The following is a 72,089-nucleotide window of genomic DNA, read 5'->3' as shown; positions in this document are numbered from 1 at the left end:
ACAGCGTTGAATCACAGTATCACTAGTGTGATTGATGTTCTCGACTCTGTAGCTGCACATGGGGGTGATAGAAATCTGCTTAAACCAAAACAAAGAACCGAGTTCATTCAGAGGTGGAACCTTTTCAAGTACAAGCTGGACAAAGTGGTGTCTGCAATGTCACATTTCGACTTCGAGATGGCTTTGTATTACGTAAGATCTTCAGATCATGACCTGTACGCGCTCCACTCCATCATCTACAAGGCGTCTCAAGAACTCGAGGCATCTTTGGTTTGCTTTAAAGACCCACCATTTCCATGGGGTTCTATTTCGATATCTATAGTAGTTTTCTTTGCTTTGGTCTATGTTTACACCAAGAGAGATAGACTTTTCAAGAACAAAAGAAAGCAATTTTGATCCTAATTTGTGGTCGCAGAGTATGTATTATCCAACACATTAAATATGTGATCACCGCAAAGTTAGATCAAAGCTGTTAGGATGTTGAATTCGGATTCGCGAATAACTGTTTACTTTGTTCGTTTCGACAATTTGCTTGAGTTTTCTGGGTTTTTACTTTTTTGTGGTTCTGCAATCTCTAAGATTCATGGTGTGAAGTTATTCTCTTAGTTTATCTATTTTTTAGAACAGATCTCAAATGGAGAAAGGGAGAAATGTTAAGCAGTTGATTCACTCATGTCCACAAAAATACGAAGAAAACAGTTGAGCGAGTCGAGATCGAGTTGAGTTCTTACTTCCATATTTACGTATTCGATATGATGATATTAACAAAGTACACACAAAATCAAGCATACTTTCAGGCTGCTTTGAAGCGATGAAATGCACCATTGAAGAACGAATGAAGCTCACTTTCTTGCAGATCTTTGTTGGAACTGCAAGCGAACGGGACGTCTGCAATTCTATCGCAGAAGACGTCTCCGAACTCATCAAAGACGCTGTCAAGCTGCACTCGAGTCTTTGCCTCTTCTCCATTCTCAACCTCATCTGCAGAGAGATTCGAGTTGGTCTCAACCAGTTTCTTGAAAAATGAAGATCGAAGAAGGAGGTCGAGAGCTGACGGAGAAGAAGATTTGGCATAACCACTGAGAGGGGCGCTGCAGCTCTCAAGAAGCTCTTGCTTCTGAAGGGAATGGAAGGAATCTGTGTCAAAGTGATGAGTTTTGAAGAGGGAGGTTTCGTCTGCCGGGAAGGAGCCAGAGGTGCAGAGTTCTTTGCGGGGGTCCGATGTCGTGTGGGCGCCGTTGGCGGTGGCTTGTGGTGGCGGGGGCTTCAGCCAGGCCATGTAATTGCTCCAGTCGAAGTTGGTGACTGCATTTATGCCTCGATATTCAATGGCTGCCATATCGTAAGCTCGAGCAGCGTCCTCTTGGGTGCCTGTGGTGAAATATTAAGCAAATTATGATCATCAATCGCATTTGGAGAAAAAATTATACTTCTACTGTCCTCCATTTAACATAAACTTATCGAGTTTTCTTTTAACAGTTAAATTACAATATTGGTTCCTAAACTTTTTTATAGCTTAATCTAATAGGTTATTGAATTTAAATCTAAAATGTGTTCGATTGTGTTTGTCAATTTGTTTGAAACTTAACCTTTTTTAGTTGCAATTTAGAACTAGATTTGTTAATCTCTCTTTTCATTTTTCGATTAAAACAATTATTTGATTTAAATTCATGTTTTTCAAGCATCGGTCGTGTCATTGAAACAAGAAAATAAATAAATAATCATTTTATACCAAAAAAAAAAAAAAAAAAACCATTTGATACATCCAAATAAGTCGATGGTATATTTTTGAATGAGTAGTTCGGTTTATAACTATTAAATTTTCTTTTTAACGAGGATGACTTATTTTCTAGAATAATTTTCAAAGTCTTTTGCTTGTGAATCACTCTTTCAAATCCACTATAAACTCAACTTTTACAAGCTCACAAACTTGACACTTACTTTTAAGACAGATTTTCAAAATCTGCTAAAACAAGTCACTACTAAAGGCTCGTTTGGTAACCCTTTTTTTTTTTTATTGTTTCCGTTTCCTTCTTTTTCTATAAAGAAAAATAGGATTACATGACTCCAACACAACACTCATGGATGCAAGAATGATAAAAACAAGTTTTTTATTTATGTTTGAACAAAATGGAAGCGAGAACAAGAAACAAGAAACTCGTTTTTATTTATTTTAAAATTTCTATATAATTTTGAGAATATTTCTAAAAAAAATGAGAAACAAAAAACATAAATAATTGTCAAATACTTAGATTTTTTAAATAAAATTGGAAACGAGAAACAATAAACCAGAAACATGAACATTATCAAGCAGACCCTAAAAGTTCTATATTCGTGTTTCTTCTTTATTGTTTCCTCTTTTTCAATCTACAAAAATATAACTACTTTGGTAACTGTCTTATTTCTTCTTCTTTTTTTCTTTTATTTATTTATTGAAAAAATAATTGAAAACATATTTGGTAACCCGTTCATTGTTTCTTGTTCTCTAATTTTTTTTGATTAAAAATATGTAGAAGTTTGATATGAAATTTAATTTTTCAAATTAAACATTAAAAAAGATTATGTTATATATATATATATAATTTTGTTTTTATTCTTTTTTAGTAAAACGACTAGGAGTGAGGATTCGAACTAATGACTTCTTGGTCAGAGACAAGTACGAATTATCATTGAGCTAACCTCAAGTTGGCCAACTTGAATTTTGTTGTTTCTAAAATTTACACTTAAAAATGAGAAATAAGAAATTCAGAACAACTAACAAATATACTTTTTAAAAGATTAAAAATGAAAAACAAAAAAAACAAGAAATGAGAATCTTAACAAAATAAATCTTTTAGAATTACTCACTATAAGTTCCAAGATAGAGGTACTTGTTCCCAAAAACTCTCCCTATTCTTGCTTCCCATCTACCATTATGATGGTGCCTGCAAAACAATTTGTTTTACCAAGTTTCTTTTGCAGTTTCCCTTTTTTATGGATAGAACATTCACGAAGATGAACACAAGAAAAATCTAAGAAAATAAAACTTCACCTTGCAACTCCCCTATATTTAGATACACCTCTTGAGAAGCCACTGCTCTTTCTGAAACAATAATTAAACAAATCTCACACTCAAACTTGATCATAAAAACAAATTAAATTAGAAGTTTTGAATCCAAACCTTCTTAAAGAGGCCAAATACTCCTCTTTTGTCATTGTTTGCATTATCTCAATCTCCTTCTCATATTCTGATGTCTGCATCACAAAGAAAATATTGAAAAGTCAATCTTTTTAGCACGTATCTCGATCTCAAGAGTAATTTGATATAGCATCAAGAGCGAAAACTCTAAGTTGAAACTCTTAATCCATCCATTTAAGTTTTGGGTCTTCATGAAAAAGGGTTTTAACAGTGGCACAGAAGATGAAATATAGAATCGTCCCTATATCCTTGTAGTTGATGGATAACAGTTGATCTGACCGGATTTGTCATAAGATTGTTTCGTTTCCTTCCTTATCGGAGAGGGACGAAGGAGCGAAATTCTCTAAAAAGCCAAGACGAAAGCAAGAGAAATGCTTACAGGAAAATTAGTGATGGTAGTTACACCCCAATACTTGAGTGCTGCTAAATCATATGCTCTTGCAGCTGATTCTTCTTCATCATAAGCTCCTATTGTCATATATAAAACCAAACAAAAACACATGAACATCTTATTCAAAGAGAGTAAAAGGCTTGGAATTAGTGAAGCTAACTCACCAAGATAAACTATTGGGAGTCCAAAAGATCCAGTTGATCAAAAGGTCATGAAGATGAGAGAGAGAAAAAAAATTCAAAGAGAATAATCAGAGGAGTCCCATGAGAAACTTTCAGAATGAGAGAGAGAGGAAAGAAAAAGGGAAAAAAAAAAAAACTTTACCTTGTTTGCCCTTCTTCTTCTGTGTCATGTTCCAAGAAAGCTTATCCCATAAATGAGCTTCAAACCTTCCAGTCCATCTATGTCTGCTCGTTTTAGATTTCACATCAATAATAAGACGGAGAGAATCTAAGAAGGAAAGAAGGGAACAGCCGCGGGAGAAAGAATTCAGAAAGTTCTAGGGCAACACGAGAAAAGAACTCGCCCTTTATTTGAATGGATTAAGAGTGGAGGGCTAGCGATAGCGATGACTTAGTGAAGGTAGTCTACGAGAGAAGGTTCTCGAACTGGGCTCCGACCGTTGGCCCGAATACAACATAGAGTCAACAAATTTAGTAGGACAGTGCAACGAATCTAAGAGCGGAATCAAGCTTGAAAACTTACCTGCTGACGCCGCGAAACCGTGAACTTCGCTTTGTAGTGGTGGTCGGAGCTTGATCGGATGACTGCTGCTTGTTAGTTTGATCGGTGGCGGTGGCGGAGGCGGAGGCGGAGGCAGAGGTGGGGTCTCTCCGCCGTCTCTTGACGCGCCTCATGGACTGAGATTGGCCTTCAGTCCAACATATTCTGAGGTTGTGTTCGTTCTTCAGTACCAAAGCTGGCGCCTCCGCCTCCATTTTTGGTTTTGGGATTGATTTTCTTCTCTGGTTTCTTCACCCTCAGACTCTGCAAGTCTCATTCAATTTGAATAATATATATATGTACTCTGTTTTGTCCTGCATTTTTGTTTAGTGGTATTGTGTTGAAACTTGAAACTCACAAGTTATCTTTCGCCTGGTTCTGAAATGTTACTGTTTTCGAATTGGAAAATTAGATATTCGGTAATTATTTATGTTTCTCCTCTTTCTTATTCTTGTTTTCGGTTTTTCTTTCCAAAATTTATATAAAAAAAATATTATTAGAATAATAAATATAAAAATCTAAATATAACATAAAAACTTTGAATATTTAATTTTCATAGAAAACTTTTACTCCTTAAATTTAAAATTGGAGAGAACCAGAGACAAAAATGGTTATTAATTTAACTTAAAGAAATAATAATAATAAATAGCTACTTAATGTAATTCTTTTTTTTGATTGAAAAAGAAGAAATCAGGAATGAGGAAAAAAAACAAGAATGTTACTCAACAACTTTAGTTGTCATATTTGAACAAATTTACTTTTAGTAATTTTTATTAAACATGATAGAGGTGAGCTTTTTTAACCTACGATTTAATCAAACATAAATGTCTTTAACTAATTAAATTAGGTTTCAGGTTGGTCATATTAAATATCGTTTATACTTTGAACTTAAATTTCTACTAAATTTCTATTTAGTTTCTACAAAGGTTTCGCTATTTGTGTATCTGTCTTTTGATTGAAACTTATCAAATATTTATGTGGTTAATAACAAAGTGATAAAAATCTAAGATATCAAGTTATCTGTGGTTAAACTAAAAAATAATTCATAGCAATTTAATCGATATTACCCGTGGCACTCGAATACAGGGTTATAGAAATCTTATCAACATTATGTGATTGCACTTTATAATAGCCTAACATTAGAGCTAACCACATAGACAAAATAATGATTCAATACCTAACCTGAAATGTATGTTTTTCAACCATTATTACCTTCCCATGTCACACCTTAACTATTAGCATAAAATGTTACCTCTAAAAGAACACAGACCAAATTAAAGCTACGTAAAATTGAAACTAAAGCTAGAGTATAGAGAGTAAAAATTTAATCCAAACCGTAAATTACGATAAAATATATGTTGTAGTTCCTAATTAATTTTTAGTGTTTTTCGATTTAGTCTTTTTGTATTTTAGTCTCTTATGTTTTAACATTTTTGTAATTCTATATTTTTTGTTCGTAAGTTTTAATGAGTTGGTAAAATTTTAGTGGGAGAAAGTTATGTCATTTAAAGAAAGCAAAGTAATTTCTCCTCCAAATTTTTATAAAGTTAGCAGAAATTTTGACTTTTTTTCTCCCTTTTCAGGTAACTTAATTCATTTTCTTAAATTTTTGTGAACACTGACTCATCATTAACCAATTATAGTATTCACGAACATAAATAGTATAATTAAAAAATATTGAAACGCGAGAGATTAAATAAAATCTTTTAAACAATAAGAACGGTTTAGGAATTAAAATATATATTGTATCTATATATATTTCTTAAGATTTAGAGAATGAGTTGAAATCTCATGATGGTCATGAATTAAATATCTTACGTGTTTCCTCGATAATCAAATATAGTAGGGTTAAGTAGTTATCTCATGAGATTAGTCGAGATATATAATAAATTAGCTCGAACACTCACGAATATATAAAAAAAAAAATTATCTAACAAGACATCGAAAGGTATAAAATGACAAGGAGGTCAACAGCCAAGTATGATGGTTCGATAATAATATATTACAATTGGTGGGGTTGGAATTCCAAAATAGGAGGGTCGATGATAACAAAGGCAAAGTTGTGAAAAGACAAAAAACTCCACTGTCCACATTCTGTCTGCCAACCCAATTCACATTTTAAAACACACACAAACACAGAGGTTCCCCCCCCCCCCCCCCCCCCCCCCCCCCAAATTATAAATTAGCAAAGTTCACAAAGGTACTTCCAAAGTCAATAAATTGAAAGCTTTGTGTTGTTCTGTTTGGATTCTAATAATAAGTCTTTAAACAGTTTGCTAGAGTTTGAACACTCAAAGGACTATTATATTCATTATTATGGGACCTAAAAATTTAAACTAAATATTTTTTTTTCATTTTTTTTTATAAAAGTATTACCAATTCAAACAAAAGGTGAGGATCGACATGTACCTTTTAAAGAAATTACTAATGTTATATGATTAAGACATGTGAGTTTAATCTTTTAAAAGTTTCAACTCACGTCTCTTATTTTAATTTGGACATAGTTCAAGTGAACAAGACACTTGTTATTACTTTTTAATTAAATTCTTATTGTTACACAGAGATAAAATCTATGAGTGGATTGATGACAATGTGAAGTCAAAATATATTTTAGGTTATTACACAAAATGACATGAGTCTGAAGGAGGTTTCAATTATGACATGTTATGGTTTCAAAAGTTTCGGTTTTATTCTTAATCTCTTAGCAGTTATTTAAAACAATCATTCTACCTATTACTCGTTAAAATGAAAATGAGAATGTAACATGATGATAAAATAAAGAGATAATGTCTTCGGATGGCTGTTTTAGAAACTTATTTATACAAATGTCTAAAATTTTCTAATTTTACACTTTTAGATTTCTGCAAGTATGATTTTATTTTAATTTCGATTTTATCCTTATTTATTGCATTTACATTTATTATAATTATTTGTTTTTTTTAATATAAAAGATTTAATTTCATGAATTATTATCATAATCCTTTGGGCCACATACTAATTGTCAACACCAATCCCTTAATTCACCCATTCAAAACCTTAATTTACTCCTAAGGTTGATTTTCCCTTAATTCACTATTAGTGCTCAATCTTCAAGAACAATTCAAAATCACATTAACATCTTTTGAAATCTCAATAAACATATATCTGCATATTCAAATAATATATTCAAAATCACAGTATCTATCTGCATATATACATTCAAAATCACTATAGTATATATTCGCATATCCGCATATATACAAGTTGAGTTATAAGATATATCCTAATCAAACTCACTATAATATATATTCTCATATATACAATAGTTCACACGAAATCAGAAATCGAAAACAACCATTGGAATGGAAACCTTTCGATCAGGATAAATGGAGGCGAACTGTTCTGGCGACAGAGAAAAACGGAAGCAGAGATGAAGGCAGGCAGAAACAACCGGAGAAGAAGGAAGGACAAAAATCTCCTTTCGAATGGGATAAACGAAGACAGGCGACGGAGAAAAACGGAGATGGGCAACGGAGAAAAATGGAGCCGGTCGAAGAGGAAGGTAGATAGAGACCATTTAAACCTATAATCATTTTGAGGAAATAAGTGACACATTTCGTAACGGTTATGTATCTTTTTTCTTGTTTCTTGTTTTCAGTTTATTAGAAATATATGGGTTCTTGTTTCTCATTTCTCATTTTAATAAATATTTCTAAAATTGTGTAAGAATTTTAGATACAACAAAAAAGGTGGATTTGGTAATGTCCATGTTTATTGTTTCTATTCCTTGCTTTTTGTTTTTTTTTTTAGTAAATAGAAACGAAGCACCCAAGAAATAGCCTAGTTAACAAGGACTTGGGGTCTCTCGGTTACACAATAATAAACAATAAACTTGATTTTGTTATTTCTAAAATTTCCACGTAATTTTGAAAAGGTTTCTTAAAAATGAGAAACGAGAAACAAGAATAGTTACTAAATACTTACATTCCTAAAAAAACTAGAAATGATAACAAGAAACAAGAAATGAAAATAGGGGCACAATTTTTTTATTTCTGGTTCTTATTTCCAATTTTTTCAAACATAAATAAAAATATTATTTTTTTATTTATAAAAGCATAATACATATTAAAAGTTAAATTTCTAATTAAAAAATTAATTTGTATTTAATTTTTTTAATTTAAAATTTTAGAAAATGGAAAACAATAAATGATTACCATGAATATTTAATTTCATTTTTAATAAAAAATAATAATAATGAACAAGAAACGGTTACCAAACACGTATCTACTTTAGGTCTGTTTTTATTTATTAAAGACGAGAAAACTATAAAGGAGAAACAAGAAGAGGAAACAATAAATGAAATACAGAAGTTACTCAACAAGAAAGGAAGCTAGATGAAGTGTCGGTTGTTTTAGGAGCATTTTGGTGAGAACTTGAGATGGGCAATTTGTTGGGAGCTTCGCCTATCTGCGATTTTTTTTTTATAATTCTTTTTTTTAGTTACAAATAATTCCAAATTATACCTTGCGATGTTTCCTAAGATTATAAATTTTGTTTACTTACAAATATCTTCTAAGTGTGTTTTTAAATGTTAAATTTAGTCTCATAACTTTCAAAAGTAATAAATTGGTTTAAAAATTCATACTATAGAAAGGAAATATATATATATATATAAATTTTATACGTTTCCATGTTACCATTTTTTATATAGTTCTATTTTGTCTTTTATTTTCTTTTTAAATAGAAAGATCATGTTCTCATGAGACTAAAATGAGGCATTTAAATACAGGTAATTATAATTATTTCAACTTTTACATTTATTTTTCCATGTATTCATCTTTTAAATTGGATAAATGTTTTTGTTGGAGGATAAAAATAGAATTATCATGCTGCTGAGAGTTTAGAAAAAATTAGAATGTAAGATTTTTCCCCACAAGCTTGAAGACAAGATGTGGCCAACTTTGAAACTCGACTATAAGGTAAGTTTGTAAACTCGATAAACTTCATTTGGTCGAAAGTACTATCATGCTCTAAGCTTAGATACCACAACCAAACAGTCGGATCTCACCCTATAAATAGAGGCATCATTCTGATTCCACCTACGCAATCTAAGCTTGGCTTGAGACCTAAAGTTGAATTCTTACTAATTTGCGCATCGAAGTGTTTGCCTCTTGTACAAGTCTTCCTCACCAAGCTTGCTCCCAAAGCTCGACCGTACTCAATCTTACGTCACTTCTCGAGCTCTATCAAAAACCACCGTAAACAATTTTCATCATCTAATAAAAACATAAATTTATGTTACAACTCAATCAAATCATTTATATATGTTACTCCTAAAAACTTATTTATAAATTTGATGAAAAAAAACTACCTTAGATTTAATATTATTGAGAAATTATATTATATAGGATAAATTTAAAATGTCACAATTACTTTTCATTTTTTTTCTCAAATATGACATAAATTTATCTTTTCTGAGTGTGTTTTATATTACATTTGACTTAAAATTTGATTTGGACAATAATTTAAATTTTATGCTATTTATATAAATGCCTCGTTATTAGTCCAATACTATCTCAAATAATCAAATAGATAATTTCATTAATCAGTATATAGTTAATACATAAAAATTTTCATTGGATAGCCAAATTGGTTTGTCTATTTAAGAAAATTAAATGTCAACCACGTTTTAAAATTTCAAATATGGTAAAATAATGAGAATTATTATTTTCGAATTCCAATTTTACCCTTAGTTATTCCAGATCTCACACTCAAGCTCCATCGTTTTCTTCGTATATTTGCATAAAAGCAAAATCCAATCCAAACCCACCGATAAAAATCCACAATCCTCAGCTGTATTGTTCTCGCTCGATTCCCTTTCAGCAGCCCAGTCTCCAAAAGAAAACATACATCTTTTGCGTCACTTTCCTTCGCTATAAATTGTTCTCAGTTCAGTGATTTATGTGTTCCTCTTTTACACCGTACCAACTCCAGCAACCAATTGCAGCAAAAACCCAGAGCCGAACTCCGTCGTCCAGTTGAGCATCACTGGCCAGTCTGTGCTTTCATTCCCAAATAGCACCATTATTCGACTCTCCAATATTGAGTATCGTGTGGTCACCATTGGATTCTTCTTCTTTCGCAATCTAGGATTCGATTTTTCTGAGTTTCAAAGTTTTCATACTAGTTTAGTTTGTAATTGTTTGTAATCTAGGGTTCGATTCTTTGTTTGTAATTGTTTCTTTTAATTCGCATAAGAAATAGGATTCTTATCGATGAGTTTTTACTCTCCTCCGTATAAGTATTTATACACTAAGCATTTAGAAACCAATGCCAAGAGAAATGATTTTTAAGTTTCAATCTATGCAACCGATTCATTCTTTATCAGTAAATATCATAGTTATATAAGTGGTAAATTGGTTTATTAAGTATACATCAAACATATATGAGAGCAATATTTGTTATTTGTAGTAAATAAGAGAAAAAAAGCATAAGTTCTCAAAGAAAAATTATAAATTTTCATTCTTGAGAAATCTTCAAGTCAAAACTAGGTTGATCATGATCGACTAGCCTTCTTTCTTGGTGATTGCGTATTCTAAACGGTGATATCTTGGATGCTTTCCGTTTTTGTATAAACGAGACCTTCGCTGTTGGTTTGATAGTCCATATCAACCTTTTATGCAATAACATTAAATTTCATTTTTCTTGTTTGTACTCTTGTTTTCATCGAAAAAAATTAGTAGATATATTAATAGTATATCAAAACACATATTAAAGGTTTTCATAGGCTTTGGTGGACCATTGGGTTTGGATAATTTTGGGTCAAGTCCAATTCTTTAAATGTATTTATTTAAATTTAAATATTAATCAACTTTATTTCATGGTAAATTGGGTTGGGTTTTGTGGGCCAAGTTTGTGAACCAAATCGATTATAAGCCTAGTACTCATATGACCCAATTACATATTTTAATTGTCAAATTATCTTTAATTTTAATTTAGGGTTAACATATAATTAATCCCTAAATAAAATAGATAACAACGTGGCCATTTATGATTGGCCCAAAATTTATGGTTCGCTCCTTTTCGAAATTTATGCTAAATATAATTGTGGCTAAATTTTGAAAATGTTATGCAATCAAAAAGATGAATTTAAGTCATAATTTTGAAAAAAAATATTAATCGTGGACCAAGATATCGTTGTAGGTCCAATTAACAATAAATTTTGCACAATTTAAAATGAGACATCTGAAATTTATCCATTGAAATTTAAATTATCTTCAGAAGTTTTTTTTTTTACTTTGAATTTAATTTAAAAGTCAAAATATGATTCAAATTCAAATTTGGGATGAATTTGAAAATTTGGAATTTATCCAACTTTAAATTGAACGCTGGATTTATAGTTAAAATTTGAATTTTGGATCGAATTTGAAAATATGGAATTTATCCAACCCAATTTAGAAGTCGGAATATAATTGGAATTCAAATTTGGGATGAATTCAAAATTTTTTGAATTTATCCCACTTTAAATTAAAGGCTGGATTTATGGTCCAAATTTGAATTTTGGATCAAATTTGAAAATATAGAATTTATCCAATCCAATTTAGAAGTAGGAATATAATTCGAATTCAAATTTGGGATGAATTCAAAATTTTTGAATTTATCCAACTTTAAATTAAACGCTGGATTTATGGTTCAAATTTGAATTTTAGATCAAATTTGAAAACATGAAATTTATCCAACGTAATTTAAAAGTTGGAATATAATTCAAATTTTGGATGAATTTGAAAAGGATTTAAATTTGATATCCAATCAAATTTAGAATTTGAATTTGAAAAAAGAATCCTACTTGGAGCTGAGTTAATATCCCACTAGATTTCAATTTCGAATTTGAATAGAAATCCTATCTGAGTTGGGATTTGATTTGGGTCAACTTAAGAATCCAATCAAATTTCCAACCATTATTTGAAAAAGTAATCATATTTGAGTTGGGATTTGATTTGGGTCAAATTTAAATATTAAGAATCCAATCAAATTTCCAACCATAATTTGAAAAATGAATCATATATTTGAGTTGGGATTTGATTTGTTATTTTAATTTGAACCCCAAATTTTTTCCTATGAATTGGGTCATTTTGGTGCATTCGTAGAAGCACAGTAAAAGTTCAGTGAAAAGGTTGGCTTCAAAATTTCTCCCCTTCTTTGCTTTTTTTTTCTCTTCGTTTTTTCTATAGTCATTTATGACTATCTTTTGTCTTCATGCAGTGCGATATGACCATTTACTTCCTCCATCAAAAATAGGCTTCCATGCTCATGGGCGAAAATGAGAGATTGTTCGACTTTTTTTTCTTTCTATTTGTAGTTGTAAATAATTTTTTTTTCAACAATTTTTTTTTCTTTTACACTACCTGCCGTATGGCAGGGAGGATTTCCATTTTTGTTTTTTTTTAACACCTCTCTGCCACTGTTAGGGAGGATTTCAATCTTCTTCTTTCTTTTTTGTTCTTTCTTTTTTTTTTCACTTCTCTTGTATTCAAATTTTAGAAAATATTTTTTTTTCTTTCTTTTCAATTTAAAGTCTTTTCTCCCAACATTTTTTTAATAATGCATTCTTTTTTTAGGAGCTAATTTTTATCTTGCCACTTCTTTATTGGAATTGTGACATCAAACTTTCGCTCTTCACTTAATTATCAAGGTTTGTCTTCATCTTGATTTTTATTTTCTCATTTTTGTTTGCTTGTTTCTCTCTCTTGCAGCAAAGATACTCCAAGGATTGACAAGACCATCTAATTTGGTGAAGTATCTCTCACGGTTACCATCCTTACGAGGATGACGCCTATATAGAGATATCATTCGGCTCATGCATACTCGCAGAACAAGGCTACCTAATTTGGTGAAGTATCCCTCACGGTTACCATCCTTTCGAGGATGACGCCTATATAGGGATATCATCCAGCTCACGCATCATCGCTGTACAAGACCACCTAATTTGGTGAAGTATCCCTCACGGTTACCATCCTTTCGAGGATGACACCTATATAGGGATACCATCCGGCTCACACATCATTGATGTACAAGGCCACCTAATTTGGTGAAGTATCCCTCACGGTTACCATCCTTTAGAGGATGACGCCTATATAGGAATATTGTCCGACTCACGCATCATCACTGTACAAGGCCACCTAATTTTGGTGAAGTATCTCTCACGGTTACCATCATTTCGAGGATGACACCTATATAGGGATATCATCCGACTCGCGCATCTTCGCGGGACAAGGCCACCTAATTTGGTGAAGTATCCCTCACGGTTACCATCTTTTTGAGGATGACGCCTATATATGGATATCGTCCGGCTCACGCATCATCGCGGAACAAGACCACCTAATTTGGTGAAGTATCCCTCACGGTTACCACCCTTTCGAGGATGACGCCTATATAGGGATATCATCCGACTCACACATCATCGCTGTACAAGGCCACCTAATTTGGTGAAGTATCCCTCACGGTTACCATCTTTTCGAGGATGACGCCTATATGGGGATAACATTCGATGGCTACAATTTCTTCACCAACGATCAAGCAGCTACAATTTTTTTCGCAAAGCTGCAATTTCTTTACTAACGATCATGTGGCTACATCTGATTCGCTAATGATCAATCAGTTGCAATATCTTCGTCAACGATCAAGCGTCTGCAACATCTTCGCTAACAATAAATTGGTTGCAACTTCTTCGCCAACGATCTAGTGACTGCAATATCTTCGCCAACCATCAAGCTTGCAATATATCCGCCAATGATCAAGCAGCTGCGAATTATTTGCCAACGATCAAACTTGCAATATATTCGCCAATGATCAAGCAGCTGAAAATTCTTTGCCAATGATTAAGTGATTGCAACTTCTTCACAAACCATCAAGCGGGTGCAATATCTTTGCCAACGATCAAGCTTGCAATATATTTGACAATGATCAAGGAGCTAAAAATTCTTCGCCAACGATTAAGTGATTGCAACTTCTTCCCAAACCATCAAGCAAAGATCAAGTTTGAGGGATGATACTTATAATGAGGGGCACAACCTAATTTGATGGTATATGCCCCCGATGACCATCCTTCATTCTGCTACAAAGCTAGCGTTCAATAGGGTTAAGCGTCGTATCGTCACTCTTGGTAAGGTTGCGTTTTGTAGCGTTACTGTGGTGTAGCCATATTTTTTTAAAAGGTTTTTTTTTTAAAACTTGGACTGAACTTGAAGATTTCTTTAAGTTGCCTACGTACCCTAGGAAGAGGTCAAGTCATAACGTAGTTCAAATACAATAATTTTTTTTGGGCCGTTCACCTTTTAAACTCATGCGGGCTAGGAGTATCATGTAGTTTAGACTCTTACGATAAGAAGTATTGTATTTCAAATGCTCTCATTTTCATCACAACTTCCATATCCTCCATTTTTAAGATTGGTTGAGATGAAAAGCTTTTGTTTTACTTTTAAGGAATCTTCTGTATTTATGAGAAGAAAGAATTTTCTCTTCATACGTGAAGGAACAATGCTGTGAATTTTCTTCTCATGATTCACTTCATCAGATGATTTTGCTTCCACGGTCTTCATCATTCTTTCATATTGATCGTTTGACACTTCGAGATGATCAAAGGCAGATTTCAAAGATTGATTTTTCTTTGACGTGGAGATGCTTAGCCTTTGAAATACTGAAGATCGAGTGGGGATGCATGTAACACATTGACTTTCCTCTTTTGCAGTGGCCATACTCATCCTCTGGAAGACTGAAGGTCGAGTAGCGGAAGGCTTGATGCGATCGAATACAGAAATCATTTGCTCAGTTATTTTAGAGTTGTCAATTTCTTCCACATTTATGTAATGTGAACTTGCAAGATTTTCTTTCTTCTTTTTGATATAGAAGAATTTTTTTGGGGAGAATTCTTTTAAGGTCGCCGATATTTTGGGTCAAAAGGAGTCTTTATTTTCTTTCCTCTCTGATTTAGGCTTCCTTGAATCCTTCTTTCCTTGGTGTTCATGCTCTTTGCTGAGCATAGATGACTTCTTCTGAGCAAAACTTTGTTTTTGTTTCTTCTAACGAGTCATAGTAGCCCAGTTTTCCTCTCCCTGATTAACAGATTTGACAACATCTTTAATGGCATTTCTTGAAGTCTTCCGTTGAGAGCGAACAGATATAGGCTTCAACATTCCAAATTGGATCAAGTCTATCCCTTTATTGTAGAATAGACTTTGAGGTGTTTGGCTGCCTATATTTGTTGTTACTGCAGCGTGATTTGATTGAGCTATTTCATTGAAATTCAGCTCAATCTTTCCTTCTCGAGCTAAATTTAGGATACGCTCTTTTAGGACAAAACACTTTTCCACTGATGACTGATAACTCGGTGGTACTTGCAATATTTGGGATCATCAACTTTACTCATTTCTTCTGGTCATATACACTCTGGAAGTACAATCAATCGTGTTCTCAGTAATTGTTCCAACATATAAGGGATGTCAGAATCAGGAAAATGATAGACTTTTTCTTGCTTTTCTTTCAAGCTTAGCCACCTTTTCCTATTTCCTTTTTGCTTCTCAATTCTCTTTCCTTTTATTTTTGAAAACAACTTGGGAGAGATTGTGTTTACACCAAAAGACTCATTTGAAGTTTTCTCAACACTTTTGCTTTCTTTCTCTAAGTCCAGCACTAAAGAATCCTTACTTCATCGATTAGTAATGCTTAGCTCCATATCGTGAGAACGAGTTGCTAACTCTTCAAAGGTGCGAGGTTTTACACCTTGAAGGATGTAAAGAAGTTCCCAATGCATACCTTGAGTGCATAATTCGACAGCGGATAGTTCAGTAAGCCTATCTTTGCAATCAAGACTTAGAGCTCTCCATCGGTTGATATATTCAACAACCGGTTCGCCTTTTCTTTGTTTGGAGTTCGTGAGCTCCATTATGCTAACGGTTCTCTTCGTACTGTAAAAGCGATTTAGGAATTCTCTTTCAAGCTGTTCCCAACTCTCGATCGTTTCAGGCTTGAGATCAGTATACTAGTCAAAGGCGTTTCCCTTTAATGTTCGGACGAACTGTTTGACCAATTGATCGCCTCTTATATCAGCATTCTCACAAGTTTCGATGAAGTGAGCAATATGTTGTTTGGGATTGCCCTTCCCATCGAAATGCTGAAATTTTGGGGTTGATATCCAGCAGACATTCTCAGATCATTAATCCTCTTAGAATATGACTTACAATACAAGAGGGAGCTTTGAGAAGGTCCGCCGTATTGCGCTCTGATCGTGTTCGTGATCATATCCTGGAGCTGCTGAACGAACAACGAAGCTATCGAAGTGGAATATTGCGATTGATTTTCTTGAGCAATAGTCTTTCCCTTGTCATTTATCTTAATAGCAAGAGTTTGACTCGACTCAGCAACATCTCTGTTTTCAATCTGATTCTTCAAGGAAGCGATTTCATAATCTCTTTCTTCCACTGTCTTCATCAATGCAGCGAGTTTCTTTTTCATTTCAGCCATTTTTTCATCCATAGTGCTTGCATCAGTCATCATAACAGAGACAATGTCAGGATTAAGATTAAATAAGGGGTTATGATTAACAAGAAACTCATTTCAATAGATGTTTCTTGCAGCATCATTACTTTGTTTGCAACAACAAGAGGAGTTTGATGTTCTCGTAGTTGGAATTCATCAGAGCAACCATAGGTGATATGATCCATATTTAAGCAGCTATTGTAGAAGCCTTTTTAAATTCCATTGATTTTCTTGAAAAAACTTTAAGTCTTGAGAAGGAGATGAGAGGTAGAGATTGTCCCACTAAGCGTGCCAATTTGTTCACACGAGATTTCCAGAGAAATTAAGTTTTGTGGAATTGAACTTTTATATTGTTTGTATGTGTTGTATAGTGGATTCGATCTCTAATCTTTATCCTCTGATTCTTTCTCTCAAACTTGATGTGAAGATTGGGATGCTTGTTCTTGAATTTGGATCGAAGTTATATGTTCTTCGAAAGTTTTCAAGTCTTCAAGTATTCAAAGTCTTCAAGTTAGTCTTCAAATCTTCAAGTCTTCAGAGAGTCTTCAATTTGGTGTGAATTCTCTCAATTCTGAAATTCTGAACTTTCAAAATGAATGAGGTCCCCTCTATTTATTTCCATAGGCTTTAGTGGACCATTGGGCTTGGATAATTTTGGGACAAGCCCAATTCTTTAAATGGATTTATTTAATTTAAATATTAATCCACTTTATTTCATGGTAAATTGGGTTTTGGGCCAAGTTTGTGAACCAAAAATCGATTCCAAGCCCAATACTCATATGACCCAATTACATATTTTAATTGTCAAATTATCTTTAATTTTAATTTAGGGTTAACATATAATTAATCCCCAAATAAAATAGATAACGACGTGGCCGTTTATGATTGGCCCAAAATTTATGGTTCCACGACAATCCTTACTCATTCTCAATGATAGTGTTCAAACAACCCCAAATTCAATACAAATAGGCAATGTTGAATCCTAAAATAATCCAACAAAAAATTAGATTCATTTTGTCATCAACCTAAGGATATATATTTTGAAAATGGAAATATCTCAATTTTTTTTTTCAAATTGAGATGAGGATAGGAGTGATCATTGTTGATGATGAATAGTATAGTTAGAATTAGTAGAGTTTGGAGTATTATTGAGAGCTTCGATAATATCTCTAAGATATAGCAATTAGTAAACTAAGAGATAATGACTAAACTAAGAGATACTTAGCACACCTAGATCTTTCTTTATTTTGCGGATCATTTTAAAAACTTTTTAAAATCTAAACTAAATTTTGAGAATCAATGGCCTGCTTGATAACCATTTTTGTTTTTTGTTTTTTGTTTTTTTGTTTTTAATTTTTGGTTTTTGGTTTTTGGTTTTTTGGTTTTTTGTTTTTAAAAAAACAAAAATCATATATGTTTGATAACCATATTTTGTTTTTTGTTTTTAAAAAACAGAAAACCAAACATGTTTGGTAACCATTTTTTAGTTTTCTATTTGAAAAAGTTAGAAAAATGAAAATACATATTAGAGAGGGAAAATTTTACGTAGAGTAGAGATAACAATAGTGTGGGTGCGAGTGAGGATGATGTCTCCCGTTCTCGTGCTCGTGAAATTCTTTAATCCTTGTCTCCACCTCGTTCTTCCATCTCATAGATGTTCTTGAGAAAAATTATCGATTTTATAATTGTTTTTAATTATTTTTAGAATTAAAAAATGTGTAATAAATATATATTAATTATTTAAAAAATAAAATCGGGGATGAGGTCGGGACATGATTTCCTATTTTTGGGCCTTATCTTGCAGAAATTTTTGTCAATCGCTAATGTAGAGATAGGAAAATACAAGTTTAGAGAGATGTAAATACACTTTTGGAATATAAATTTTAGAGAGATAAATAAAAAGATTTAGAAAAAAATAGTGAAAGAAAAGTTAAAGACAAAAAGAGAAAACTTTTTGAGAAAAAAAAAAGTAAAGCCTAGAAGAAAAGATATGCTAAAGAAAAAGAAAAGATAAAAAGATAGAAAAAAATTATAATGGAAAAAAATTAGAGATAAAAACAATATTCAAAATATAATTTCTAGAGAAAATAAATAAGTACAGAAATAAATAAAACTTAGAGTGAAAGAAATTTGAACGAGAAAAGAAGATATAATTTTCAGAGGAAAAAACAGATTAGAAAGAAAAAGAAAGGTTATAAAAGATGAAATTTTAGACAGAGAAAAGTTCAGAAAAATATTAAATTTTGAGAGAGAAATGAAATTGATTTGTTATAAAAAAATAATAAATAAAAATACAGATGAAAATTTTGAACAATGAGAGACAAACAATAATAAATATTCAAAATATGAAAACTTTGAAGAGAATCATAAATCTTGTAGAGAAAAATTGAGAGTGAGAAACAAATTTTTTAGAGATAAATACGAGGAAAAAAAAGTTAGTATTAGAAAAATCAGAAATCTTTGAAAACTACTTTTTTTTTTTTTTTAATCAGTCCACTAAATAATTTCATAATCTCACAACGTAAACAATTCAATACCTATAAAGTTTCACAACAACACATCCAAATACTCATCTTTCCATAATCATGAATATCCGTCAAACAACCATAACTCAATTAGAAAATAGATTTGGAATACGAAAAAATAAATTACCACCAAAATGAAACCTTCACGGCAAAGAACAAAGTTTCAAATGATGAACGATGGCCAGAGGGGGAAGAGAGGACGGCGATCGGAGGAGGAAGATAGGCAGTTGAAGGTGGAAGAAAGGCGGTCGGTCAGAGGGGGAAAATAGAGGTGGTTGGCCAGAAGGAGAAGAGAAACGAGCGCCAGAGGGGGAGAAGAAAGCCGGTGGCTGGTGGGGGGATAGAAGCGAGCAGCCAGAGGGGGAGAAGAAAGGCAGGCGGCCGAACGGGGAAGATAAGAGCGGGTGGCCGACGTCAATGGAGATGTGGGAGAACGGCGCGGAGAAAACGAAGAAGAAGGGGAAGGATTTTTCAAAATCGTGAAAATGAAGAAGGAGAAGATCATTTTGTAATTGACTTTGAACGAAAATTTCGTCGTCAAAGGTAAAAAATCGTTGTCATATTTTGTTGAAAATTTAGGTGGTCAGGATATTTGGTGACAGATTCAAATTTCGTCGTCAGAAATAACTTAATTTTGTCCCCAAATATTTCGAAATAGTGCAGGCAGGAATTCCACCGCCAAAAATTTTCGTGAACTTTCAACGAAGACTTTTGGCGACGAAATTTCACTTTCGTTTGGCGACAATATGTTGCTTCATTGCCAAAAGTCTTCTATATAAACTTTCAAAACACATGAAAGTTTTGGCCACGACATAAAATTTTGTCGCCATTGGTGACTTATGGTGACACGCTTTCATTTCGTCACCATCGTCGCCAACTCCAGGATCTTGCCTCTGTATCTGTGCCAACAATCGATTTAGGATCACTTTTGAAAAAAGTATTTTTAAGTGAGACTTAGAGTGTGTTGGGAGTGACAGTAGAATGAGTGATTTTGGAAAATGATATTTAAGTATAATTGATTCTTCAAAATTACCATCTAAGCAATTTTTTAACTTGCCAAACATGATCAATGGAAAAAGAGGTGATTTTGACAATGACGAAAGTGTCAAAATCACTCCCAAACACACCCTTACTCTGTGAACGCTTCTATCTCATCTATATGCATTTTAATGGTTTTTTATCACTTTTTACAATTTCTCAGAACTACAAACTATTTTCCTTAGTGATTTAAAGGCACCCCTTAAAATTTTTTACCAAACACCACCCATTTCTAAAAAAGGTACTTTTCTATATATTTATTTATTTATTTTTAGTTCAACATATGGGTGCGACTTCCAACTTCAGACCTTTCGGTCGAGAATATATAAAGTATGTTCAAGTTGACTTTTAAAAATTACTTGTATCGTGTATAATGCACCCTATTGCTTAAAATCTAATGGTGTATCTTTTCACTTAGGTATATTGTTTTTCTGCACATGCACAGTCCTCTTTTGGCTCGCTTCAGAGTACAAATCTTTATCATTGTGTTTCATGTTAGGATTTTTATAATCAAATCGTCAGGACGAGATAGAATTGAAAAAAAAAAATTGAAGGAGTTGCTACAAGCCACCTTGGTCAAGGAGGCAGTGCATTCCTTGCGTTTTTTGCGTCGTTAGCGTCATGGTGCTATGGACAACTCATGAAACAATTTCTCCATTTTAGTGACGAGGTCTGGAAAGAGAACATCACAGTAGAGTGGCAATTTATACTCTAGTTTGTTTTCTTAATACTTTTGAGTTTAATATGAAAATGTAATCGATATATTACATTTTCATACTTTTGAGCTATAATTTTGAGTATAGTGGCTCACTGAGCTTCTGCTTTCAGAAGCCTCGCAAAAAGGAGGCTAAGAAAGACCCTTCAGCTTCCAAGCACACCTGCCCAAGAAGAAATCTAGGGAGAGCTGACGATGGTTCTTCAAAGAAGAAAAAGGATCCAAATGCACCAAAGTGGGCGATATCTGGTTTCATGTTCTTCTCTAAGATGGAAAGAGAGGTGATTTTCTTTTAATTTATTTCATAAAGACCTCCTAAGTCATCCTCATTTAGACATCTAAATGGAGAATAATTAAGGGGTAAAACTGAATTCAAAATGTTAGAAGAAAAATTTGAGAGACCAAGGGGCATAATTGAAACTAATCAAATACACGAGACCTTTCGTATAATTTTATTTTATTTTAATTTTACCCCTAATCTATGCACTTGGTTTCAAAGTTCTAAAAGTTTCAATTATAAGGGCAAAATTGCTAATGGAGGGGTTCGTTGTTGTAACAAATTGAAAGATAGGAGTAAAATTGTTGGTATAAAAAGATTATGATTGAAAGATTTTGATTATGAAACTCAGTGTACTTGGTTTACGACGAAACCTAGAAATCGATCACTGATCCAATTTGAGTACCTCCACAGGATAGACCTCAACAGAAAACTGAAACGCTGGTTTATCAAGAATACGCAAGAAAAGCACTTCGGATTGTGTATCGAGAACGAACAGGTTCAAGAGATAAGAGAATTAAGGATACCCACCAGAAACTTCTTTTTTTTCTTCGAAGAATTATTATAAGTCTCAACTATTCAACAATTAGAAGCTTAAAGATGTAAGAGAAAAAAATTATTAAAAGTGCTAACCTTAGTGGATTTAAAATCTTATTTACCTTTTTTTATCAACCATATAAGAGTAAGACAACGAAGACTCTATTTGAAGATGTTTATTTTCAAGAAAGGGAAGCCATTAGTTTGTAGTATGTCTTGGCTTTAGGATATATAGTTCCACTAACAAATTTTGGTGAGGCATAATTTGCTTCAAAAACAATGAATAATGCAATAGAGTAACAAAAGAAAAAAGAAGAGATAATATTATCAAGCACATGGGACATCTCTCATTGAAACCAAAGCAAAGTGAAGAATGTATGAATGAATCAATAGTACACCAACACTAAATCCCTCCTCTCTCTCTCTCTTTCTCTCCTCTTCTTCTCTTTGCTGGCTTTGATTGACTCTTCACCCTCTCTATCTTTCCTCTATCTCTTTCTCTCTTATTATTATTTTTTTTTTCAGAAAAAGGTAAAAAAGAAACTCAGAACAAATGATGAAATTTATAATTTAAAAAAAAAAAAGAAAAAAAATGGTGTGATTGCTGTGTTGTTGTTGTGTTGTGGGTGGGTGGTGTTCGTTTAGCAAGGGCGACCAACAAAGCAGTTGAGTGAGCCAGAGAAACGAGTGAGCCTCCTAACAAAAGTTCCAGGCTTGGCCTTGATCATGTCATGCCTGCTGTATGGCCTTCGTTTGCTTGGATTTCCAGACTGCACAAAGTATGCTCCATTCATCATTAGATCTCCTTCTGACCTCCATGTCCATGTCTTCCATACAGCCTCGGTCGCGTAGTTTCTGTTTGTAATCTGCAACCGACAACAACACACAAATTTACTCATCGTAACCTATCTGCTTAAACTGCTTAAACTTTAGGCTTCAGAAATGAAACGAACCTGTTTTGCGGCAGGGTTGGGTGGGGCAATGAAGCGATTGCCCTGGCTGATAATGGTGGGGTGTTGGCTGCCACCAATGGCGTACATGAGCCAGTGGGTGTAATCGTTGTTCACGACGTGGAAGAATCCCCATCTGCATCTGGGCATCCTCTGCACCAATCCCTTACCGAAATGGTTGAACGCTACTGTCACTTGCATGACTGAGTCGCCCTGATACGAGTCGCTCGCACCAAACAACATCACCTGCGATACAAAGTAATAAATATAAATTTTGTTTCAGAAGTTGGAATGCGACGAAGTTAAGATAGAGGGATATGGTTCGGTACGTCGTTGTGATGGGTGAAATGGGAGTTTGAGATGGTGATGGCAGTGGAGCCTTGGATTGCGTCGATGAGTCCGTCCGCGCAGTTGGACATGGAGAGATGGTCGAGCCAGATGTTGGTGGAACCGAAGATGGAGACGCCGTCACCGTCGCTGTTTGTTCGGAGGCCAACATGGTTGGTGGAGTCCCTGATCAGACCGCCGGTGGCAACGATAATGTGGTGGATGTGGAGGCCGTGGATGATCACATTCTTGGCGAATTGGATGCTGATACCAGCACCGAAGGCAATGTGGACATTGGCGCCGCGGGCATCGATGGTCTTATGGCTGGCCACAAGCAGCTCTTTGGACAGTGTAATGATCATGCTCCGACCAAAGATGATCCACAATGGCTTCTTCTGGACTGCCCCGTATCTTAGGGTTCCAGGTTTAGGGTTTACGACATCAGCGTCAGAGGGATCAGTGACGACATAGATCTTACCCTTCACACCGCCTCGGGTTTTTCGGCCAAAACCAAGCACACAAGTGGCAAGTTTCTTACGGTTGTTGGCCCAGTTTGGGTCGCAACGCCAGCACCGGTCGATGGGGTTTGTGGCCATGCACGGCCCGTTGTATTTCTTCATGCTCCTCCTCGTGCTATTGCTCCCCTCCAAAGCTCTGCCACCCAAAATTTAACAAATCAACACACAATTTTGACCAAAAAACACCTAAATATTATTAAACCGCAAAACGAAAGATAAAAAAAAAGGTAGAAAATTTGGACATACAAATGGACTTGAAGGTTGAAGTGGTCAGTGACATTCATGGGGTCAGAATGGAAGGCCTCAAGAGAAGCCATTTTGGCTTCTTCAGCCTTTTGCAGCAAGTACTCATCATATTCAGCAATCCCAGCTCTGAGAGTTGGGAGAATCACAGCCACCGAAACCAAAAGCATCAAGAACTCAACTCTAAAACCAGCCATCTTTCTTTAAAATTGACCTCTTTTTTCTGGTTGTTTTCTGGAGGTTGTGTCCTTTTTTTTTTTTTTTTTTTTTTTGGCTTTTTCAGCAAAGCAAGCTTTTTTGGGCTGGTCAAGGTCTTTGGAAAAACCCCAGATAGGTTTTAATTTTGGCCAAAGTAAAACTCAAGACCTTGCCAGACCAAAACTGAGGGTTCTTTTTTTTTTTATTTATTGCTCTAAGCTGGAAACATTGCTTGCCCTTTTAAATCCCCTCACCAAAGCCTCTTATATAAGCCCACATTTTGGAGCCTTTTCCTTCTTCTTTTCTAGAATTAGGAGCCTTTTTCCCTAACAATTTGGTGAACCCTTCATTGTTGAAGATTTGGCAGCAAAATTGAGGGAAGTTTGTTGATGACTGCTATTTTTAAGCTAATTTCTGTTGTTCAAACTGTTAATTTTCAGTCCATTATATTGCCAAATATCCTAGCTATTTTTATTTAAGAAAATGCACAATCATTAATTTAAAATACTATTTTCAATCCTCTACCTTCATTTTCGATACATTTTCGTCCTTGGTTCATTTACTCTAATTAGTTTCTATACTCTCAAAATGTTCTTTGGGTTCATATACTTTTAAAAGACAACCATTTTGGTCCCTTAATTTTATTTTTTATCTCATATTTCTATCTAATGTCTATGCGACATTATACTTCGATATATTTTTTGAAATATAATTATGATTTTATGTTAAAGGGTTTCCGTTATGGTAAGAATTTGTGTAAAAAAAATTTAAATAGGTATTAAAATTATCACTTTTTAAAAGTATAAAGACAAAAAATGAACATTTTGAAAGTATATAGATTAAAATAAACTAAAGTTGTGACCAAAATGATTATTTTGAAACTATTGAACCGATCTCATCTACTTGAAAATTGAGTAACAGTTGGTATAGAGAGTAAAATTGTATTTTAACTGTTTCTTTTTAACTTATATATATTGAATCTGGCTCATTTTTTTGTGTTTGCTTACTGATGTGTGAGAATTTAACACGTTATAAGCTAATTGATGATTCATGTGTAGTGAAATGGAATTCATATTTTGAAAAGATGTTAAATAAAAGTCCATATTATTTTTAAAACATAGTTTTAAAATAATTTGTTTCTAAACTAGTTTCTAAAATATTGTAGTTTTTTTTTTTTAATTATTTCTTTATAATATTGTAGATGTTCAAAAAGAACAAAAAATAATAAGCTAATGGCCAGTGAAACCACATAATGTATGTCATGCCGTCAAATCTGGGAAATTACATTTATACAGATCTTTTCCTATTTTTAACTCTTTTTTTTTCAATCTCTTCGCATTTTCTCTCAACTTTTGTAGTACAATATGTGGAATGAAGGATTTAGTTGTAAATATATGCGAATTATTATTGAACTATGTGGACATATTTTCTCTCAATTACTGTTCTCCCTTTTTTAAATTATTTTATATAAATATTTTATTTTTTATTTTTAGTACAATTTTTTACCTTTATAATTTGATCATCTTTCTCTTCATATTTTCTCTCTATTAATATTATCCATTTTTTTAATTATTTTATATAAATATTTTATAATTTGATCGTATAATTTATAAACAATTCTTAGAATCATAAAATAATAGATTATAGTAACTTATTATTAAGAATTGTAAAAACAAATTAATAGTTCGAGGACTTAAATTAATTTTAAATATATAAATAAATTATACAATTGAGAAATTAGATAAAAAATTAAATTAATAACATTATTAAAATTACCGAAGATGTTATGTAAAACATTTAAAAAATAATAATAATTTATTTTTCATCATTTCATATTATTTATTTATATAGCTAAGAGATATGAAACTCTAAATAAATAAAAATTATTTAAACGTCAATTTAAATACGAAGTGTCTAAATATATAACAATCAAGTCAGACTCCCTATAAGAAAATAAAAAGGAAGAAGAAATAATTATCAATAATTTTTTGTTGCTCCATATTATGTGTTCATATTATGTATTTTATATGACTCAGAACACATAATATGAGGTCTCTAAATAAATAATAATTTTATTGTTAATATTGAAAGGTTGGTAATCTATAGAGAAAAAAAAAAGGTAAAATACATTTTTGGTCCCTGAGCTTTGAAGTAGGTGTCTATTTGGTCCCTGAAGTTTCAAAATGAACACTAGGTTTGAAGTAGGTGTCAACTTGGTCCCTGAAGTTTTAAAATGAACACTTTTGATCCATGAAGTTTGAGAAATAGTTCTAAATGGTCTTTTTTTTACTGTTAATTAACTAATATTAAAATGATGTGACAAATTGTATTTAAATTGTTTATTTTAGTTGTTGATGTGACACATTATATTAATTAACATATATATGTGTAGGTGAGGTGCTTTCTCCCTCCTTCCTCATCTTTTCCTCTCTCTTACTCTTACCCTTTTCCGGCGACCACCATATCTTAATCGTTACGGTCCGTCATTCATACCGGACATATATCATTTAATTAATATAATTTATCAAATCAGCAACTACAATAAATAATTTAATTGCAATTTACCACGTTGATATTAGTTAATTAACAGTAAAAAAAATCAGGGACCATTTAGAACTATTTCTCAAATTTCAGGGACCAAAAGTGTTTATTTTAAAACTTCAGGACCAAGTTGACACCTACTTTAAACTTCAAAAACTAAAAGTGTTCATTTTGAAACTTCAGGGACCAATTAGACACCTACCTCAAACCTCAGGGGTCAAAAGTGTTGATTTTGAAACTTCAGGAATCAAGTAGACATCTATCTCAAACTTTAAAGACCAAAAATGTATTTTACCAAAAAAAAAAAATCTCTAAAAATGTTAGCTACGACCAAAGCTCAAATTTAGGACCTTATAGATAGATATAAAAACAATCTATAACCACATCAACGTCATTTAACGAAACCGTCTTTTTAAGAGATGATTTCAAAACTACAATATTCACGGAATTAGTTTTGAAAAAAACTATATTATACACTATAATTCCTTATTTTAACAAGGTTTTTGTTAAGATTCAAATTACCCTAGCCCCGATAAAATAAAATAAAAAACCTATTAAAATATGTTTTAACTACAAATTTGTAGGTACTCGAAAGAAAATTACTACAAATTTGTAGGTACTCGAAAGAAAACTACAAATTTGTAATTTGTTAGTATTTTATTGAACATGAATAAAATAAGTAATTTGTTTAGTTAATTCTATTTTTAGTTTAAACATAATATTTATTGTTTGAAAAATTTAAGATTATAGATATAATGTTGAATAGTATATAGTCGTCCTAGAAGATGCAAATGTGTTAAAAGTAACCTAAAAGCCTACCGTTATGTTAAAAGTAACCTAAAAGTATACCGTTATATGTGAATAAGACTAGGTACTTCATCTCAATAACGTTATTTTACATAATCTAATTCTATGAATTAAAAGTTGCAGTTAATCTTATTCAAATTATTTGTGCTAGGGATTAATGCATGTCGGAATAATAATATATATGTGTAAGGAATTGGTTAAGTCTAGACCATAACATATTTGTTTTTTCTTCGTAAAATCTTTTATTTAGAAACAAATATATTATATAATGATTATCGATCTTAATATTAACTGGGATAGTTTGATAATTTACTTGATAAAAATAACTGAGATAGTTTATTCAATAGGCCTACCATTTTTATGACGTTTAAATGGAGAGTTAGAAAAATAAATGGTTCCATATTGTGTTTACTCGTTTCCATATATACTAGCTAGAAAGTATTATTAGGGCCATTTTGGTAATTTTCTTTTTCTGTTTCCTCTTTTTTTAATAAATAAAAATATTACTGCATGATTCTTGATTCAATAATGATAAAAACAATATTTTTATTTATGTTTGAACAAATTGAAAGCGGTAGAACAAGAAACAAAAAACTTGTTTTCGTTGTTTCTAAAACGTTTATACAATTTTGGTAATATTTCTAAAAATAGAATTATTTTTTTTACATATATATATAGTAGAACAAGTGGCATGTATATTATTTTAGTAGAACAAATGGGGGTGGTGGATTCGAACTCCTGACCTCTTGGTAGACAATTTCAATTACCGTTGAGTTGGCCATAAATTTAGATCGATAATATGGATTAATTAATTATTTTTTATCATTGGATCTGGCGACTTAGAGATACATAAGATCTCATTTAACAGCTCATAAAATTACTTATATATCGATCAATTAATTTGAAAGAAATGTTTGAAATGTTCAAATTTTAGATCTTTCTTTATGGAGCGAATACGTTGATATATACGAGGAAAAAGTGACAAAAAATAACCAAATCCAATAAGTTGAGTTGGGCCCCTGACCATGTGGCCCATAAATAGTTCATATTGGGCTTGGTTTTGAGCGTCCATAGGTAAGGTTACAAGTAGTAGAAATCTTTAGTAACAGAGGCACTTTAATGAAAAAGGACCATAAATACTTTTTTTTCAATAGCAATAGTGAACAAACAAATCAAGGGAAGCAAGAAAGACAATCAAAAGCAAGAACTCGGATGATGGCTGTGGGAACTTCCTCAAGCCACACCCTATTAACACGTTGCACTAGAGCAACTCTAGCTAACTGGTGTGCAGCACCATTACCCTCCCGAAAACCCGAAAAGTAAAGCAAAAAGTAATAGATCCTGACAAATTGCAGCGACGCCGAACATTAGAAAGAAGCATCCCCACTTCCCTCGATATCACCTGCCAAGAGTCGAAAGCAGCGCAACGAATCAATCTCGACGTGGAGCGTACGAAACCCCGTCTCTAGAGCCAAACCCAAAGCCTCCTTAATATCAAAAGCTTCCACCATGTCAACTAAGTCACAGTGAGGAAGAAAAAAGGTAGCAGCGAGAAGACACACTCCAGTCGAATCCCGAAGACAACACCCACACCTGCACCCGATGAATTGGGGGAGAGTGATGCATCACAATTCACCTTAAATCCCCTAGGTGGAGGAGGCTGCCACCTACAGGATGCTCGTGGGGATCGCATAGTAGCTGCCCAAGTCGAGATGCCATAGCAGTACGGTAAGACTAAACTTACCGTTCCACCCAAGGGCTAATAGGACTAGCAAAGAGAGTCCTATTGAACGAGACTAGTTCTGAATACTCTAGATGGCCCAAAGAAAAACATAAAGCTCCTCAAAATCCCACCACTGGATAAGCTCAAAGAGAAGAAAAAATAAATTTGGAAGAGGTCGGCATGATAGAGATGAGCAAATTTTGACTGGAACCAAAAAGATTGGGTCACACTACAAAACCAAAAGAGGTAAAGAATATCCTCCCCCTTGTTACCACACAAATGACATATATTCGAAATGTCCACATTTTGCCGAATTAAAGCCGAACACGTAGGCAGGCACTCGTGACAGGCCCGTCATAAAAAGATTTTTATCTTGTTCAGAATCTGTAATATTCCAGAACCTTCCACCAACGAATCAACTCAGCCAATGACGATGATGACGATCCATGGTGCAAACCATACTGTTGGGCTAGTTTGTATCCACTCTTGACAAAAAAAAAAAAAAAGGACCAGTCTTATCCAAAATGCCAGATCTGTTGGTCCGGATGGCTCACACAACCAAGGGATGGTGAAAATCAACTCGGCCTCCCGAGCATCCAAACTTGCCCGAATCAACCCCTCGTTCCAAGCCCCCGAAGCGGTAATTAAATCATAAACCTGACTTGTGGCTGAAAGCCGATGACTCGAACTGATTTGGAAGGAGTAATCTTGAGGGAGCCAATTAGAGTCACAAATCGGAATTGACTCCCCATTACCGACCTGCCAATGAAGACCTCGCTAAAGAAGAACCCACCCCTAAAGAAGACTCTGCCAGATAAACGAGGGGGACCAATCGAGGCGCACATCCAGAAAAGTTCCACGAGGGAAATACCGGCCTTTTGACACGAGAAAGGAAGTATCCGTTGCACCCGCCAACCTTGTTTCGCCAATAGGGACGGATTAAAAAGTTCCAAATCTTTGAACTCCAAGTCACCCAAACATTTCGGACGGCACATATCAGCCCAACTCACCCAATAAATCCATCTATTCACCAGCCACACAATTCCATCAAAACCGCACCATCAATTGATGAATCTCCTGAATCAACACTTTATGCAAGGGAAAACAATTCATTGTGTTGCAAGGTATAGGTTGAATTACCACTTCAATAAGAAGTTCTTTTCCTCCCATCGAGAAGAGACAGTCCATCCAACCTTGTAAATGACGCCAAATCCTTTCTTTAATGAAACCCAAGATACTCCTACGATTTTTCGGCATGAACGAAGGGAGTCCCAAATACTGTTCATGATACCTAGTCCGCCGAATGCCAAATAACAAACTAATTGCATGTTATAATTCATCGGAGGAATTCGAGCTAAAAGAAATTATAGAATTATCAAAATTAATTGTCTGACCAGATGCTCATTCATAAAGCTGGAGGATCAACCGAACCATAGCTCCATCGAACAACTTAGTTTTGAAGAATAGTAAACCGTCATCAACAAAAAAAACAGATGAGAAATAGGGGGACTGCACCAAGCGATAGACATACCGATGATCGTTCGTCTCCGCTACACCCTAGAAAATATAGGAAAGTCCCTCTGCGCTTAACAAAAATAAATAGGGGGAGAGGGCTCTCCCTATCGCAGACTTCGGGATGGAATAATATGACCCACCCACTCACCATTAAAATTAAAGGAATACGTAACTAGACATAATTTTACCAGATTTACCCAAGACTCAACAAAACCCAGCATTAGCATAATATGTTCAAAAAAACTCATTCTATACGGTCATATACCTTACTCATATCCAGTTTCAAGGCTGTCGTGGCCTGATTCCCATTTTACCGACTCTTTAAGGAGTATACACATTCATAACCCAAAATGGCATTGTCATCCAACTGCTCCTATTTATTTTATGGTCAAAATAAAATAATGTGAATCAAATTCTAAATCACAAACTTCTGTTGCAAAATAAATTATTCATTCCTAACCATGGTCAATCTAGGGCATCACATCTAGTTATCATACCATGTCTCCCTACATATTTCTAACAAATCACAATAATGGAACTCGTTGTTTGGGGGTAAATACACCCGGGACACGTGGATGACCATTATTCATTTTTGAAGAAACCGAATAAATGAGGATTGCTTAGGTCCACCTCGGCCCTACCGAGGTGGACCAAGTTTGCCCGCTGTAAAAGACTAAGTGTGGGAACCAAAGTTCGACCTGACTAGGGTCCGACCTGCTCGGAACCCGACAGGCCCGATATGAGAAAAAGACATGTAACCGCCGGTCGTGTGTACTGTCGGATCCACTACCTATAAATAGAGGAGTTCATTTCACGCTCAGGTATCGAATCTCACCTCGAACTAAATAAGGAGTCCGATCTATATTGACTTGAGCGTCAGAGTGCTCACCCTCTTGTGCAGGTCCACTCTAGTGTTCAAGTCGGAACCGGAGACCAGGTTCGAGCTAGATTCGTGAAGAACCGTTGTGCAGATTCTTGCATAAACATTTGGCGCCGTCTGTGGGGAAGGACATCCTAAGTCATCCCGATCTAAAAAAATATATATAATAAAAAATAATAAAAATACACGCAAAGATGGTGCATCCATCAAACTCTGCCAATACGACAGAACAGAGGGGTGTGAACGCTGACAATGGCCCTCAGCGAGACCTTGGTGCAAGAATAGTCGAGGACCAGGTCCGAGCAGGGCAAGAGGGAGATCTGCCACGCAGATCTGCCCGCCATGCGAATCAAGAGCTACCACCTGCTCACCCGAAACCCTCAAAAGCCAACAGAGGCCGAGAAGGAACGTCGAGAAAAACCTCCCAAAGGGCCAACCAGGAAGCAGACCCCGAAGCTCTGTCTACTCTCCAGCGCGAGTTGGATGATATGCGCCATCGATTGCGCATAATGGAAGAAATGTACGCCGAGGCAACGCGTGTTAACCAAACTGCGTCTCCCTCTATAGCTCCGGGCGCACCTGGAGAAAAGGAAGCTCCATCTATCCAACCTGGCGATCGCGAGCCCATTCCCAACAATGGAGAGTGGATTACAGCTTGCGGGACAATGTTCTGAGAAAGCATCTCACTGAAAAGAAGAAGAGAGCATCTCGGGAGCCGGAAGACTCTCCTTCCTACTCCCCAGAATTCTCCAACTCGAACCTAAAGGCTCAATCAAAATACAAGCCTCTAGCACCAGAAGCTGTGATCACTAGGGAAGAGTTCGACCTGATGAAGCACAGGTTCGATGAGCAGGTCGAGGCGCTTAAGGCCAGGTGCGAAAAGAAAAACTGTTCGTTCGACGATGGCGACTTGGGAGAATCGCCATTAACTGCGGACATCCTGGAGGCTCCAATCCCTCCGAAGTTCAAGACTCCCGCCATGAAGCCCTATAACGGGTCTAAGGACCCTAAAGACTATGTTGAGGTCTTCGAGGGCCTCATGGACTTTCAAGCGGCGACGGATGCGATCAAATGCCGCGCCTTCCAGATCGCGCTTACCGGCAGCGCGCGCCTGTGGTACCGAAGACTGCCGGCCAGGTCGATCTCGACCTACTCCCAACTAAGGAAGGAATTCGTCAGTCAGTTCTCCTCTCAGAATTATGACAGAAAGATAGCGACTCACCTTGCCACAATCAGGCAGAGGGAAGGAGAGACGCTGAGAGAATATGTCACAAGGTTCCAGGAGGAGCAGCTAAAGGTCGTGCACTACTCCGACGATTCGGCCATGTGCTACTCCCTCACAGGCCTGGCCGATGAGACCTTAACCATAAAACTTGGGGAGGAGGCTCCAGCCACCTTCGCCGAAGTATTGCAAAAGGCGAAGAAATTTATTGATGGGCAAGAGCTCCTCCGAACCAAGACTGGCCGACCTGAAAAGCAGGTCGATCAGAAAAAACTAAGCCAGGAGAAAAGGAGGACTGATGTCAGGTCCAAAGAAAAGGGACCATCCTCCTCCAGTAGTAGAACAGAGTACCGTAGGACGAAGAGCGGCCCTACCCGGAGCCGACCTTATGAATGGTACACTCCAACCACCATCCCCATCTTCGAGATACTCACGAACATCGAGGAAAACGGGATGGAAAAACTCCTCAAGCTACCTGAGAAGCTCCGAGGAGACCCAGAAAAATACAACAAAGATAAGTATTGCCGTTTTCATCGCGATCACGGCCACAATACGACAAGTTGCTGGGAGTTGAAGCGCCAAATTGAAGACCTCATTCAAGACCGCTACTTCAAAAAATTCGTGGGCAAACCGAGGTCTAACTCGGTCGAAAAAAAGGAAGAGAGGAAGCGTTCAAGAACGCCACCTCGATGAGAAGACCGGCCTGCGGTCATCAATACTATTTTCGGAGGTCCGAGCGGGGGCCAGTCCGGAAACAAAGAAAGGAGCTAGCTCGGGAGGCCAGGCGCGAAGTATGCATCATCAGGGAGCAGAAGCCCACCTGCTCCATCACTTTTGGTGACGCCGACCTGGAGGGGGTTCACTTGCCTCACAACGATGCACTGGTGATCGCCCCTCTGATTGATCACGTCCTGGTCCGAAGAGTATTGGTTGATGGAGGCGCATCTGCCAACATCTTGTCCCTCCCAACATATCTAGCATTGGGATAGACCAGGTCACAATTGAAGAAGAGTCCAACACCCTTGGTTGGATTCTCTGGAGAATCGGTCTCCCCTGAAGGGTGCATCGACCTGCCGGTAACTATCGGGCAAGATGATACCCAAGTAACGCAGATGGCCGAGTTCGTGGTGATCGATGGCAGATCGGCCTATAACGCCATTTTCGGGAGACCCGTCATCCACTCATTTCGGGCCGTCCCCTCCACACTGCATCAAGTCCTGAAGTACTCAACCCCGAATGGGGTGGGCACGGTCCAAGGTGAGCAAAAAACCTCACGGGAGTGTTATGCATCCGCGCTCAAGGGATCGGCGGTATGCGCCCTGGAAGAACAAACCAATCGTGGCAAGTTGCAGGAGTCAGAGGCCGACCTACCAAAGGAAGGCAAAAAGCAGTTCTCCCCGCCAATAGAAGAGCTCGAGCTTGTTCCTTTACTTAGCCCCGAAAAACAAGTAAGCATAGGAATCAAGCTGGGGACCACTGACAGGGAAGAACTGATCAACTTCCTCAGGTCTAACTCGGACGTCTTCGCATGGTCTCACGAGAACATGCCTGGTATCGACCCAAAGATCATGGTGCATCGTCTCAACATAGACCCATCATTTCGACCTGTAAAGCAAAAGAGAAGACCTGTAAATAAAGAGTGGAGTGATGTAATTGTTGAGGAAGTAAACAAACTCTTAAAAGCTGAATATATACGAGAAATTATATATCCTGAGTGGCTATCTAACGTTGTATTAGTTAAAAAATCCAACGGGAAGTGGAGAATGTGCGTGGACTTTACAAATTTAAATAAGGCATGCCCAAAAGACTGCTTCCCCCTTCCGAGGATCGACCAGCTCGTGGACACAACAGCCGGGCACGAGCTACTCACCTTTATGGATGCCTACTCCGGATACAACCAAATTAAAATGCATTTGCCAGACCAAGATCACACCGCGTTCATAACAGACCAAGGTCTGCACTGCTACAAGGTGATGCCTTTTGGCCTAAAGAATGCAGGTGCGACCTACCAAATGATGGTGAACAAAATGTTCGCCAAGCAGATCGGTCGGAATATGGAAGTGTATGTGGACGACATGCTTGTCAAGAGCAAGCAGTCAAAGTCGCATCTTTCCGATTTGATCGAAGCCTTTGGAGTACTACACAAGTACCAAATGAAGCTCAATCCGATCAAGTGCGCCTTCGGAGTCTCCTCGGGAAAATTCCTTGGTTTTATGGTTAATAACCCTGGGATTGAGGCAAACCCAGAGAAGATAAAGGCCGTGCTCGAGATGAAGGCACCCAAGACTCTAAAGCAGCTTCAGTGCCTCAATGGCAAGATCGCAGCCTTGAATAGGTTCGTGTCAAGATCGACAGACAAGTGTCTACCGTTCTTCAAAGTTCTTAGGAAGAAGGGACCGTTCGAATGGACGGAAGAGTGTGAACAAGCGCTGGGACAGTTAAAAGACTATCTCTGCTCAGCACCTCTACTCGCGAAGCCACTACCAGGGGAAAAACTCCATTTGTACCTAGCGGTATCTGCTAGCGCCGTCAGCTCGGCACTGATCAAGCAGGAGGGTGCAAGCCAGAGCCCCGTTTATTACACCAGTAAGGCCATGACCGAGGCTGAGACCAGATATCCCTAAATGGAGAAGCTGGCCCTCGCTTTAGTCACCTCGACCCGAAGACTTAGGCCGTACTTCCAAGCGCACACGGTCGTACTACTTACAAACTTGCCCCTGAAGAATATCTTCCTTAAGCCTGAAACATCAGGGCGTCTGATGAAGTGGGCATTGGAGTTGAGCGAGTACGACATCCAGTTCGAGCCCAGAACTGCAATGAAAGGACAAGCAGTAGCCGACTTTATCGCAGAGCTCACTCCACCACCTCAGTCGGTCAAATCCGACCTCCCGTGGACGATCTTCGTTGATGGATCTTCTCACGAGAGGGGGTGGGGGGCAGGAATCCTCTTGCTCGCACCAGGAGGTGAGTGATTCGAATATGCTCTGCGGTTCAACTTTCGGACGTCAAATAATGAGGCCGAGTATGAAGCACTCCTAGCAGGCCTGCGCGTTGCCAAAGGACTGGGGGCCAGTCGCATAAAGGTCTTTAGTGACTCCAAGCTAGTTGTAAATCAGATCAAGGAGGAGTACCAAGCAAAGGACCCCCGGATGGAAAAATATCTGAGCAAGGTCAGATCGCACCTTGCCCAGTTCGAGACTTACGAGGTGAGTCAAGTTCCAAGATCTGAGAACTCTAATGCAGACGCCTTAGCCAAGTTGGCATCAGCATACGAGACTGACCTGGCTAGATCGGTCCCGGTCGAAATCTTGGACACTCCTTCAATCTTGGAGCCAGATGTAATGGAGGTTGATACCCCATCACTTACTTGGATGGACCCAATCGTGGAATTCATCAAAGGAAACCCACCGCAAGATCCGAATGAGCAAAAGAAGATGGCGCGAAGAGCAGCTCGGTTCACACTCCGAGAAGGAATGTTGTACCGACGCGGCTTCTCCCTGCCTCTCCTCAAGTGTGTGACTCCCGAATAAGACCTTTACATTCTTAGGGAAGTTCATGAAGGGGTGTGTGGAAACCACTCTGGCGCCAGGTCGTTGTCGGCCAAGGTGGTTCGACAAGGGTACTATTGGCCTAGTGTCGAGCAGGATGCAAAGCAGTTTGTGAGAGCGTGTGACAACTGCCAGCGTTTCGCAAACATTATCCATCAACCTCCCGAACTGCTCACCCCTATCTCGGCCCCATGGCCATTTGCGCAATGGGGGGTGGATATCATAGGTCTTTTTCCTCTTGGCAAAGGACAAACAAAGTTCGCAGTTGTCGCTGTGGACTACTTCACAAAGTGGGCCGAAGCTGAGGCCCTATCCCACATCACAGAGTCCAGAATCACGTCGTTCGTATGGACAAACGTTGTGTGCCGCTTTGTCATACCCAATGCTATTGTGACGGACAACGGAAAACAGTTTGACAATGCAAAGTTCAAGGATTTTTGCAGAAAACTTGGTATAAGCCACCTCAGTTCGTCCCCTGCGCATCCAAAAGCGAATGGACAAGTTGAAGTAATAAACAAGATCATAAAGCGAGAGCTCAAGCTAAGATTGGACTCCGGAAAGGGAAGATGGGCCGAGGAGCTACCTGAAGTTCTGTGGTCATATCGAACCACCCCAAGGGAGTCAACCGGCGAAACTCCGTTCTCACTAGCCTTTGGTTCCGAAGCTGTTGTACCAGTCGAGATCGGCATACCAACGGACAGGGTAGAGCAGTACGAGCCAACTAAGAACGAGGAAGAGCTACTCCTTAACCTGGACTTGTTGGAAGAGAAAAGGGAAATGGCTCAGCTGCGCTTAGCAGAGTAACAGAACAGAATGGCCAGACATTACAATGCCCGAGTGCGACCTCGAAATTTCCAAGTCGGACATTTGGTCTTAAGGAAAATTCAGAGTCATGTCGGCACCCTTGACCCAAGTTGGGAGGGACCATTCGAAGTAAAAGGTATAGTCCGACCTGGAACTTATATGCTGGCCGACCTTGAGGGAAGAGTGCTTGCGCATCCATGGAACGCAGAGCACTTGAAGCGCTATTACCCCTGAAATGTCAAAATAGTCCCAAATTGGGCTTGTGAAAATTTTCAAGGGGCGGAACTTTCGGTAAATGGGGTTATTTAATTTCATAACTCCGAGTTCGATTAGAAATTAAATGGGGGCCGCGAACTCCCGCAAGGCTTAAAGTCGGCAACCTCAGAACCCACGGGCTCGAGGTGCGATGTCAAAATCAATTACGATCCAAAATTCAATCCTTTGAACGTTAAAGGTGCGATGTTAAAGGTTCAGAAAATTCAAATCCTCTAAACCTACGGGTTCGAGGTGCGATGTGAGTACTAATTATGAACTTAAAATTCAAAACCTTGGAACATTTGAGTTTAAGTTCAAATTGCTTGATTTCATCTTTGGACTTCCGAGTTCGAGGAGAAATGTTAAAGTTTAATAAAAACTCTCAAATTCAAACCTTAGGAAAGAGGTGCGATGTGAAAAGAGTTATCTCACAAGCCTTTAAACTTACAAAAAGTTATGGGTTAAAAGTGCGAGATGAATTTATTCATTTGTAAGTTTCAAGTTGCAAGGTTAAAAACCCAAAAGAAGTAACAGAAGAACAGATAGAATTGGAGCAATGGAACTTTCATTGATTAAAAAGGACAGAGCCAAGGCTTATATACCTTGCAGCTCTGCCCAAAAGACTTACAAAAAATATATATAAAGATAGAAGGAGAGAGAGTCTCAGCTACTTCCGAGGTGGGAAGACAACTCGCCCCGGGAGCCTAGAAGGTTAACCTCCTGAGATCCATCCTGCTGAGAAGGAACCTCCTCTTGCGTAGTGCCGATCTCGTTGGGCTCTTGGCTAGGAGCTTCCTCTTCCTCTAGGTCGGAGTAGTCAGAGTCTAGATCTCTGACATATTTGTCCACCAGGGATGCAGGACCTGGGGTGCCATTAGGCCTAGAAGCCCATTTCTCAGCGTACTTCTTCTTCAGATCGCCGAGGTCGACCTGGAGGTGTGGCATGTCAGCAGCAATCCCCTTCATCAGGAATTTGAAGCCTGCATCGCTAAAATCTTTAGCAAACCCATCAAAATCTGGGTGTTGCCTGAAGGCTGCTTCAAGGAGAGCCCCGTTGGTCAGACGCTCCTTCTCTGCCCTCAGCTCAGCATTGAGACGCCCAATTGTAGCGACTTTCCCTTCGAAGGCCTGGAGCAGGTCGTCCTTCTCTTTAAGGAGTTGGAACTTCTCCTTCTCCAGCCCCTTAGTGATAGCGTGGGCAGCTCGGAGGTGGGCCTTGTGCCTTTCATCCTCCCTCCTCAGCAGCTCGGCTTTGGCTTCAACCTCAGCCCTCAGGATGTCCACCTCGCTCCGAGTCTTCAGCAGCTCCCCCTTGAGCGTAGTGGCAGCCTCCAGGGCAGCAGAGGAATTCTCCCTCTCCTTCGCTGCCAAGGCCTCCCTTCCATCCAGCTCGGCCTTGATCATGACTGCTGAATGGATGGAGGCAGTGAACGCCTGCAAGACATAAAAGGCAAAGTCAGGTCAGAATGAGCTGTAATACGAAAAAATAAGTGTAAGGGCATATCTTACCTCAACAGCATGGTCGATGGTTCGTTGCAGCACGGACCCCGGATCACTTATGAACTTGGACGCTCTCCTTAGACAGCGATCCAAGCATGAAGCCGAGATGCGTGACACTTGGTCCTTCACCCCGGAGCTCGACGGTTCCATTCTGAATCGCATCCTCACATCGGATGTGCCCCCCATCCGAGCTTCAGGGTCATCTACCAGGTCGGCGAGGCTTGAAGGCAGGGGGCCTCGGGGTCCAACCTCCGAGGAGGAGGTGGTCTTCTTCTTCTTCTTCCTCCTCTTCAGAGGAGAGCACTCTTTCACCTCACGAAGAGGTGACACGTCCAAGGCCTCGGACTCATTCCTTGAGCGCTTCTCTCTGGAGCGCTCCCCGGACGAATCCAACTCGATCACCAGAGTTGGAGCTGCAGAAGATGGACCCGCCTGGTCCTGGGCTGCATTCTGATCCACAGCAGGGGTAACTTGGTCAGAGCTTTGAATTGTCTTAAGGGCGTGAGCACGGCCCTTAGACTTGCGTTTCACGCTGCTTGTGAATCCACACACCATAGCTGCAGTGCGAATAAGAAGAAATGTCAGAAGTGAAAACTTGAAATAAAAGTTGAAAAGGAGATCGAACACGACTCACCGAGCTCGGAGTTTGGCCTCGAAGCTTCGATTGGTCGAACCAAGGGGTTGTAGTCAAGAAGCCCCGATTCCAGGAAAAGCTTGTCGTGACCAAGGTTCCGATCTTCCTTCCCTTGGGGAAGGTCTCCTTGTAATACTTGAGGGTGTCAAAAGTGGCTTGACCGAGCTCGGGAATCGGCTTGATCTATACTGCACAAAGTAAAAGTTCGAGTTAGATATGAATACCAAGAAGCTGAAAGAAAAAAAAAAGACAAGAAAGACTCCATACCTAGGTTCCCAAACCTAGCAGGCACGTTAAAGAAAGGACGACCTGACTCGTCCTTTGCCAGCCACTCTCCCAAGGCAAAGAACCACTTTCCTATCCATCCCTTGATGGAGGTCGGCCCCTTGACTATACCACCCGCGCCTTTCCTTGCGCACATATAATACCGGCCAGGTTTTTTGGCTATCCTCTTAGCCTCAAAACACCCAAGGAGCTGATCAACACTTAGCAGCTCGGCCTCGTCCTCATCCCGAGCTCGTAACCAAAAAAGAATGGCTAAAGCAAAAATGACACCCCACCCATTGGGGGCCACTTGAGCAGGAGCCAGTCCAGTTCGGTTTAAGTACTCCTGGGCAAAGGGGTGAAGAGGAAGTCTGAGGCCGTACTCAAACATTTTTAAATAAAGAGTGACCCATCCCTCTGGGGGATTGTCAGCTCTTTTCCCTTCCTCCGGAATCCTAAGGAGGATATCGTTCGGAATGTTAAACCCCCTACGAAGGGGTCCAAGATAATGCTCGGGCATCCTAGAAGGGTACTCCAAACCCTGACCCGAGGTGGAGGTATCACTATCCTCTCCATCATCCGAGAACCTAAAGTTCTCTATTTCTTCAAGCTCGGACTCTAGCCTACGAGCTAAGACCTCCTCAGAGTCACTTGGTTTGGGGGGCGAACTACTTATCGTCCGGCCTACACTACCCAGGCTATCACTATTGGAGGGGGAAGATAAAAAAACTACCATGTTTGAGAGAAGAGTAAGAGCAAGAAGAAGTGACTGACCTAGAGAAAGGGTTCGAGCCGGTTTCAGATCGAACTCCAGAAAATCAGGAAACGTAAGGTTTGACCTGAAGTTTCGGGACTATTTATAGCTGATCGGAAAAACCTCCGCGCCGTACACGTGTAATCAATGAACGGCTGGGATCTTCTCGGGATACGCAACGGCGAAACGCTTGAGTGTTCCGACAACCTGGCAGGTCGAAACGTATTCCGCAACGATCGTATTCCCTCTACTAATAGAAAGTCGCCACGTGTCCAAAATAGATTCGAATGAACTTCTCTGTCAGGTCGAGATCGAACCTAACAGAGAGGGGGCCAATGTTTAGGGGTAAATACACCCGGGACACGTGGAGGACCATTATTCATTTTTGAAGAAACCGAATAAATGAGGATTGCTTAGGTCCACCTCGGCCCTACCGAGGTGGACCAAGTTTGCCCGCTGTAAAAGACTAAGTGTGGGAACCAAAGTTCGACCTGACTAGGGTCCGACCTGCTCGGAACTCGATAGGCCCGATATGAGAAAAAGACATGTAACCGCCGGTCGTGTGTACTGTCGGATCCGCTACCTATAAATAGAGGAGTTCATTTTACGCTCAGGTATCGAATCTCACCTCGAACTAAATAAGGAGTCTGATCTATACTGACTTGAGCGTCGGAGTGCTCACCCTCTTGTGCAGGTCCACTCTAGTGTTCAGGTCGGAACCGGAGACCGGGTTCGAGCTCGATTCGTGAAGAACCGTTGTGCAGATTCTTGCATAAACACTTGTGATGGATGGTTCCTCTATCAAGTATCAACCGCTCCATAAAATTAAAGTCTCATTATAACATAAACGTCAAAGTATATATGGCGAATAACAAATTGATGTCCAATACTTTCCTCTTTGAAGGTATCCTTCAATGTGCACACTCTTTCTTTAGTATCATTGCATCCAGCTTTTCTTCTTCTTAATTATCATGCTAATACATGTCTAACTAGCTTGATCAACTATTTCGTTGAAATCACGAGTCTATACTCCTTAAAATTGTGTTGTTTTTCACTCTTAAAATGATTTTATTATACATTATTAACATGATTATATTACCCATATTTCATTTTTCGTTTTTAAAACTTTACAAAAACTTATTTAACTAAAGAATATGAGAACCTCACAACATTCAAACAAAATAAGTTCGTTACGAAGGATTGAGCTAAAGTCGTCTCTCTCAAGTCAATGATCTTTTATTTCTAGTACTCTAGTTGGTTGGCGTCTACTTCTAGTTGACTACTTTGCAGTGAAAAAGAAAGAAAATAGAAGGAAAAATAAAATATATCCAACCTGTTAAGTGATTGTATTAAATCATTGGAACAAGCTTAAAAAATAAAAATCCTAATAACAACAAAATATTATTTATACATTCTTTTTTTTGGGAGCAATTAACTTTATAAATTACCAAAGAATCAGCTGAAAAGAAATCAGGGGCATGCAGCTCTTTACCAATTTGGTTGCAGCCCAATTGTTGTCCATAATTATAGGATGTTTGAACAATTTGGGCAAATTATATATTCTCTCGTAGTGATGATTTTTTTAATTTAAAAAATTGGGGTTAGCTCTCTATTTTAATATTAGTTTTTCTTTTTATCAACGTTTTAATATTAGTTTTAATGCAGCACCTTTTTTAGTTTATCACTTGATAAAAACTTGTAACACATCCATATAATTGTGAAAGTTAGAACACGAATCCAAACAAATTATTTGTGATGTAAATGTAATCATAGATAAAGGATATTATTAATTTGCACTTCCGAACGGTACTAGATATCCAACAATCCCTTTTAATTTTGAACCAAAATTTTCCAAATTCATGTTTTAGGATTCCTACTTTTACTCGTATGAAATACCACATCAAATGGATAAAAACTTTTATATGGAAGTAAGTAGAGCTCAATCTCGTTCATGAGCTAAATTATGTCATTTTTTTAATATTAAAACCAAATCACAGCGATATAATTCAGCAGTACAATTCATTTTCTTGAGTTCTGAGGTTCAAATTTTCACTCACATTTAAGGATGTTAGTGGATGTTACTTTTCTCCACAGTAACAGAGAATACCGTCCACATCCCATTTCCTCTTTTAATGTATATAAAAACTAAATTTCCTTCCCTTCCCATGGGCTCCTACTCTCACAATCTCGTCTTTCATTCTCAAAATTCTCAAACTCTAATGTCTTAGGAAACAATTTTCCTTTAAAAATGGAGATTGAATAATTTAACCATTCAAATGAAGACTTACCCAATTTTGTGAGGATGGAGAATGAAATAAGGGGTGGGATGGTGAAGTCATCCTCGTCTCCGCCCCATTAACGCTCCTACGCACATTTATCCTACTGAAAAAATTGAATATTAACCTATGTTGTGTAATAAGAACAAAAAAAACCTCGCTATAGAGAAATAAACCTTGATCTACTTTTACTTTCTTTACGATTTAACAAATATATAGATTTCACATTAGAAACTAATCAGAAACACTTTTTTCCTTTTTGGTGCAAACTAGAAGTGCATTGCAGAGTCTTGAATTTGTGAAAACTTGAAGTTCCTTGTTGGCACATATTTTAAAGACAAAATCACTTTTCTCGTCAATATAAAACTGAAAAAATCATCTCTTTAGCAGAGTTTCAAAAGAACTGAAAATCTTCTTTTCAGTGGGAACAAGCTGCAGACAACATCACCCCCTTCCAAAACAGATACCAAACAGTGTTTCATAAACCACTGGGCAAAGTCACCATCAAAAGATATTCTATGTCACAACATTTTTATAACATAAAGAATTTGAGCCGATACATATTCCTTTATATCAAAAGAATTAATGTGGAGAATAAAATTTGAACAACTATTTGCCCACTAGAAACACAGATTATACACTTCTATCAAATCAGAGCCGTCGGATGGAGCTGTTTGGTTGGCTTTGGCTTTTGATCATATCAATGAATGAGATGGTCTTGACTTTTGAATGAGTTGGCAATTTTTATTATCAGAAATGGATCCTCTATGATTTATTATGAATAATAAATAAAGGATCTAATTCTAATGAATAAAACAGGGGATCAAATTCCAATTCTTGAGCTGCTGCTTTTCAGACTCTACAAGGTTTTGGCATTATTCTTCTAAAAAGCAGAGGGTGATGTCATCAGGCTTCTGATATCTTCAATGGCTTCCTACAATTGTAAAGAAACTACAGAGACATTAGGTTTTGTATAGCAAAGAAAATTTTGGCATTGCCAAAAGGAAATTCCTTCTCATGACAATTATTCTCACACTTTTGACCATTTTTGGGGGAAAAAAAAAATTCCTTCTCACAACTCTGCAATGAACTCTGCCACTGTATTCCCATTACTTCACTTGCAATTCAGTTCTTTATTCCTTCTTCCCACTGTTTCAAGATAAACAAAAAAGAGATTATCAAAAGCCTACAAAACTGCAGGCTAAATTTAGAATACAGGAGTGGATACAGGCTTTATAATCATGCAAGAAAAACTGGTGTGTGTATTGGGTCATTTCTTGAAGCATTATTCTTCAACAAGAAAAGAACAACAGCTGAAATGAAAGATACACAACTGATTTAAATGCAGGAAAAAGAGGAAAATAAAATTTTAAAAATGATGGAAATCCCTTTTCATGTTCTTTCAAAATGAAGTAAAAAACTAAACCTCGAAGTTATAGAGCTATCATGTCAGCCTAGTTAGATCTCCTTTATTTAAAGAAGTGATAAATCTAAAGCACATGAGCACAAGAATTCTGGAATCTACTTTTAGCTTTTAGTGACAAAAATACCCCCCACTTTCATAAGTAATCAGTCCCGCTATTTACACATTATTATCACAATATTAATACTCCATATCTAACCATCACACGAGGGATTAGAAAAAGGTGATACATAAACTGTCGACTCATGTATAACATAATGGATAATTCTTAATCTAAGTAAATAAAATACCATATAGCATATGCAGTTTAATTATCAGTTAATACAATAAAAGTTTGGGTAGGGTATTATAATATAACTGCAAATGCCTCTCATATTATAAGATCTCTACACAGACTTATGCTCATCTATAAATAAGAGAGTTGAAGGTCATTCTGGGTATTATTGGAACTTTTGAAGAGGGTTCAAAAGGAACAGTGGTTCAGAACCTGAGCTTTTATCGATTAATAATGCAATCAAGAAAAGCAGAGAAAAGTGCTTTATTAACCAGGAATTTCCATAGACAATAAGAAAAATCTTCAATCCTTCTTCTGCTGGTCACCATGATTTCGTTGTCTGATGTCTATCATGTTGTAGCAGCCACAGTCCCTCTGTACGCGGCCATGATGTTAGCTTACATCTCAATAAAATGGTGGAAGTTCTTCACACCGGAGCAGTGTTCTGGAATAAACAAGTTCGTGGCAAAGTTCTCAATCCCACTGTTATCATTTCAAGTCATTTCAGACAACAACCTCTACAAAATGAACCTGCTACTGATATCCGCTGACTTTCTTCAGAAAATTTTAGCTATTGCTCTGCTGGGAGCAATCACTAAAATCACCTCTCGGGGAGGATTAAATTGGATTATCACTGGTCTCTCTCTGTCAACTATGCCCAATACTCTAATTCTTGGACTACCGGTACTGAAGGCCATGTACGGTAGTGAAGCAGATGTGCTTCTTGCCCAGATAGTCGTCTTACAGAGCATTCTCTGGTACAACATATTACTGTTTCTCTTTGAGTTCACTACCACAAAAGCAGCTTCTTTAGCTCCAGCATCAGAACTAGAAGCCACAGGTAGGTATTGGAATTTGCTTTTTAAGAATAGGAACAAAGAGAATCAAATCACCTCAACTTTATAAGTCATTCTTTGTGTATAGGTTTAGAACTTCCCCAACAAAAATGGTTATACTCAGGCCATGAACTTCAATAACCATCCCAGCTTAAGTCATTCTTCATGTATAACATTAGGAATTTAGGACAGCCCACAATAGAAATGGCTGTATTCATGCCATCAACTTCAATAACTTTCCTTCATACAAAAAAAACCAAGAATGGAAGCTCACAAATTTCTCTTGATTACTCTTCTTCATTTCCTAAATTTTTTCTCTTCCTACTTCCATTATTCATGAGTGCTATATCTATTCCAGTGTATTTGCTGGTACAAAGAATACTCAACATACTCACACACGAATTCAAGTAACCAAAATGTGAAAGCTAATTTGGTCAAACCCAATCATTGTAGTTATTTTGTTTGTCTTTTTGTAAAGTGGCAATTGATACAGCTCAAGAAGGGGGAGCAAAAGAAGAAAGTGAGGAGGAAAGAAACAGAAATGGAAGGAGTCTCAAAACCAGTTCCATTCTCTTAACAGTTGCTAGGAAGCTTATCATCAACCCCAATACTCATGCAACAATATTAGGACTCATTTGGGCAAGTATACGATTCAGGTGAACTTAGGATTAAATAATAGCTCTCACTTCAAAAAGTTAATAGATGTATTGGAATGAAATTAACATGCTCACAGGTGGGGAGTAAAATTGCCAGAAGTTATTGACAGATCGATAAAAATTTTGTCAAATGGAGGACTTGGTATGGCAATGTTCAGCTTAGGTATGAAGTGAAAATGTTACAGAAGTTCCATCAAGAAAATGAGAAAAGAAACCTAACTTCTAATTGTCTAACTTATTAGGTCTATTCATGGGTTCACGGCCTAGCATTATAGCATGTGGGACAAAGATGACACTGGTGGCCATGGGAATGAAATTCTTAATTGGGCCTGCGCTAATGGCGGCATGCTCAGTTGTTCTAGGACTCAGGGGCAGATTGCTCAAAGTGGCAATTGTGCAGGTTTGTCGTAATTTAAATTATTAAGTCCACAACCAGGATTGACAATTCCATTTGATGTTTTTATTTCTTCTTTTTCTTACAGGCAGCACTTCCCCAGGGCATTGTTCCATTCGTCTTTGCCAAAGAGTATAACATACATCCAGAAGTTTTAAGCACAGGGTAACTATTGTAATTGTCAATTCCTATGTCAATTTTCAAACTAGACATTTTCAATATCACTCATCCAAAAGCCAAAAGATCAAAGAATGTTGAGGCGGCAACATTTGTGATTTGAGCAGTCTAATGAAAAGCGAGTTATATATCAAAACTACATATTGAAATGAGGTTTTCTTTTGGTTACAGGGTACTCCTGGGCTTGCTCATTGCGTTGCCAGTAGCATTGGCCTATTACTCCTTGCTGTCATTGTAAAGCATCAATGCATGCAGTCATGCCAAGACAGGATACATGGTGCTGAAACAAGAAACTTACGACATCCACTCTAAACACCAGGAAAGACCACATGCAGAGATGAAATTTGTTTAGTTACAAATTTTTTTGCCATTTTTTTTCCATCATGGTATAGTGCTAACGATTCCTCTGCCAGAACTATTTGCATCCCGTTGTCTGTATAGTCCTATTATCCATTTGTTTGACTCTGTAACAGTTCAACATTAGCCTGGCTATGAAGATTCTCTCAAAGACAATCGAAAAATGCATGAAAATTCAAAGAAGAAACTGTCAAACGGTTTGTGATCATAGTCAAGAATGCCGGAACCGCAGTATAAAGTCTAGGACAATATCTTTTCATCTTCTCTATCTTTTATTTTTCCTTGGAGTCTTACTATATAACTTTCAAACATCAGATCGAGCCATCCTCAATCATAATTACAATTCTATGAAAAATGTTCTGATACATATTAGGGTAAATGTCGGGAGGATTAACAAAGTTAGGATAATGAAGCCAACAACGCGATATGACTTTCTACCAGAGCTTGATTTCTTTAACCAAAACCAGTGAGATAGATTCAATTTCCAGAAACAATTTACATGGAAAACCTGCTATCTAGAGAAACCGCAGAGAAACATTCAGGATTACAATTTACACTCACCTTCAAATTTAAGAGTCATTACGTTGAATCGTGCCTCCTGGATCCCATTGATTGACGCCATAAATCACAGGGATTAAGCTGAATTTTCAGGCCACAGTTTGGAGAGTGAGTTACTTTCCAAGAATTGGTAGTTCATATGCGGGATACCGAAGTGGAAGATCCATCGCGATTTTGGAATCATCGTGCAATTTTTTTTTTTTTTATTTAGGCTAATGCTGTGTTTCCGTCATGATTTCAAATCACTGTATTTCAAATTATAGAAAGGATTTTAAATTCTTAATTGTGTTTCTTTTTTTTTATTTTTGAAATAGAAGTAGTTACATTATTTCCCTGGTTGATAAAGATAAAAAGAATTTAAATGTGTGCTGTTTTCTAACGTTTTAAATTAGGAAATCGTATTTTAAGCTTATTATAGTGTCAAAAACCTTTCATTTTAAGTTATGTTAGGTTATACATGCACATAGGACGTTTTTACGTCATTTAGAGTTGATTTTTAACAGAAATTACACTTTTGTGCAGAAAAATTCCGAGCTAGGCGCTTGGCGCCTTCCCCAATCTCAAGATTGCCTTAATGTAAAATGCACGTTTTCGTGTGATTTGAAGCCTTCCCAAGCCTTGCCATATGTCTTCCATGCATTGAACATTGTCAATTCAACAACTAACCAACCAATAGGTGTTTTAAATTGATGGCTCTCCACAAAGCTCTTAACCTCCTAACCACCTTAAAGTCCCTATAAATTAAGCAACTCATTCTCTTCATTCATCAAGATTTCGCTCGAGTAGCCTAAACATAGGACCTCGACCTAAGGTTACGGTTGGTTTTTACTAAATTAAGTTCTTTTTTCTAATAGACATATTAGGAATGGACTTAAACCTTCAAAATCACTTAGAAATAAGAAGATGACGAAGTAAAACCGAAGAAAATTTATGAGAGGCGCCTGGCGCCTAGTTGGAAAAAGTTTGTGTATTTTTAGCTAATTTGAAGTAACTAGCCTAGATTTATTGCAATGAGTTTTTAAATATCAAAACCAACATTATCCTTACTATTTGTCACCCCAAATTCAATTACAAAGTCACTGATTATTAACATTCCCTATAAAAAGACTTCATTTGTCCTTGAGGATCGATACTCGAAATACTCGTTCGTTTTACTACTTGTGACGGGTGTACACTTGCACTCTCATTTATTTTGAATCCAAAATCCCAAACAACGTCACACGGGTAGAATTTGAAGGTGAGTCCCCTTGTACAATATGAAGAAGCCAAAGAAGAAAATCGTTTTTCCAGCACCACGAGATGAAATCAAAATTGGGAAGTAGGGCTTATATCTCCATCAACCAGCTACTCTCTTCCCCCATGGTTCGTAAATTCCCTTGGATTAGACGGATTGCCATCCGACTCCACTTCAATGTGAGGGTAAGCCGATGAAACTGCAAATCTTAAATCTTCTATTATTCCACAAATTTTAGCAAAAAGAAGCGACAACTAGTACGGGAGACGCGTAGATTTTGCAGCAATGAGAGCACCTGGAGAATCTCGGATGATACATCCGAGACTTGTTGAATCATCCCTACAAGCAACATCTGTATTTAATTTTAGAGAGAGATTTGATGGAGGGCTCCATTGATGAGTAGTCAAAGAAGACGTTTGGTTTCGAGGTACGAGATTAGGCATTTGAGCCTGCCAAAAATTGTTCAAATAAGCATTTATCCAATCACTCTTAATTTCAAGAGGGATGTTTGATTTCCACGAATTGCAGAGTTTCGGTCATTCCATATAGCCCAACAGGTAACTGCTGCAACACTCTTTTTATTTGGATGAGGTTGATCTGACATGTACCTCCAGAAATCCAAAAACTTGTGATTGAAGTCCGCAGGAAATCGGGCCAGAGAGGGGAAGAGTATCTGCCAAATTTTTTGCGCTCGCTTACAATGGCAGAGAGAATGGGTGATAGTTTCGTACAAAGCTCCGCATAGTTTGCAGGTAGGTAAAACATCAATTCCTCAGTTGTGCAAATTGTAGGCTATTGGAATGTGTTCATGAGCTGCTCTACATATAAAAATCTTTATTTTTGAAGGAACAGAGAGGTTTCAAATAGATTTCCAATGTGCACCTTGAAAAACATTACAAGTAGATGCTGCATTACATTTTATATGCATGAATAGCATGTAACCACTTTTTACACTGTAGGATCCTCTTTTATCATAATGCCAAAGTCATGAATCCTGCAAATTACATAAACTTATAAGCATAGCTAGAATCAAATCTTTGTCTTCATCACAGAAGAAGTTTGAAACCAATTCTTTATCCCATTCTCCACTTTGGTTAATAAAATTGGCCACTATAATATCTTCAACCTCATGGTTAACTATAATAGGTGTGAAAGAATTTGGTCTTAGGATACAAGGATCCGAGAACACCTTAATTGTAGAACCATTTCCAACTCTAAGTCTCAAATCTTTAGCAAGAAGATCTCGGCCCCATATGAATCTTGTCCAAAAATATGAAGAAGATGTGGAAGTTGTAGCCTGTAGTAGAGATGAGTCATTGAAATATTTTGATTTCAATACTTTGGCATCTAAAAGATTTGGGCATTGGAGAACTCGTCAAACTTGTTTAGCCACTAAAGCTTGGTTAAAACCTTCTAGATCCCGAAAATTTAGACCTTCATGCTCTTTGGGAAGACACATTCTATCACATTTCATCCAATGAAATTTCTTAGTATCATTTGTTGTACCCCACCAAAAGCGTGCAAACATCTTAGCAACCTCATCACAAAAGACCTTAGGGAGCTTAAATACACTCATGACATATGAGGGAATAGCCAGGCTAACGCTTTTAATTAGAATCTCTTTGCCTCCAATAGAGAAGAAAGAGCGTTTCTAGCCTTGCATTGCTTTCCAGATTTTATCCTTCAGATAAGACCAATTCAAACCTTTCCGTCTAGTAAAAAAAGATGGCAACCTAAGATAATTCCCAAACTGCTTCACCAAATTGACATTAAGAATAGTCTGAAGATAATGTTGTCTATCTGGATGGACATTTGGTGAAAAGAGAAGGGCGGACTTTGAGAAATTTATGCATTGCCCCGTTGCTTTACCATAAGTATTCAATAGATTCCTAAATGTTAAGCATTCTGACTCCAAGGATCTCAGAAATATAAGACTATCATCTGCAAATAATAAATGAGAAATAGATGGGCCACCTTCCTCAAAATTTATATCTGTGAGTCGACCTGGTAGCATAGTTGATGGGCAGTGGGTACTTATTGCGTACCGTGAGCTTGTTCAAGGCGCGATAGTCGATACAAAGGCGGAGACTGCCATCCTTCTTCTTTTGGAAGAGAACTGGGGCTCTATAAGGAGCCTTTGTTGGGCGGATGAATCTTGCATTCAACAATTCATCCAGCTGCTTCCTGAGTTCGGCTAATTCAGGAGGAGCCATGCGATAAGCATTTTTAGCGGGCCGTTTCGCCCCTGGGACCAGCTCGATTTCGTGGTCGATTCCCCTACGCAGCGGTAGGGACGGGTAAACTGTCGGGCATAACGTCTTCAGAGTCAGCTAGGACTTGTTGGATCTCACTGGGAATTACTACTTACTACTCTCTTCTTCGATCACTGGGATGGCCATAAATGTTGGTTCGTCATGAGCAAGGGCCCTTTTTAGCTGCATAACTGATATCATCTTAACCCCACTTGGTTGTTTTATACTCGTCGGAACAACGGTGGGATCGGATCCAGTAACAACTAGGCACTTCGCTAGGGGCATGGGGATGACTTTGTGCTCTAGAAGAAATTCCATTCCAAGCACGACGTCGAAGTCATCCATTCTAACAATTACAAAGTCCACTTTGTCGCTCCATGTCCCGATCTTTAGTTGGACCCTTTTTGCTATCCCTACGATGGGGAGAGCCGCGGAGTTAACTACTTTCATCTTTCCTGGATCTTTATCCCATTGTAGATTCAGACGGCGAGCCTCGGTTTCAGTCATGAAGTTGTGTGTGGCTCCACAATCCACCATAGTACTCTTGGCAGCCTTATCGTGAACCAACATGTCAACATACATGAGCCCTCTCTCTAGTGGTTCTTTTGCTTCTCCCACCTTCTTCTGGAGAGCCGACAGGAATTTCAGTGCCCCCATGCGGGGGTTATCAGTGGGCTCTTCGGTCGGTACATCTATCTCAGCGGTTTCTGTCTCGACCTCAGGGCCATTGGCTATGGTAGCTTGGAGTGCATTCAAGGCAGCTCGGTATGGGCAGTCGCTTACGCAATGAGCCCTTTTACACAGAAAGCAAACGAGGGGCCCTCGATTGAAGTTGTTCTGTTGGTTTGGCCCGCGCTAGTTGGTTCCACCCCTCTGATAGGGTCTGCGATATGTTCCTCCATTCCTGTCTCCTCCCCCACTTTTGGGTGAGCTTGTTCTAGTGGTTTTGTTCCCACTACTCGAAGAGGGTTGGTTCCTTCTGTAATCCTGAGACTGCTCGTTACCAAGATCAAATAGACGTTCAGTCGCAGCATAAGCAGAGCCGAGGTCTTGAACCCCTTGGTCGTACAACTTGGACTTGGCCCATGGTTTCAAGCCTTCCACAAAGTAGAAGACTTTGTCTTTCTCTGACATGTCTCGTATGTCCAACATCAGTCCAGCAAACTATTTTACGTAGTCTCTAATATACCCAGTGTGTCGCAATTCTCGCAGTTTACGTCTCGCTAGAATCTCAACATTTTCCAGAAAAAACTGCGCCCTGAGGGCTTTCTTCAACTCGTCCAATGTGTTTATAGTGCATCGTCCCTCTTAGATGTCCATATACTTGGATCTCCACCAAAGCTTTGCATCTTCAGCTAGATGCATGGTTGCTAAAGTGATCTTGGCTTCTTCTGTCGTGGTCTTCACCTTGTTAAACTGGACATTACCCCCTGTTGGGCCTTGGTTTTCCACCGCTCTCATGGTGAGGTTCACCTTTGTGTTTATCTCGGCAACTTCTGCCCGCACGACTTCTATAGCAACTTGAAAGTCGTCAGAAAGATCACTGACCATCTGCATGATCACCTTCTAGGAGCTGTCTAACTCTTCGACATGCTCCTCTACATGAGCAACAGAGCTCGTCGAGCTGTCCCCTCACTCGAAACTAGCCGTTTTCCCGACTTTAATTTCTAGGGTCTCAACCCTAACCAACAACTCTTTCACTGGCAATGCATCAATTCGAGCATTTGCTGTATCGATTCCATCGGCTTACTAGCCAACTCTTCTAGCCGATTTTCTAGGAATCGAACATGATCATGGACTTCTCTCAGGAACAACAGATGTTCCTCAATTTTCACGAGTCGTTCGACATGTGTCTTGTTCAACTGTTTCACTACCAACATGATTACTGATCTCGATCCGAGGAGCCAACTAGGCTCTGATACCAACTGTCACAATCGCACTTTTCAAAGGGCTCACAAAGCAATTGTGCGACACTTGCTCTTGCCCACGAGCAAGTCAGCCAACGAAAATCGGATAGCCGGCGGCACCACGGCTATATATCGCAACCTCCACTCCCGTTCTCGAGAAAACGGTTTTGGAAAACGGGTTTAGAGAAAAAAGGTTTGGAAAGCGTTTGAAGACATTTTGGAAAGTTTGTTGTATGCTTGAATGCAAGAGAATAGATTAGCGACAAGATAAGATACAACTCAAGGTAGGAGGGAGACTAGGTGTACCCCCTAAGGTAGATTATAAAGCATTTTGCCTTTAGCATGCATGAACATGCAAAGTGGCGAGGAGTCACTCGCCACGAACTATGTGCGATGACATGTTAAGTTGGCAGAGACATAGGTTGAGAGATGGATTTTAGGTACCATTTCCATCTGACAAAACCTGGAAAGGAATAAAGAAAAAATCTACTACAATAATTAGACATCGAGAAACACATAACAAATAGCCAATTAGAAATTTGACAGATAACAAAACTCAAGCGAAGCATCATTTTGTCAATTTCCTCGCGGTAGACCTCGGGCAAAATCGTGCACAGGAATTTAACCCTAATTAATAGGAACTTTGCTCGAGTTTTGTTAATACGATTCAATTCTTGGGTACATTCTCTAGGCGAGATCGTGCCTCGAGAATTAAACAGATTGTACGAAACTCGAGCAAAGTTCCTAGTTTTTAAGATCTTCACTCGAGTTTTACACATCCTGTCCATATCCTTGGTACACACTTCGGGTGAAGATCTTCATGGAGATTTATTAAATAATAGGAAAATCCATAAATTGAAATATTTACCCCACTTTGCCCGAGTTCAACAAAGATGCTTCACATTCTTCCACGTCCCACCACCTCAAACTCACATTTTACAGAAATCGCTGTTCACACGAGATTTCCGTGGAAATTATATTTCGTGAAGTTGAACTTTGATTTTGTTGTATGAGTTGTATAGCGTATTCAATCTCTAGTCTTTATCCTCTAATTCCTTCTCTCGAACTTTGTTCTATGTTCCTTCGAAAGTCTTTAAGTCTTCAAAGTCTTCAAGTTAATCTTCGAATCTTTAAAGCTTCAGAGAGTCTTCAATTTGGTCTGAATTTTTTCAATTCTAAAATTCTGAACCCCTCAAAATGAAGGAGACCTTTTTATTTATAGAGGTTTCCACAAGCTTAGTGGGTTTTAGGACTTGAGTGATTTTGTACTCAACCCATGGCTCAACCCATAGACTGTGCTCTATTTGGGATACGAGTCCAATTTAATTTCAAAACATTTGGGCTTGGATAATTTAGACCCAGCCCAATTCTTTAAGTGGATTTAAATTTATTTAACTTTAAATATTAATCCACCTGGTCTCATGAGAATTTGGGTTTTGGGCCAAAATACAATATAATGGATTTGTGAACCAAATTGATTCCAGACCCAATTCTCATATGACCCAGTTAAACCAATTAAATTCAATCCAAGGGTCCAATGAAAGACATATGACATATTTCAATTGTCAATTTATATTTAATTTTAATTTAGGATTAATATATAACTGACCCCTAAATAAAATAGATAGCGACGAGGTCGATTATGATTGACCCTTTTATGGTTCTATAATCGCACAATACAATTGTCGGAAAGTAAAACCCCTAACCTTAAAATACAATCAACGGCAAAGAAACCTTAAAACTCGATTTTTTCATTAATACACTGGAAAAAATGAAATCAACAAAAAAAAATCACCGTCCAAGTATATATATCGCCAGAAAATCAAAGCCTTAACAAAAAGTACAAACTTAAGGAAATTGACTTACCTCCAAAATCAAATGTCAAAAATACTTTCCTAGAGAAGAATAAGCAAGCTTTCAATGTCAAGAGCTTTTGATGTTCAATAAACCAGAGGAGAAAGAAAGAAAAACGGAAATGGTGAAGAGAAAACGGAAAAAAAAGGAAGAAAAAGAGGGGAAATGAGGCCAACGGTTGCATTTTTTACATCAGAGGCACAAATGTAATTTCTATTATTTTTTAATTAATTAAAATAATCAAATAGGTTAGGATAAACAATTAGGTTAGAATAAACAATTTTGAAGGTATAGGTTATTTGAGCATTCTTGAACTTTTTTTTGGTAAAATTAGTCAATATCCCGACATGCCAAACAAGGTCAATTTACCGCATTACCCTAGTTTTTTTAAAAACATGAGGTAACTGAACTCGAGCAAATTCGAAAAATCCTCGCCCAAGTTTTATAGAAAAAATCACATTGGATGCCCAACTAACCAAACCATAATTTGGGTGAGTAACAATTAACTTCGCACGGGTACATTAATTTTCATAATTTATTACTCACCAACTTCTACCTAAGAAAGTAACTTGTACCCACCAATTTGTATTTTCCATTAATATTTCAGTGACAAATATTCTGAACGTGAATGTTACACTGAATGTTATATTCTCTAAATCATGCCCAAATTCCAAAAAGTTAAGGTTGTTTAACTACTTTGAAAAATTGTTTTTACCGGTTAAGGCAGTCCACATTTTCATCATTTATCGACTTTGATCGTTCAACTTTAACGTTCATTTTGAAGGTTGAATACATTTTCAACCCTTTGAATGAGGTATGTCCTCTATCGTTTATTTCCTTTTTTTTCTTTCTGTTATGGACTGATAAATTCATAAGTCGCTGATATGTTTTTTAGAACAAATTTTATAGTTTTAGTTGAAAATGGTAGGGCTCTTATTAGTTTTGAAGCTATTCTGACATTAGTTAACGAAATTACAATGATACATCTTCTCTCTTCTCTTCTCTTCCCTCTTCTAATATTTCTTTTGCATTCTCAAACTTCGCTATTATCTTCTCTTTCCCACTTCGATTTTTCATATAACATTTTCTCACTTCCATTTTGCAAAAGCAGTTGCATATATGATATGAGCGGGAACTTTGATTCGAACCCTTCATTCGAAAAAACTGAAAGATTATTTTTTGAAAGGAAAGTTAAAAATTTGCTTCATTGGACTCGCAGTTCACACTTTGTTTTGTCTTGGTTTGTTAGATTTATTCTCTGACAAATTATTTGAAAAACGATTTCGCCGAAGACTTTGGGCAAAACCTACGCAAATTTGTCTATTTTCGTTGAATCTACATGTTTCCCTAGGCTCAAACTTGGCCGTGTGTTAGCCTGAAGAATGTTTACCACGGTAATAATGTGGGAATTTGTGCATGTTTTTGCACAAGTTCTGGTGCAAAATGATAACTCGTGCAGAAACTTGGGGCACTTGGGAGCGCCCCAAGCTTTTACACAAGGCTGGTTTTGTATAAGTTTTTGCACAAGTTTATTGAACATGTCTTTCACTTGGGCATGAACTTGGTCGGATTTTGGGCCAAGGAAAAAACAATCAGGGGTAGATCTACAAAAGGACCATTTACATTCTGGGCACCATTTAAATTGTCCAAAAAAATAATTTAGTATGTAATTTAGTAAGGAAAATGTTCTTTGTTCCGTTGGCTTACCACTCGTGCCACCACCCTCACATCTCAAGTTTAAATTTCATGCCCCACATTTTTGTTTCTGTTTTTGTTTTTTCCTTTTCTCTTGACTTAACCATGTCCCAAGCATCCCAGATTCGAATTCTGGGTAGCGCATTTTTGTTTTTTTTCTCTTGTTTTTCTTGACTAACCTTGCCTCAGGTCTCCTCCTACATTTTTTATTTGTTAAAAATTTTTCATTATTTTATCCAAAATATGTCCAATTCTTTAAAAAAAAAAAAGAAACACAAAAAATATTTTTTTTTGTTTGACAAAATAATGTCTAATTCTTTTAAATAATTTTTTTGGACAAAATATGTCTAACCCTTTTCATTTAAAAAAGTAATTTTAAAATTTTCTACCTAATATTTAAATTTAAAAATCTACAAAAATTTATTAATTTAACAAAAATCTATTTTGATTAATGCACAAATTCTAATGTTAATTAACTTAGCCAAAACTTTCAAACTTATAACAACTCTAATGTCTGATTTTGTCTAAATCCTATAAATTATTTTTACAAAAAACATATGTATTATCTAATTCAATTCATTTGACACATGAGATTATTTTTTAAAAAAAATTTCAAATGAAAATCTATCGAATGGTAAATTTTGTGATACATTTTAAAGTTCAAAGTGAAAATTTCAACATTATCCAATTGTAAGGTGAAAATCCATATACATCGCCAAGTTCTAATATAAAATTGATATTTTTCCATTATCTTTATATGCATATGTGCCCCGCCGACATAGAATTTTGGATCCGCCACTGAAAACAATGGCTTTTGCACAAGTTTGGTTTTGCACAAGTTTGTTTTTGCACAACTTTTACTCCAGCACGAACTTGGGCTTTTAGGTAGAGGGAAAAATAGTGGGTTTGTAAAATGAGGGTAATACGGTAAATTCATCTCAATTGGCGTGTCAGAAAATGCTAATTTAGGTTATAAAAGTAAGTTTTAAAATAGTTGGTTATTTGAGCAAAGTGCAAACTTTTTAAAGTTATTTATGTCAATTTTCCGATAAATTTCGTCCATCTATGGACATTTTCATCCAACATTTTTATATGAGGAAATTTCTTTAAATGACTTTAATTGGAGAGTGTTAATGACATATAACAGCATTTTGGAAAACTTGTTATTCTTGCTGTGTCATCATCCTACGAAATTACTTTTTGGTCCTTCGTTTATTTCTTTCTACACAGTACACAATATAATTTCCACTTTTTTTAGTTACTTTTCTTGTTTATCTTCGCTTCATCTTTATTATTTACGTTTCATCTTAGACCTTCATTATCTTTTCTTAAATAAAAAATTTCAATTGATTTTTATTTTGTTTTCTTCATTTTTCTCTAAATTCAAATTCAAAATATTTCATTCAAATTTTATAAAATTGCTAATTAATTTAATTCACAAAATAAATATCTCCCTCAAATCACAAACCCGCAAAATCTTCATAATCAATGGCTTCTTTTTCATGCACCCTCACTTTATAATCTACATAAATTTAAACACCTAAAATGTACCATCAGTATCACTCAAATATTTCAATCTCCAACTCTTTTTTGTTATTTTTGGATTGAATTTTTTTCTTTTGTTGTTGAGTTGTATTATTTTATTCCATTTTTATTTATTTACTCTTTCTTCCTCATTTTTTACTATGAATAAATTCAAAATCTTTCCTTTCCATTTTTCTATAGCTTCACTAGATCTCTCCCTCTCTCTACCGCTCGTTCACCTCTTCTCTCCTACCGATCCCTCTCCCTCTTCGCTTATCTCACCGATTTCCTTCTCCTCTCGCTGTGGATCTCATTTTCTCTCTCCTATTACTATCGCTCGGGATCTCGTTCCATCTCCTTGATCTTAATTTCTCTCTCCACTTACAGATCTTTTTCCCCTCACTCCTCCCTCTACCAAAATTTTTTCCTCCCTCCTCTCTGCGCTTGCAAATCTTTTTTTCACTCTCTCCTCTCTCTTCTATGGTTAGATGGCTCATTTTTTTCTCTCCTCTCTCTACCGCTCATTTTTTCTATCGCTCCTTTTTTTCCTATCGTTGTCGCTCCTTTTTGGGAAATTGCCAAAACTAGGACAACTATAATAGGGTTGAAGAGATTGAGGATCATCTTTTCATTTAAAGAATTGTAGGATTTTTTAATGGTGAAAAGTCGTAACTACCCTTATTATAATTTTTTTCCTTTTTAAGTGTATAAACCCTCCCTCTCTCACCTGAAAACACAAAAAAAACCCTCCAACGCACGAAATCCTTCTTCTTCCTCCAACGACTATTCAGCTTCTCCCCTTCTGGCGACTAATCTCCTATTGATTCTGGTGACGACGACGAGCGAACTTTTCGACGATTTAGGCAGTCAAAGTAGGAAACACCCAACTGAACGAAATCCTTCAACGAAATCTCTTTCTTACAGCACACGCAAACGACAAACGACGAACTCGAGTAAGATTTCAACACCCAACGTTCAAATACTATTTTAGTTCTTCAGCTCTTCTTTCTTCGATCTTCTCTTTATTATTATTCTTCTTCTAATCATTTACTGATTAACTTGTGATTACTTCTTTATCGCTAGAGTTTTTTGGCATTGCAAAATATTGCAATATATTGTAGGAATAAAAACATAATGAAAGATGGTGATTTGCCCTGCATATTTATGGTTTATTTGGAATGTATTGCTGTTATTCAATAGATTAAAATTTGTATTTTCATTGTTTGTTGCAGAATGTTAAAATCATTGGCCTTGCATTTTATTTGTATTGCTTAGATAAAAAAAAAGAAGAATTTAAATAGTCATTTATGTATTCCTCTATCATTTTTTTTATCTATTTTGACTCTATATTGTTGTAGGAATTAAAAAAATTGCAAGGTGTTTTAAAAATGACACATGTTCGAGTTTTCATTTGTTATGGCAGAGTATGGGATGACAAACAAACAAGGTATGAAGGAGGCCTTTTGAAAGGAATCATTATACATAAAGAAATAACATACAAAGATCTATTAGATAAATTATACCTCCTCACCGCAGCTAATCCTGCAAAGTTCGTTATGAGAATCAAGTGCATATATGAGATTAAAGCTCGGACTCAAACTCCTCCATTTGAAATCAACAATGACAGTGATCTGAGGTTTTATCTGATGGGCGAAGATGTGGCTGCAGTCCCTCTGTACATCTTATTTGAACCTAGATGTAGAGGTTTGACGGAAGGGATCAATGAGAATAATAAAGGTGAAAAACCTTTTACAAATCTATTTCTGAAAGCAATCAAGTTGAAGATTTAAATCCAAATGTATCGATACCAATGGATGCATTAGATGATATTACAGTTCCAGTTGGCCGGGTTGATGAAAGAAATGAGACCAATAGATGGGAATCTTATGATTCACTGATGATAACCTTCCATTGAATTCTTTTGATGATCGAGATGGTAAGAACTTCAATTGGGAATCATACAATAACTCACAAGAAAGAGATGAAAATGTAGATTGTGAAGCTCTTATGGAGACCAAATGTGATTATGTTCCTAAAGTAGATTGTAAAGTCAACTATGAATCTAAATCAACAAGACAGAAGACATACATGGGAAAAACTGTTTTGTTGGAAGGAAGATCTACAAATGATGAATTTGAGGATGGAAATTTATTTTTTAACAAGAGGGAGTTGTTTATGAAATTGAGTATTATGGCAGTGAAAAGATTCGAATTCAGAGTAAAGAAGTCTACGAAACAGATATTTTATGTTACATGTACTGATAATAATTGTAAGTGGAAAATGCGAGCAGTCAGATTGGATGGTTCAAAAATATTCAAGATATCAAAGTATGTGAACTTTCATTCATGTTCACTTGATATTTTGAATCATGATCATAGACAAGCTAAAGCTTTGATAGTTGGAGAATTAATAAAATGTAAATATAGTGGAATTGGTCGCCAATACAAGCCAAAAGCGATCATAGAAGACATGAGACAAGACTACGGGATCAATATGAGTTAGAAAAAGCATGGCGTGCGAGAGAATTTGCATATATGTGAGTAAGGGGATCACCTGTAGAGTCATATAATCTATTGCGTCGATATGGTGAAGCACTGAAGTTGGCCAATCCAGGTACATTTTATGAGGTTGAACTTGAAGATGGAAAAAACTTCAAATATCATTTTATGGCGCTAGGTCCATGTATTCGAGGATTTTTGAATTGCATATGACCTGTTATTGTTATCGATGGAACATATTTGACGTGCAAATATCGAGGTACTTTGATAATTGCCACCTGCTTGGACGACAATAATCAAATTTATCCCATTGCTTTTGGAATTGTTAATAAAGAGACAGATAATTCCATAAAATGGTTTTTGGAAAAGCTAAAAGGAGCAATAAGTGAGGTTAAGGACTTAGTTTTTGTTTTAGATCGAAATAGTAGCATATTGAAGTCTATTGCTTCCGTGTTTCCCAATGCATTTCATTGTATTTGCATTCACCATTTGAAGCAGAATTTAAGTGCCAAGTTCAAGAATGAAACAATTGAATATTTGTTGGTCAATGTTGCTAAAGCCTATCGGGAGTCAAAATTTAGGGAGTTTTGGTCGAGTATCACAACATTTGATAATGGCGTGGGTACATATTTGGAAGAAGTTAGACTTTCACGTTGGGCACGTACGCATTGCCCCAAAAGACGGTACAATATGATGACTACAAATATAGTAGAGTCCATGAATGCTCTACTAAAGGAAGCTAGAGAATTACATGTTACTTCATTACTTGAACATGTGAGAGCTTTGTTACAAATGTGGTTTTGGGAGCGTCGTGATGAAGCCTCAAAAGTAACATCCACGTTGACGAAATGGGCAGAAGAAATTGTTCAAAAAAACCAAGATGAATCTGTAACAATGAAGGTACATCCAATTCATTGTTATCAATTTCAAGTGGCAGACATTGACAAAGAGGAGACAGTAGACCTTAATACTTGATAATGCACTTGTAAGGTCTTTCAGTTAGACAAACTACCATGTTCACATGCAATTACTGCAGCAAGGGAGCGGAATATAAAAATATATATTTTATGTGATCGTTACTATACTAATGAATGTTTGTTGGCTGCATATACAAAGGCTATTTTTCCAGTTGGTAATGTCTCGGAGTGGAAGACACCATCAAACTATGTTGAAATAGAAGTCTTACCTCCAAAATTCGTGGCAAGGGTTGGTCGGCGCCAAAAAAAGAGAATCACATTTATAGGTGAAACCCCGAAAATGCATAGATGTGGCAGATGTGACCAAAGAGACCATAATAGACTGACGTGTCGTAATCCCATTGCATACAAGGACAAATGAAGTGTATGGAATTATACTAAATATTTTTTGTTTGTAATACAAGGACAAATGTTGTTATTGTTGTTAGATTGGTAATGCAATGCCAAGTTATGGACATTTTAGATTTTGTTGTTTTTTTGCTTGAAACAATATATTGCAACAATTTGCAAAGTATTACAACTTACTTATTGCAAAGCAAAAATGCAAGTTCCAATTCATTTACAATTTGTTTTTTTCTTGCAATATATTGCAATGGATTGCAATTTTTTGCAAACCAAAAAACAACCCATGAAAATGCAAGATCCACCTCATTTAATAGCATGCTTGAGTTCAAAATGGTTTCAAATGAAGCAAATGAGTTAGAGAAAAACAATAGTAGAGAAGTAGAACTTATTTTTACAATCTTTTTTTTTTTCTTGCAATATATTGCAATGGATTGCAATTTGTTGCAAACCAAAAAACAACCCATGAAAATGCAATATCCACCTCATTTAATAGCATGCTTGAGTTCAAAATGGTTTCAAGTGAAGCAAATGAGTTAGAGGAAAACAATAGTAGAGAAGTAGAACTTATTTTTATAATCTTTTTTTTTTCTTGCAATATATTGCAATGTATTGCAACATATTGTAATCCATTACAATTTGTTTAAACCAAAAAACAACCCATGAAAATGTAAGATCCACCTCATTTGATAGCATGCTTGAGTTCAAAATGGTTTCAAATGAAACAAATGAGTTAGAGAAAAACAATAGTAGAGAAAAATAAAAAGCATCTATAAAATATCAAATATTTCTTGCATATATATTTACATCAAATAGCAGTAATATATAGGAGTATTCGTCCATAATTGGAAGGCTAGTTGTTTTCTAAAATAATTCATGTTCTCGTGATTTAGAGTTCCAAAATGAGCACCAGTTACAATGTATTCGAAAAATTTAATCGTAAATACACCGCAGTCACTACGCCATTACGTTGAGCTGGTGTTGAATCTACAATTACAACTGGCCAAGGCTGCACACGTTCGGGTGACCCACCTCGTCTATCAAAGAATCCAATATGGTGCAGAATCAATGGCACTAATTTCGCACCGGCTCTAGAAACAATGTCATCTCTTCTATTGTAGTATAGTTTGGGAGGGAATCCCATATCTTTATCTGACAACCAAACAAGTCAAAACATATTAACACCCAATGATGGTTCTTCACGTTGAATGGTGCATATACATAGTCGACGTCAACCCAAGCATCCTTGAAGTCGTCATTAGATCCGATAACATAATTGATCAATTTGTACTCAGCTTGCCAATTGAATGTAAGTTTATCTTGACAACACTGTTGATATTGTTTCCACGTTACTCTGAGATAATGCTGCAAATTAAAAAACATGTAATATAGATTTGCACTTACCATATTAAAAAATGTTTGTGACTATGTACAAATTCAAATAAATGTAATATGGATGTGTACTTACCAAGAAGACGGTGTCCACTGTTGTAAAGTTTTGTGAACACAAATTTTCCACGGATTTTAACTTTAAACGATGGAATAGGAAAGTAGAATCTAGATGTTGTAGTATAAAAATAGACCATAATAAAAAATGAATAACGAATATACCGAAAAAAATACTTGAAAGTTAAAATTTTATTTTACCTCATCAAACAACCACTCTCGAGCCTTAAACAATTCTTTAAAAAAACTCTTTGGTTTCTTTCCAGTGATGGTGTCACACAAATGGTCATCTGTACTTTTGTCATTTATCCATCCCCTAAGCCGTTCCAACTCGCTTGGTACTATTTTATGCATTGGATTGTACGAAATTTGAGTTTCTTTCAAACTTCGGTCTATTTCGTTATTATCTATCTTCTTCTTTAAAGTTGTAAATGGATCTAAGGTCCAAGTACTAGCACGCCTCTTATGTGCACGACGAACGTTAGATCGTACAACGACAAAGGGTGCGATCTCAGTCACATCTAAATCTCCATGATACTGAACGAAAGGTTGTACACATTTTTCCTCTTCATTCCTAATCTTATCATGGTCCGCTATATAAGATTGTGGCACCTCGCTCTTAATCTTATCAAGATTCTCAATAGAAGGTTGTTGCACCTCACTCCTAACCTTATCATGTTTCTCAATAGAAGGTTGTTGCACCTCACTCCTAACCTTATCACATTTCTCAATAGAAGGTTGCTGCACCTTATTCTTAACCTTATCATCATCTTCTGCAGGTATCCTCAACCAACTAGGTGTAGAAGAATCAGAGACATCATTAAACAAACCCTTATCATCAGAAGTTTTAAGTTGTACACATTTTTCATCATCGACCTATATCATGGCTATAAGTAATAAGTAAACATTAATAACAGTCTTATCTCTAAATGAATTAGGACTGCGTACCTGTTCTTCTCGTTTAAGGCTCTTTAAGATGCTTGCTAACATATATTTCATCTCACATTGATTTTCCAATACGCTTCCTAATGTAAGTTTCACTTCAAGTAGGTCTTTCTCCATCCTCAAAACAAGGGTCTTCAAGTCATCTTTCACATCTAGAATGTTATTTGAGTCTTCATGAGGTGTCGCATCTTGTTTTTTGAAGATTAGTGTATGATGGGATGTAACATTGGGACTTGGGAGATATGGTTTGGAAGGTGGTTGACCTCTAATTGCACGAATGGACAACTTTTCATCATCCGTCAACTCGAGGAATTCTCTAACTTCCATCTAAAAGATCAGAAAATATATAGTTAGGTAATATAACATAGTTATTATAGTAAACCCATATGTTATAATTGTTGCATACCTTCTTTATATCGAACACTTCACTCTCTAAAAAATTAGCTAAGGGCGATTGTGAACACGACCAACCAAGCATGCGAGGGATAACATTCTCATCCAATTTCTTTGCAACATAACCACTCATGGTCGATATAGACTCATACGCCCATACCTACAACACATGACACAAACATAATTTAAGTATGAAAGTTTATTATATACATAAAATTAGGTAAAATAATTAAAATACCTGGAGTGTCAGTGGAAACCCGCTTATAAAATATTTTTCTCGATTAGATGTTCGAGCATTTCTCAATGCTTTCTTTAGCCCATTCAACGTGCATTCGTATATTATTGAGTCCCAATCATTACTATCAAATGTAGACTAATCATCTACAATTGAAAGTGATTTAGTGTCGATTTTCGTTTTCTTATCCTTCCTCAACAAAGCCAACTCTATGAGGTATATCAGTACCAGCTTCACCTTATCCTCATCATCACCCTCGAAATTCAAAAACTTATTTTCTATCTCATTTACTGTGATAGACCCTTTATCATTAAACTATGTCTTTCGGAGTCTATGACTTAATTTGGTCCCACTTGAACAACTTCCACGACGCAATAACCCAGTTACCATATTGAACTCCTTCCTTGAAAAGGTACACACCACTCCTCCAACCATAAAGCTAATACAATCATTATTCTTCCGTTCCACCTCCCTCAATAACAAATAATGGATCAACTGCCCATTAAATATTATATCTACATCCAGAAATGATCCAAAACGTGTTCTTCTGAACATCTCAAGTTGAGTATAATTCAACTTATCCTTAATATTCTTGATTGTCGTCGCGAAGTGAGATAGACAACTTACTTGAGATTGAAAATGATCTGACGGCTTTATTATATACGAAGGGATTGATGACGATAACATATTGAGTACAGAACTTTTAACACCTACAAAAACATTATGATTCACCATGTCATAATTAAAAATATTAACCCAAGAGAGATGACCATTTTACATTTTGTTTTTGTTTCTTGCAATATATTGCAATGTTAAAATCCAAGCAAGAATCTATAAAAATATAAAGTTCTAATAACTCAATATCATCTATATTTTATAAATAGCTTCAAACAAAGCAAATTGGTAAAAGGAAAACAATAGAATACTCAAGAGAGATGATCATTTTACATTTTGTTTTTGTTTGTTGCAATATATTGCAATACCAAATTCCAAGGAAGAAGATAGAATACAAGTGTCAATTGATTCAATACCATAAATATTTTCTAAATATCTTCCAACAAAGCAAATTGAAAAACAAGAGAATACCCAACAAATATGACCATTTTACATTCTGTTTTTTTTCTTGCAACATATTGCAATGTCAAAATTCAAGCAAGAACATAAAATACAAGTGCGAATTGATTCAATATCATCTATATCTGCTAAATAGCTTCAATTCAAATAAACCAAATTGGTAAGAGGAAGACAAGAATATCTAGGAGAGATTATTTTTTTACATTTAACTTTTTTTCTTGCAATATATTGTAATATCTTCCAATACCAAAATCAAACAATCAACCAAAAAATTCAAGCTACAAAGAATAAAATAAAAGTTATGAAGATAAGAACGCTTAGAAGAATGAAAAAATTAAAACGAAAAACCAAGAAAGAGAAAACTTGGTCGACGGAAAAAATGGAAGCTTGTCGCCGGAAAAAATGGAAGTTTGGTCGCTGGAAAAAATGGAAGCAAAGTTACCGGAGTTCGTCGTCGTTGTTAGCACTTTCTGTCGTCACCTTAATCCTCGGAAAAAATGGAAGCTTGGCCGTCGGAAGAAATTGAAGATTGGTGTGTGAGAGAGGTTTCCCGTTCTTTTTGGTGTGAGATGGACTTTCAAAATCGAGGGTTTCATGTAGGGAAAATTGAGGGGAAAATGAGAAGAGGGGTAGTTACGACTTTTCACCCTTAAAAGAATCCTACAATTCTTTAAAGGAAAAGATGATCCTCAATCTCTTTAACCCTACTAGAGTTGTCCTAGTTTTGGCAATTTCCCCTCCTTTTTTCTTATCGCTCTTCGCTTTTTTTTTTCTCTCCTCTCTCTTCAATGTTGTATTGCTTATTTTTTTCTCTCCTCTCTCTCTCCTATCGCTATCGCTGGCATTTCCCCATTTCTCTCACTAATGTTGGCGAATTTTCCTAATGATCTCGCTAACACTAGAGAATTTTTCCAATTATCTTGCTAACACTAGCGAATTTTCCTAATTATCTCGCTAACGCTGAAGAATGAATAATAAAGATGAGAAATATGGAGATTCTATGAAAATTTTGAAAAACAAAATAAAGAACCAGAAAAAAAATTTTGAAAGAGAAAAATAATGAATCAAAAAAATTGAATAAGAAAATAAAGAATCAGAGAACATTTTTTAACGAGAAAAATAAAGAATAAACAAATTGAAAAAGAAAGATAAGAAATCGGACTTGAGAAAAATTCAAAATAGAAAAATAAAAAATCGAGTTAAAAAAATTTGAAACAGAAAAATAAATAATTGAGTTGGTAAAAAATTGAGAGAGGAAAATCAGGAAAAGGGGGGTGAACAACTAATTGAGAGAGAAAATAGATGATTGAGGGAGAAGAGTGAAAAGTAATTTCACGTTATAGTGATGTCAATACAAGGTCAGAAAAACAAGTTTTTAAAAATCTGGACATATATCTTATTGACGATTTTGAATTTATATCATTCTTTCGTTTCTGCATTTTTATTTTACATGAATTCTAGGCGAATCAACATTTTCCTAGTATCCTTAAAAAGGAAATTATCACTTATCACAAGAAGTGAATCTACATTAGAGCCTATTTATAATAAGGTTGTCAATATTAACTAAACAAAGCGTAATTTCTGTAACAACTTATCGATAGAATAATTAACCATACAAACTATTTTATTATATGCATATTAATATTTTTCCTCGAACAAAAGCATATGAAAGCATACGTTTGGAAAAAAAGAGAAGAGAAATGGTCTATACCAAAAGGTTTGGTAAAGAAATCAGCAGGTTGAGACTTACTAGGAAGAAAATGAAGAGAGCCCTCTCATCCTTCCCCCCTAAACTGAATAGAAAAGAAAAAAGCCCCGCTTCCATTGGGGTGTCACCACGAACTAGGGGTGTACATCGGTCAGTTGGATCGGTTTTTTAGGTCAAAACCCTCGTCGACCGACCGATATATGCTGTAAAACCGACCAACCAAATGATCGGTTTTCGACAAATCAAATATTTTTTTATATAGTTTTTGTGTTTTGTTTTTTTTTTTTAACATCTTTTTGTTCAATTCGTTCCTACCTAAAGTCTCACTATAAAATGGAAAACCAATGCAAAGTTCAAAAAATTTCAAAATAGCTTTAACAAAAAATAAAGTCCAATTCAATTTATAATCCAGTGCAAAGTTAATACAAAATAAAAAATAATTCTAATCTGAAAAATTCAAAATCCATAATAGTCAAATTTCAAAATATGTCTAATAAGTAATAGAATTTAATTCTATTTCTAATCCATAAAACATAAAAAATTGTTATAATCCAATTTCAAAATCCATAGTTCATGGGATTTCTAATCAAAATTCAAAATCCATAATCGTCAAAGTCCATATTCAAATTCAAAATAGAGTCCAAAGTTCAAGTGTTAATAATAGTCAAACTTCAAAATCCAAACTTAGAAAATTGAAATACGAACAATATTCTAACACAACTTAAAGTCTTATTCTTCCACAATCTATTACATCGCAATAATGTAATTTAAATTATTTTAATTAAATAATTAGTTTATGAATTATATTTTTTTTAAAAGGAAATTAAATCCAGTTTAACAAAATACAAAACACATACTTAACAAACTCAAACTTAACATCAACCAAACACAGACTTAACAAACTCAAACTTAATAAACCTATTTCCTATCCCAACCAAACACAAACTTAACAAATTCAGACTTAATAAACTAGGGTAAAACATCGAACCAAACATCCCCTAAACGTCTTCAATATTTTTTTCCTCATCCATAATGATCCTGAATCCTATAAAATTAGATGAAATAAAAACTAGAAAACAATGTTAGGATTGAATAGAAAAAATATTTATATAAAAAAAAATTAGAATCAATACCTTCTTCAAGCATTGAATCTTCATTTAAGTATCTATGAAGATCATCTACTGACTCAGAATTTAACCAATTTTAAGACCATATTAGAACTTCAACTGTTTTTGGAGCCAATGGATAATGTAAAGAGTCAACTACACCTCCTCCAATACTGAAAATCGACCCAGATGCTACTAATTTGGCTAAGAATTTCAAATCGATAACCATTCTGCTTCCACCAATGATGTATGTCAAATTTACTATCATTCTTAGTAAGAGACTCTAACAAGTACACATCGATCTCCGACTCGTTATTAAGAGTTGTAGTCTTTTTTATTTAGAAATTAGACCCCCAATTATATGACACATCAAAATCTGAATCTAAGTCCAAACTAGTAGTAATGATACATAGAGCAACAAGTGATGTACTACCATTACCACTTTCACTACTACAATACAAATTATATTTAACAAAGAGACGCCTCAAAATATACAACTCATTATCTGTCATGGCTTTAGCCTTTTCTGGTCCTAACTTGTTGAAAACAAATGAAAAAAAAATATTCAATTTATACCATAGATCCAACACAATAGCAACACCGAATAAAACATTGGTCTTTTCACTATTTTCCCAATACTTATCAAATTTAGCTTGTATGCTCTTAGCCATACTACAAAGAATTGAATTTCCACTATTCATAGAATTCAGATGTATGCAATTTAGAACCGTACTAATCTCATCATAAATCAAATTCGATGTAGTATACAAAGATCTAGAAATTTTCAGAGAGACATCATAAAAGACTTTCAAACCCTAACCAATATCCTAGCATGCACCAAATCCTCCTTTACTAGGTCGTAATTCATTCACATAAGTAGGTTCTTCATCCTTTCGTCAATCCAAAACTTTTCCAAACTTTGTAGCTACACCAAGCATTATATTGTAGAGTTAATCTATTAGCAACGTCAAGACAAAAAATACTCTTATAAGATATCTTAGCAATTTCAGCACACTTCTTAAATTCCAAACCACGTGCAGGAGAAAACCTCACAAATCTAACAGTATTGTGAATATTACTCTAATGCAAACATTATCATCCTTCAAAGCATCACACATAATAAGATTTAATATGTGCGTACAACATCTAACATGCATATATTCTCCCTTAAATAACAACCTGTCACTGAACCTCTTGATAAGATAAGCAACGGTAGTATCATTCGAACTAGCATTATTAACAGTCAAAGCCATAACTCTTCAATCCCCCAACCTTCAAATGTTGTCTCAATAATCCCACCAATGGTATTCACTCTATGATTCTCAATTGGACTAAAACTAAGAATCCTCTTATGCAATTTTCAATTAGAATCAATGAAATGAGCAGCCAATACCATATAGTTCATATTTTGTCTAGAAGCTTATTAATCAGTAGTGAGAGAAACATTATTTATATATATATATTTTGTCTTAAACATGTCTTTCAAACCTTTTTGCTCACTAAGATATATCTTTAGAACATCCCTAGTCATCGTAAAGAAAAACAAGAAGAAGAACATCCCTAGCCACATCTACTCGAGATGGAACAACAAACCTAGGTTCAAGCAAACCTATTGTTTTATTGATTAGGAACCTTTACCCTCCACGAACCTAAAACGTAATCCATCTATAATAATCATCTAAACTAAAGCTTTTCTACAACTCTCCAAATCATATGAATCACATACAAATTTTGAATTATAACTTGATTTTTGAAAGCTAATAATTGTTGGGTTGGATCCCTCTTCTTTTGGTAAGGGTATTTGTAGCAATTTTCTATGTGAAATTTCAGAGTTCCCATCCCATTACATTTAGGATGATATGTATACATATTTCCACAAGATTTGCATTTAGCTTGATGATTGCACTTGTTTACAAGGGTAAAAAGAGATTAAAGTTATAATGTTTTACTTTATTTTGTTTAAAACTGGCCTGTTTTAGCTTGTTTAAGTGTCCAATTAAGGATACACTCATGCATTATGTTTAACCATGATCTATTTATGCATAAATAAAGTTTAACATCATTTAGAGGGGAAAAGTAAAAAAAAAAAACTGAATTTTGTGTGTAGAAAGCTACACCTAGGCGTCACGTGTGTCATACATGCAAGGAAGGTTGAAGATTTGGTTGCAAAATAGTAGTCAAACAAGTTAAAAGCCAATGGTGGAGCATGAATTTCTCAACTGTCCTAACCAACCGCTGGCTCCTTTAAAAACCAAATTTCACTCCTTTATTTGCATCAAGCTTCACTCTTTTCCTTGATCATTTGCAAGTTCCTTAGGTGCCATTTGTTTTTCGAGAATGTAGATGACCGGCATCTAGAGATGTTCAGAATTTCAGATGTCCGGAATGTTAGATGTTCGGCATCTTCAAATAACCGCGTTTGTTTTGTAGGAATATTTTTAAAGATATCCTGAAATATTTGGATAGACATGTTTGTTTTGCAGGATTTATTCTTAGAGATGTGTTAAATTTATAGAATGTTTCAAAAATGCCCTCACAAATATTTATATAATTTATAAATTCGTCTAATATGATAGATTTATTTGAATTAATTTAATATTTTTTTATATGTTATTTTGTAGAACAAATTAATTCATTATTGATTTAATACAAGTTTCATTTTCAACTTTAAAAGTTTTCTAAAAGGACAATTATATAATTTATGTTATATTAGATAAAATTTATTTATCCTATCATCACATTATAGTTTTTTAAGAGGAAAAATATCATGGGTATGTTGATGGTAAAAAAAAAAATTGTTGCTTTACAATTATATAATTATGATAATAAATATTATTAATAATGTAATTCCTTCACAATATTAAAAATAAATGGAGATATTAATTTAATTGTAGTTTATTTTACATGTAAATCTAATGTATAAATATACTTAATAGCATAAAGTTATTTATTAGACGATGAATATATTAATTTATTTTTATTATAAATTTAAAAATAAAAATAAAGAAATTTTTAAGGAAAAATTTTTTAAAAATTGAAGAAAGAAAATATATGGAGAAAAAAATGGAGGGTAAAAATGTAAAAGGAGGATGCGCTCAACACAGGAATTTTGGAAACCCATGTTTCAAAAGGGCATCCAAAACTCGCAATACGCCTCTCGTATAGGCATCCTAGGACATCCGGACATCTCGAGATACTCAGGTATCTTATGTTACTGCAAAACAAACATGAGAATCCAGATGCCCATCTCACAGGAATCTTGGATTCCCAGGAAACAAACTGCTCCTTCGAGTTCTTTTCTAGCACAAATTAGGATTCTTTAGTTCTTTAAGTTGTTTTTGTTTTAGCTTTAATTTTCAGCTGTTGTT

The 72,089-nt window shown here is 36.2% G+C and overlaps 4 protein-coding genes, 1 long non-coding RNA gene and 3 pseudogenes across 7 annotated transcripts in view; 4 read left to right on the top strand and 4 right to left on the bottom strand.

The window, feature by feature from the left end:
• LOC111019949 (uncharacterized) overlaps positions 1–527 on the top strand; it is a 2,409-nt gene extending 1,882 nt beyond the window's left edge. Inside the window, exon 1 of the mRNA XM_022296468.2 lies at positions 1–527. This exon is cut by the window's left edge and continues 1,882 nt beyond it. Within this exon, the coding sequence (XP_022152160.2) occupies positions 1–396 (396 nt within the window). The 3' untranslated portion in view covers positions 397–527.
• A 266-nt stretch (positions 528–793) lies between these two features.
• LOC148209562 (AP2-like ethylene-responsive transcription factor SMOS1) lies at positions 794–4,645 on the bottom strand. Its single transcript, XM_088127728.1, has 8 exons — positions 4,275–4,645; positions 3,894–3,976; positions 3,734–3,742; positions 3,558–3,646; positions 3,161–3,234; positions 3,032–3,082; positions 2,848–2,924; positions 794–1,371 (listed from the first exon to the last, which is right to left on the bottom strand). Exons 1-8 carry the CDS (start codon positions 4,505–4,507, stop codon positions 794–796), a joined length of 1,194 nt encoding a protein of 397 aa, XP_087983854.1. The 5' UTR covers positions 4,508–4,645.
• A 17,549-nt stretch (positions 4,646–22,194) lies between these two features.
• LOC111019925 (putative pectate lyase 19) lies at positions 22,195–24,365 on the bottom strand. The gene is made up of 4 exons (XM_022296445.2): positions 23,939–24,365; positions 23,177–23,828; positions 22,851–23,093; positions 22,195–22,763 (listed from the first exon to the last, which is right to left on the bottom strand). Exons 1-4 carry the CDS (start codon positions 24,130–24,132, stop codon positions 22,539–22,541), a joined length of 1,314 nt encoding a protein of 437 aa, XP_022152137.1. The 5' UTR covers positions 24,133–24,365; the 3' UTR covers positions 22,195–22,538.
• An 18,943-nt stretch (positions 24,366–43,308) lies between these two features.
• LOC111019982 (uncharacterized) lies at positions 43,309–48,818 on the bottom strand. Its single transcript, XR_002602601.2, has 2 exons — positions 47,535–48,818; positions 43,309–44,005 (listed from the first exon to the last, which is right to left on the bottom strand). It is a non-coding gene; the product is annotated as an uncharacterized LOC111019982 (long non-coding RNA).
• On the top strand, positions 44,020–47,232 carry PIN8 (Auxin efflux carrier family protein). Of its 3 annotated transcripts, none has more exons than XM_022296515.2 (6): positions 44,020–45,357; positions 45,843–46,045; positions 46,123–46,208; positions 46,288–46,445; positions 46,528–46,604; positions 46,788–47,232. In XM_022296515.2, exons 1-6 carry the CDS (start codon positions 44,881–44,883, stop codon positions 46,852–46,854), a joined length of 1,068 nt encoding a protein of 355 aa, XP_022152207.1. In that variant the 5' UTR covers positions 44,020–44,880; the 3' UTR covers positions 46,855–47,232. The 3 variants fall into 3 exon arrangements, with proteins under 3 accessions (XP_022152207.1, XP_087983975.1, XP_022152206.1); XM_088127849.1 differs by having other exon boundaries at positions 44,021–45,394; positions 45,883–46,045; XM_022296514.2 differs by having other exon boundaries at positions 44,022–45,394; positions 45,868–46,045.
• Positions 48,819–59,385: 10,567 nt separating the features above from the next.
• On the top strand, positions 59,386–59,912 carry LOC148209561 (uncharacterized; annotated as a pseudogene).
• A 173-nt stretch (positions 59,913–60,085) lies between these two features.
• LOC148209560 (protein FAR-RED ELONGATED HYPOCOTYL 3-like) lies at positions 60,086–61,908 on the top strand (annotated as a pseudogene).
• A 702-nt stretch (positions 61,909–62,610) lies between these two features.
• LOC148209559 (uncharacterized) lies at positions 62,611–65,532 on the bottom strand (annotated as a pseudogene).
• Between the last annotated feature and the right edge of the window lie 6,557 nt (positions 65,533–72,089).

The sequence above is a fragment of the Momordica charantia genome (assembly GCF_013281855.1).
Source record: "Momordica charantia cultivar OHB3-1 chromosome 8 unlocalized genomic scaffold, Mcharantia_2.0 BLBB01000008.1, whole genome shotgun sequence".
NCBI lineage: Eukaryota > Viridiplantae > Streptophyta > Magnoliopsida > Cucurbitales > Cucurbitaceae > Momordica > Momordica charantia.
The sequence above is the reverse complement of the archived record's forward strand: the minus strand, read 5'-3'. Positions and strand labels throughout refer to the sequence as shown.

Excerpts from the sequence above, each read along its gene's own strand:
- PIN8 (XM_022296514.2), top strand. The coding sequence starts at position 44,881 with ATGATTTCGTTGTCTGATGTCTATCATGTTGTAGCAGCCACAGTCCCT. Across the intron at positions 46,209-46,287 it reads TATGGCAATGTTCAGCTTAG|GTCTATTCATGGGTTCACGG; the intron begins GTATGAAGTGAA and ends CTAACTTATTAG. Across the intron at positions 46,605-46,787 it reads CCAGAAGTTTTAAGCACAGG|GGTACTCCTGGGCTTGCTCA; the intron begins GTAACTATTGTA and ends TTTTGGTTACAG.
- LOC111019925 (XM_022296445.2), bottom strand. The coding sequence starts at position 24,132 with ATGGCTGGTTTTAGAGTTGAGTTCTTGATGCTTTTGGTTTCGGTGGCT. Across the intron at positions 23,829-23,938 it reads TTCAACCTTCAAGTCCATTT|AGCTTTGGAGGGGAGCAATA; the intron begins GTATGTCCAAAT and ends TTTGGGTGGCAG. Across the intron at positions 22,764-22,850 it reads CCAACCCTGCCGCAAAACAG|ATTACAAACAGAAACTACGC; the intron begins GTTCGTTTCATT and ends TGTCGGTTGCAG.
- LOC148209562 (XM_088127728.1), bottom strand. The coding sequence starts at position 4,507 with ATGGAGGCGGAGGCGCCAGCTTTGGTACTGAAGAACGAACACAACCTC. Across the intron at positions 3,977-4,274 it reads CGGTTTCGCGGCGTCAGCAG|ACATAGATGGACTGGAAGGT; the intron begins GTAAGTTTTCAA and ends TAAAACGAGCAG. Across the intron at positions 2,925-3,031 it reads AAATATAGGGGAGTTGCAAG|GCACCATCATAATGGTAGAT; the intron begins GTGAAGTTTTAT and ends ATTGTTTTGCAG.